General features: G+C 38.3%; 2 protein-coding genes and 4 pseudogenes across 2 annotated transcripts; 1 reads left to right on the forward strand and 5 right to left on the reverse strand.

The window, feature by feature from the left end:
* Positions 1-3,585: 3,585 nt before the first annotated feature.
* Positions 3,586-4,554, reverse strand: LOC113910548 (annotated as a pseudogene).
* A 16,555-nt stretch (positions 4,555-21,109) lies between these two features.
* On the reverse strand, positions 21,110-24,798 carry LOC113909829 (olfactory receptor 11H6-like). Its single transcript, XM_027571400.1, has 2 exons — positions 23,900-24,798; positions 21,110-21,134 (listed from the first exon to the last, which is right to left on the reverse strand). Exons 1-2 carry the CDS (start codon positions 24,634-24,636, stop codon positions 21,110-21,112), a joined length of 762 nt encoding a protein of 253 aa, XP_027427201.1. The 5' UTR covers positions 24,637-24,798.
* Positions 24,799-41,649: 16,851 nt separating this feature from the next.
* Positions 41,650-44,474, reverse strand: LOC113909238 (annotated as a pseudogene).
* A 1,573-nt stretch (positions 44,475-46,047) lies between these two features.
* On the reverse strand, positions 46,048-46,722 carry LOC113909237 (annotated as a pseudogene).
* A 4,536-nt stretch (positions 46,723-51,258) lies between these two features.
* On the reverse strand, positions 51,259-52,484 carry LOC113909236 (olfactory receptor 11H12-like). Its single transcript, XM_027570340.1, has 2 exons — positions 52,194-52,484; positions 51,259-51,981 (listed from the first exon to the last, which is right to left on the reverse strand). The coding sequence occupies exons 1-2, from the start codon at positions 52,455-52,457 to the stop codon at positions 51,259-51,261; spliced, it is 987 nt and encodes a 328-aa protein (XP_027426141.1). The 5' UTR covers positions 52,458-52,484.
* Positions 52,485-65,223: 12,739 nt separating this feature from the next.
* On the forward strand, positions 65,224-66,223 carry LOC113910521 (annotated as a pseudogene).
* The last annotated feature ends 5,866 nt before the right edge of the window (positions 66,224-72,089 follow it).

Below are 72,089 nucleotides of genomic sequence, written 5' to 3' on the forward strand. Positions count from 1 at the left end.
TCCTTTAATGTATTTTTGGATCCTATTAGCTAGGATTTTGTTGAGGATTTTGGAATCCATACTCTTCAGGGATATTGGTCTGAAATTCTCCTTTTTGATGGGGTCTTTGCCTGGTTTGAGGATTAAGGTAATGCTGGCCTCATAGAATGAGTTTGGAAGTTTTCCTTCTGTTTCTATTTTTTGAAACAGCTTCAGTAGAATAGGTATTATTTCTTCTTTGAATGTTTGGTAGAATTCCCCAGGGAATCCATCAGGCCCTGGACTGTTGTTTTTTGATCACTGCTTCAATCTCAGTGGTTATTGGCCTATTCTGGTTGTCAGTTTCTTCCTGTTTCAGTCTTGGCAGCTTATAGGTCTTCAGGAAGGCCCCCATTTCATCCAGATTGCTCAGTTTATTGGCATATAGTTGTTGATAATAATTTCTAATAATTGTTTCTCTTTCCTTGGTGTTAGTTGTGATCTCTCCCCTTTCATTCATAATTTTATTAATTTGGGTCCTTTCTCTTTTCTTTTGAATAAGTCTGGCCAGTGGTTTATCGATCTTATTAATGCTTTCAAAGAACCAACTTCTAGTTTCGTTGATCTGATCTACTGTGTTTCTGGCTTCTAATTCATTGATCTGCTCTAATCTTAATTATTTCTCTTCTCATGTGTGCCTTAGGCATTGTTTGTTGCTTTTTCTCTAGTTCTTTGAGGTGTAGAGTTATTTGGTGAATTCGGGATTATTCTGTTTTTTTTTTTTTTTTTTTTTTTTTTGAGTGAGGCTTGGATGGCTATGTCTTTCCCCCTTAGGACCACCTTTGCAGTATCCTATAGGTTTCTCACTGATGTTTTTTCGTTCTCATTGGTTTCCATGAAATGTTTAAGTTCTTCTTTGATTTCCTGGTTGACCCAAACATTCTTGAGCAGAGTGGTCTTTAGCTTCCAAGTGTTTGAATTTCTGCCAAATTTTTTCTTGTGATTGAGTTCCAGTTTTAAAGCATTGTGGTCTGAGAATATGCAATCTCAGTCATTTGGTATCTGTTGAGACCTGATTTGTGACCCAGTATGTGGTCTATTCTGGAGAAAGTTCCATGTGCACTCGAGAAGAATGAGTATTCTGTTGTTTTAGGGTGGAATGTTCTGTATATATCTATGAGGACCATCTGGTCCAGTGTGTCATTCAAAGCTCTTGTTTCTTTGTTGATTTTCTGCTTAGATGATCTGTCTATTGCTGACAGTGGAGTATTGAGGTCTCCTACAATTAACATATTGTTATCAATATGACTCTTTATATGGTTACCAGTTGGCTTATGTGGATGCCTGATCCCATGTTGGGGGCATAGATATTTACAATTGTTAGATCTTCTTGTTGGATAAACCCTTTAAGAATGATATAGTGTCCTTCTGTGTGTCTAACTACAGTCTTTAGTTTAAAATCTAATCTGTCTGATATAAGAATTGCTACCCCAGGTTTCTTTTGTGGTCCGCTGGCATGGAAGCTGGATCTCCATCCCTTCACTTTCAGTCTGGATGTATCTTTAAGTTCAGAATGAGTTTCTTGTAGACAGCGTATGGATGGGTCCTGTCTTTTTATCCAATCCGCAACCCTGTGCCGTTTTATGGGAGCATTTAGGCCATTCATGTTGAGAGTGATTATTGAAAGATATGAATTAATTTTCATCATGTTGCCTGTGAAGACATTGTTTTTTATAGATTATCCCTGTAAATTTCTGTTATATATCACTATTGGGGTCTTTCTCCTTTTATAGAACCCCTCTTAATATTTCTTGCAGGGCCGGATTAGTGGTCACATATTCTTTCAGTTTCTGCCGGTCTTGGAAGCTCTGCATCTCTCCATCCATTCTAAATGACAGCCTTGTGGGATAAAGTATTTTTGGCTGCATGTTCTTCTCATTTGGTACCCTGAATATGTCTTGCCAGGCCTTTCTGCCTTGCCAGGTCTCTGTGGATAGGTCTGACGTTATTCTGATATTCCTCCCTCTATATGTAAGGAATCTCTTCCCCCAACTGCCCTTAAGATGGTTTCCTTGGTTCTAAGATTTGCGAGTTTTACTATTACATGCCGGGGCATTGGCTTGTTTTCCTTGATCTTGGAAGGGGTCCTCTCTGCCTCTAGGACACGAATGTTTGTTTCATTCCCCAGATTAGGGAAGTTCTCAGCTATGATTTGCTCAAATATATCTTCTAGTCCTCTCTTTCTCTCCACTCCCTCTGGGATTCCGATAATTCTGACATTGGAACACTTCATGGTGTCACTCTTTTCTCCAAATCTATTTTCATGGATTCTGAGTTGTTTTTCCCTGGCCTCTTCTTTTCTCTTTTTATCTATTTAATTGTCTTCCAGGTCACTAATTCATTCTTCTGCCTCAGTTACCCTAGCGGTTAGATTATCTAGATTAGATTGGATCTCATTGATAGCATTTTTACGTTCTGCCAATTCAGCTTTCATTTCTGCCCTTAGAGACTCTATGTTGCCATTAATTGATTTATCCATTCTAGTTATTGTCTTCACAATTGCTAACCTGAATTCCATCTCTGACATCTTGCTTATATCCGCATCCATTTGTAAATCTGCAGCATAAGTCATAACCTCTGAGTCTTTGCTATTTTGGGGGTTCCTCCTCCTAGTCATTCTGTTGATGGGTGCTTGAGGGAATGTATAGAGTCCAAATTATTGACCAGACCCCAAGCAAGATGCACCTGTTTTCTAGGGACCTTAGGGTTGTGGCCTCTTGTTCTCCCAGCCTGTCTTCTGGGGGAGGGGCCTGCCCCGCTGTTACTCAGGGAACCCTGTTTGGGCAGAGTTGCCCTGCCCCCCTGTGGCGGGGGACAGGCTCAGTGGGAACTGGGTTTTTTTTAGGCTTTAGTTCTCTGGCGGCTTTCCCTGGTGGCTTTCCGAGTCTCTTCCAAGAGTCAGAGCAGAAGTGACCATTTCCAACCCTCTGCCTCAGAGCAGAGAGACTGCTGTCTGTTCTTCAGCCATCTCTCCAGGCCACACTATCTCCATCTCTCTCTGTGCTGCTATAAACTGCAGTGTCCTGTGTTGTGCACCCCTCCGCAGTGCCCCAGGTTGGGACATATCCCTGCCCTTTGTGCCTCTAAAACTGCCAGCCGCCCCCAGTTCATATGCACGACCCCGCTGCTCCGGTTTCTGTCTAAAGTTCTTTCCCTGCTGCTACCGGTCTGGGAGTCTGTGCCCAGTCCCCAGCGATGGAAATTATCACTCATGGGCAGTTGAGGATCCCCATGGCCAGGCTCCCTCCTGCTTCCATTTATCCTCTGATATCTGCCCACGGAATCATGACTCCCCACTTCGTACCTTAAAACCAACCACCTGCGATCTTCTGTTTGTAGAGATCCACATCTTCTTACATCTCAGGCTGATTTTGTGGGTGCTCAGAGTGGTCTGGTTGATATCCAGCTCAGTTCTGGGGACCAGTTGTAAGAGGGTCCCCTACTTCTCTGCCATCTTCTCCCCTCTTGATAGTAGTAGCTTCTTAATAAAACTTAAGTTGCAGATAAATGTATCACTCATGTTTTATTAAGGTAAGTTGCACTTGAGAGATGGAATTCAACTCTCATTTACATTTTATGAACACTGTGTTCAGTGCCAAAGATTTTCTTCAGAGCAGTCTTCAGCTCCTTGTTCCTGAGGTTATATATTAGAGGATTGCAGAGCGGTGTTATCACAGAATAAAATAAGGTAATGAATTTTTGAATTTTCACTGGGTGTCCTGATCCAGGACTAATATACATCACCATAATGGAGCCATAAGACAGGATGACAACTGCCAAATGGGAAGCACAAGTGGAGAAAGCCTTGCCTTTGCCAGCCTGTGAGGGCATTCACAGCACAGTCAGAATCACCAGAGCATAGGAGCAAAGAATAAAGAGAAAGATGCCAATCATGAAAATAACATTTAAAGTAGAGTAAATGAGCTGAGTGATGGTGTCTTCAGAACAGGAAAACAATATCATTGGGACAGGATCACACAGAAAATGGTTGATGGTATTTGGGCCACAGTAGGGCAACCGTGAAATGAGAACAACTGGGGTTAGGCAGAGGATGAACCCACATGACCATCTGAAGATGACAAGGCCCATGTATAGCTGCTCAGTCATTATGCACGGGTAATATAGAGGACGACAGATGACAAGGTACCTGTCAAAGGACATGATACAAAGGAAGAAGCCCTCATCATATCCAAATGAGAAGAAGAAGTAGAACTGTGTGAAACAGCTCACAAAGGAAATGGACTTGCTTGTGGACAGGAAACTGGCCAACATATTAGGGATGGTCGTGGTGACATAACATATTTCCAGGAGAGAGAAATTCCCCACAAAGATGTACATGGGGGTGTGAAGACGCCGGTCCCACTGCACAGCACAGACAATGGCTGTATTCCCCATCAGAGTCAGGGAGTAGACTACAGAGAAGAGCCCAAAATAGAGGAGCTGCATTTCTGGGCTTGAGGGAAAGCCCATGAGGATGAAGTGGCTAACAGAGTTGGTGGTTTCTGTGCTGGATACATTCATTGGTTTGGAAGACATGGAGATGACTTGGTTATTGTATTTTAATGGAGTATGCTGGTTCTTCCTGAAAACACCAAATTTCTTTATCTTTTATTTCATAAAGTAGTAAACAGACTTTTATTTAAACAACAAAACTGACTTTCATGACTCAGCCCCTGAACATATATTATTTTAAACAGTCACAATAATAGAAAAGAAGAAAAACATAAATTTGGAGACAATTTTTTCCTTTCTAAGATTGCTAGACTAGATACCAGGAATGCCAACTTTTGTGATTCTGGGTAATTATCTATATTAGACTACACTTTCACCTGTTCACTTATACTATCAATTGTACATTTCTGTGCATGTGAAGTTCTTTCCACAGTCTATGAGTACTTGATTCTTTATGATTGATAACTGATTTAATAATAAAAAAATTAAACTAAGAAACTTGAAGAATCTGTCTAAAGGTAGTGCCGTGACAGGACTTAAACTAATATTCATTTTCACTTTCAGTTCCCCCAGGTTACTCATGGTGTTTTAAAGTGACAATAAAAAATATCTCTGTCATTCCAGGACTTACTTTTTTTATGCTACTTCATGTATTCATACCAATATTTAGTGTAAAAAATGCTTACTTTCATTTTTAGGCAACTGAATGCACTATACACTGTGAGAAAGAGTCCTATACCTTGGCCTCTAAATTGCTCTGGCATTGGACAATTACTATCCCCAGGAAATATTTTAGAACAAGAAGGGTAAGTATCAACAATGATTTGGAACAAATCCTTTGTCAATGAACTTTCTGTAAATAAAATAATTTAAATGATATGGCTCACACTAGGGTCCTGAGTAAATAGGACCTCAGGAATGTCTAAAGGACAGGACAATCCATTGGAATATAGAAAAGCATAACATAGGAGATATAGTCAATAATACTGTAAAAACATGTTTGGTAACAGATGACTACACTTATTGTGGTGAGCATTATAACATGTATACAAAGCTGTCATCATCAAGACAGTATGGTACTGACACAAAAACAGACACATAGATCAATGGAACAGAACAGAGAGCCCAGAAATGGGGACCCTTAACTCTATGGTCAACTAATCTTTGACAAAGCAGGAAAGAATGTCCAATGGAAAAAAGACAGTCTCTCCAACAAACGGTGTTGGGAAAATTGGACAGCCACGTGCAGAAGAATGAAAGTGGACCATTTCCTTACACCACACACAAAAATAGACTCCAAATGGTTGAAAGACCTAAATGTGAGACAGGAGTCCATCAAAATCCTAAAGGAGAACACAGGCAGCAACCTCTTTGACCTCAGCTGCAGCAACTTCTTCCTAGAAACATCACCAAAGGCAAGGGAAACAAGGGCAAAAATGAACTATTGGGACTTCATCAAGAAAAGAAGCTTTTGCACAGCAAAAGAAGCAGTCCACAAAACCAAAAGAAAACCGACAGAATGGGAGAAAATATTTGCAAATGACATATCAGATAAAGGGCTAATATCCAAAATCTGTAAAGAACTTATCAAACTCAACACCCAAAGAACAAATGATCCAATCAAGAAATGGGCAGAAGACATGAAGAGACATTTTTCCAAAGAAGACATCCAAATGGCCAACAGACACATGAAAAAGTGCTCAACGTCGCTCGGCATCAGGGAAATCCAAATCAAAACCTCAATGAGATACCACCTCACACCAGTCAGAATGGCTAAAATTAACAAGTCAGGAAACGACCGATGTTGGCGGGGATGTGGAGAAAGGGGAACCCTCCTACACTGTTGGTGGGAATGCAAGCTGGTGCAGGCACCCTGGAAAACAGTATGGAGGTTCCTCAAAAAGTTGAAAATAGAGCTAACCTATGACCCAGCAATTGCACTACTGGGTATTTACCCCAAAGATACAACTGTAGGGATCCAAAGGGGTACGTGCACCCCAATGTTTATAGCAGCAGTGTCCACAATAGCCAAATTGTGGAAAGAGCCAAGATGTCCATCGACAGATGAATGGATAAAGAAGATATGGTGTGTATATATACATATACACACACACACATATATATATATACACACACACACACACGATGGAATATTATGCAACCATCAAAAGGAATGAAATCTTGCCATTTGCAACGACGTGGATGGAACTGGAGGGTATTATGCTGAGCGAAATAAGTCAATCAGAGAAAGACATGTATCATATGACCTCACTGATATGAGGAATTCATAACCTCAGGAAACAAACTGAGGGTTGCTGGAGTGGTGGGAGTTAGGAGGGATAGGGTGGTTGGGTGATAGACATTGGGGAGGGTATGTGCTATGGTGAGCACTGTGAATTGTATAAGACTGTTGAAACACAGACCTGTACCTCTGAAACAAATAATACATTATATGTTAAAAAAAAAAAAAAAGAAGATAGCGGGAGGGGAAGAATGAAGTGGGGGAATCGGAGGGAGAGACGAACCATGAGAGACTATGGACTCTGTAAAACAAACTGAGGGTTCTAGAGGGGAGGGGGGTGGGGGGATGGGTTAACCTGGTGATGGGTATTAAAGAGGGCACGTTCTGCATGGAGCACTGGGTGTTATCCGCAAACAATGAATCTTGGAACACTACCTCAAAAACTAATGATGTAATGTATGGTGATTAACATAACATAATAATAAAAAGAAAGAAATTGGATGATCCAGTTTGTAATCTCTCATGGATTTCCAAGAGTGAACCTTACAAGATATTTTTTTCTCAAGTTTCAAAGCACATGCTTATGGTCAAAATAAAAGCCCAGATTAAGGTATTGTATATGCCTTTTTCCTTGCAACATGACCTTTCAGGATTTGGGATTTACCCTCTTGATTATTTGATAGTATTTGTTCAAAGAGGAGATAATTTTTGAATTTTCACTTACTTATATTCAAGCACCAAGTCTTAGTATTCCACAAGAAATAAGATATGGAAGTTGATTCTATCTTTTCTTCCTTTCTAGTAGCCATGTATTGTTGAAGATTTTGGGGGACTAATAAGTCATAATAGGGATTGTCATAATAGCTACAATAGGAAGCTCTATCATTGGATTCCTTTTATCTATTTTGAAGAAGAAATCATTCTTTGACCATCAAATATCTGTATTTTGGGGTAGTTTGTTAGAGATATCTGGGGTGCATTTTATGTAGAGCAGAAAGAATTGACAGCTTAAACTTATAGAAACAAAGGGTAGAATGGTGATTGTCAGAGACTGGGGGTGAAGGAAATGGGGAGATGTTGGTCGAAGGGTACAAACTTCCAGATATAAGATGAATAAGTTCTAATGTACAGTATGGTGATTATAGTTAAAAACTATGTATTACATTCTTGGAAGTCACTAAGAAAGTAGATTTTGAATGTTCTCACCACCAAAGAAAAGGTAATTATGTGAGTTGATGGAGGTGTTAACTAACCTTATTATGGTAATCATTTCACAATATACAAATGTATTAAATCATCATGTTATAAGGTTATACACTTTAGATTTACACAATGTTATATGTCAGTTATATCTCAGTAAGGCTGGAAAGAATTGGCAGCTCAAGAAATTTAATTGGCATACTGTTATTTCACAAATATTTATTGAGTACTTACCATGTACCAATCAATATTTAAGATCCCAGGGATATTGTATGAAACAACCCTACAAATCCTGTCTTCACAGTACACATATTCTTTTGGAGGGAGAAGAAAATAAATAACATAAATAAGATAATTATATAGTATTAGAAAATACGGATAAAAATAGAGTAGGGAGTGAGGGGAGAATGTTAGAATGGGAGGATTTCATGACTTTAACTAGGGTGGTAAGGCAATCCTCATAGAGAAGGTAACACTTAAACAATATCTTGAAGTGAGAGAACAAACTGTATGGTTATCTGGGGGTATTGCATTTCAGGCAAAAAGAATAGTCAATCGTAGGAATGAGAGGCAGAAGAAAGAGCAAAGAGGCTAGCATGGCAGTGGGGAAAGTAGTAGGACAAGATGATACAGAGATAACAGGGTGAAGACAGATCCTTTAGCATCTTACAAGGTATTGTAGATGTTGGCTTTCACTGTTTAGAAAGGATCAGTGGGGATATTTAAGCAGAGAATAAAGTGATTTGGCTTGAGGTTTTTTTTTTTTTTTAGTTTTAAAACGTGGTACCTAAATATATGTATATTGTAATTATACAGCTCACTGAATTATTAAAAGAGCATACAACCACTTAACTACCACCTGAGTAAAAGAACATTACCTCACATCTCAGAAGCCTCATTGTCATCTTTCCTGGTAGTACTTCTTTCTCCAGAGTTACCTCTGTCTCTACATTAAATATCATCAATTTGCCTGTTAGGGAGATTTGGGACTTTCTTGATGATTTGACAGTATTTGTTCAAAAGAAGAGACAGTTTTCAAAATTTCACTTATAATCAAATACCAAGTTTTTAATTTGCCTGTTTTTAAAATGTACATAAGTAAATCATACAGCATCTATTTTATGTCTGGAATCTCTTACTCATAATTAAATTTGTGAGATTTATCTGTGATCTTTCATATAATTATAGTACATTTATTTTTATTACTACATACTATTCCTTTGTATGGATATACCACATCTCCACCTTAACTGTTGTTGGGACATTTGGGTTGTTTCTAGTTTGGGGGTACCATGAGTAATGCTACAATGAATAGTATTCTACATATCTCTTGGTGTATGCTTATAAGAATTTATGTTGTGTATATATGAAATTGCTGGATTCCAGGGAATACATATATTCAACTATAACAGATAATGTCAAAGAGTATTCCAAAATGGTTATTCAAATGTATAGTCTCATGAGTAGTATATGATAATCCTTATTATTCTGTTTTTGTTTTTTTTCAGTATTTTCATTTATTTTTTATTATGTTAATCATAATACATTGCATCATTAGTTTTTTTTTTAAATTTTATTATGTTATGTTAGTCACCAACAATACATCATTAGTTTCTTGATGTGGTGTTTTTGTTTTGTTTTGTATTTGTCCTTGGTTATGTCAGTTTTTTGAAAAAAACATTTAGGAAAACACATCCTGTGTTATATTTGGATATATTCTTTTTTAAAATTTTTAAAATTATTATTAACATAATATATTATTTGTTTCAGGGGTACAGGTCTGTGATTCATCAGTCTTACACAATTCACAGTGCTCACCACAGCGTATATATTCTTTTTTTAATAATGACTTTTCAAGAGTCTTGCCCATTTTAAAATTATGGGGTAAAAAAAATATATATTGGCTCAGTCATTTAAGTGTTGGACTTTGATTTTGGCTCAGGTCATGATCTCAGGGTCATGAGATCAAGCCCTGCATTGGGGCTCTGTCTCTAACTCTTCCTTTGCCCTGCCCCACACCCCCCACAGTGTGTGCTCTCTCTCTTAAAATAATCTTTAATATACATATAAATATATATATATTCTGAAAACAAGACTTTAGTCAGATATATGTATTCCAATTATTTTCTTCTATTTAATAGACTTATTTTTTCAGTCTCATAAATGCTTTTTATTTTTATTTTTTTAATTTTTTATTGTTATGTTAATCACCATACATTACATCATTAGTTTTTGATGTAGTGTTCCATGATTCATTGTTTGTGTATAACACCCAGAGCTCCATGCAGAATGTGCCCTCTTTAATACCCATCACCAGGCTAACCCATCCTCCCAACCCCTCCCCTCTAATACCCTCAGTTTGCTTTTCAGAGTACATCGTCTCTCATAGTTCATCCCCCCTCTGATTTCTCCCCCTTCATTCTTCCCCTCCTGCTGTCTTCTTCTTCTTCTTCTTTTTTTTTTTTTAACATGTATTGTATTATTTGTTTCAGAGGTACAGATCTGTGATTCAACAGTCTTGCACAATTCACAGCGCTCACCGTAGCACATACCCTCCCCAATGTCTATCGCCCAGCCACCCCATCCCTCCCACCCCCAACCACTCCAGCAACACTCAGTTTGTTTCCTGAGATTAAGAATTCCTCATATCAGTGAGGTCATATGATACATGTCTTTCTCTGATTAACTTATTTCACTCAACATAACACCCTCCAGTTCCATCCACGTCGTTGCAAATGGCAAGATCTCATTCCTTTTGATGGCTGCAAAATATTCCATTGTATATATATACACCACATCTTCTTTTTTTTTTAAGATTTTTTATTTATTTATTTATTTGAGAGACAGAGAGAATGAGAGAGAAATCACATGAGATGGGGGGAGGGTCAGAGGGAGAAGCAGACTCCCTGCTGAGCAGGGAGCCCGATGCGGGACTCGATCCAGGGACTCCAGGATCATGACCTGAGCCGAAGGCAGTCGCTTAACCAACTGAGCCACCCAGGCGCCCACATCTTCTTTATCCATTCATCTGTCAATGGACATCTTGGCTCTTTCCACAGTTTGGCTATTGTGGACATTGCTGCTATAAACATTGGGGTGCACGTACCCCTTTGGATCCCTACAGTTGTATCTTTGGGGTAAATACCCAGTAGTGCAATTGCTGGGTCAAAGGGTGGCTCTAGTTTCAACTGTTTGAGGAACCTCCATACTGTTTTCCAGGGGGGTTGTACCAGCTTGCATTCCTACCAACAGTGTAGGAGGGTTCCCCTTTCTCCACATCCCCGCCAACATTGGTCGTTTCCTGACTTGTTAATTTTAGCCATTCTGACTGGTGTGAGGTGGTATCTCATTGAGGTTTTGATTTGGATTTCCCTGATGCCGAGCGACGTTGAGCACTTTTTCAATTGTCTGTTGGCCATTTGGATGTCTTCTTTGGAAAAATGTCTCTTCATGTCTTCTGTCCATTTCTTGATTGGATCATTTGTTCTTTGGGTGTTGAGTTTGATAAGTTCTTTATAGATTTTGGATACTAGCCCTTTATCTGATATGTCATTTGCAAATATTTTCTCCCATTCTGTCGGTTTTCTTTTGGTTTTGTGGACTGCTTCTTTTGTTGTGCAAAAGCTTCTTATCTTGATGAAGTCCCAATAGTTCATTTCTGCCCTTGGTTCCCTTGCCTTTGGCGATATTTCTAGGAAGAAGTTGCTGCGGCTGAGGTCGAAGAGGTTGCTGCCTGTGTTCTCCTTATGATTTTGATGGACTCCTGTCTCACATTTAGGTCTTTCAACCATTTGGGGTCTATTTTTGTGTGTGGTGTAAGGAAATGGTCCATTTTCATTCTTCTGCACGTGGCTGTCCAATTTTTCCAACACCGTTTGTTGGAGAGACTGCCTTTTTTCCATTGGACATTCTTTCCTCTTTGTCAAAGATTAGTTGACCGTAGAGTTAAGGGTCCCCATTTCTGGGCTCTCTATTCTGTTCCATTGATCTATGTGTCTGTTTTTATGTCAGTACCATACTGTCTTGATGATGACAGCTTTGTAATAGAGCTTGAAGTCCAGAATTGTGATGCTGCCAGCTTTGCTTTTCTTTTTCAATATTCCTCTGGCTATTTGGGGTCTCTTCTGGTTCCATACAAATTTTAGGATTATTTGTTCCATTTGTATGAAAAAAGTGGATGATATTTTGATGGGGATTGCATTGAATGTGTAGATAGCTCTAGATAGCACTGACATCTTCACAATATTTGTTCTTCCAATCCATGAGCATGGAACATTTTTCCATTTCTTTATGCCTTCCTCAATTTCTTTCATGAGTATTTTATAGTTCTCAGTACAGATCCTTTGCCTCTTTGGTTAGATTTATTCCTAGATATCTTATGGTTTTGGGTACAGTTGTAAATGGGTTCAACTCCTTAATTTCTCTTTCTTCTGTCTTGTTGTTGGTGTGTAGGAATGCCACTGATTTCTGTGCATTGATTTTATATCCTGCGACTTTACTGAATTCCTGTATGAGTTCTAACAGTTTTGGGGTGGAGTCTTTTGGGTTTTCCACATATTATAGCATCTGCAAAGAGTGAGAGTTTGACTTCTTCTTTGCCGATTTGGATGCCTTTTATTTCCTTTTATTGTCTGATTGCTGTGGCTAGGACTTCTAATACTGTGTTGAATAGCAGTGATGATAGTGGACATCCCTGCCGCGTTCCTGACCTTAGGGGGAAAGCGCTCAGTTTTTCCCCATTAAGAATGATATTCACTGTGGGTTTTTCATAGATGGCTTTTATGATATTGAGGTATGTACCCTTTATCACTATACTCTGAAGAGTTTTGATCAAGAAAGGATGCTGTCCTTTGTCAAATGCTTTTTCTGCATCTATTGAACGGATCATATGATTCTTGTTCTTTCTTTTATTAATGTATTGTATCACATTGATTTGCGGATGTTGAACCAACCTTGCAGCCCAGGGAGAAATCCAACTTGTTTGTGGTGAAGCATCCTTTTAATGTACTGTTGGATCCTATTGGCTAGTATTTTAGTGAGAATTTATGCATCCATGTTCATCAAAGATATTGGTCTGTAATTCTCCTTTTTGATCGGGTCTTTGGTTTGGGGATCAAGGTAATGGTGGCCTCATAAAACGAGTTTGGAAATTTTCCTTCCGTTTCTATTTTGGAACAGTTTCAGAAGAATAGGTATTAATTCTTCTTTAAATGTTTGGTAGAATGCCCCTGGGAAGCCATCTGGCCCTGGGCTTTTTGTTGGGAGATTTTTGATGACTGCTTCAATTTCCTTAGTGGTTATAGGTGAGTTCAGGTTTTCTATTTCTTCCTGGTTAACTTTTGGTAGTTGATACATCTCTAGGAATGCACCCATTTCTTCCAGGTTATCTAATTTGCTGGCATAGAGTTGCTCATAATATGTTCTTATAATTGTTTGTATTTCTTTGGTGTTGGTTGTGATCTCTCCTCTTTCATTCATGATTTTGTTGATTTGAGTCATTTCTCTTTTCTTTTCAATACGTCTGGCCAAGGGTTTCTCAATCTTGTTAATTCTTTCAAAGAACCAGCTCCTAGTTTCGTTGATCTGTTCTACTGTTCTTTTGGTTTCTATTTCATTGATTTCTGCTCTGATCTTTATTATTTCTCTTCTCTTCTCCTGCTGGGTTTAGGCTTTATTTGCTGCTCTTTCTCCAGCTCGTTTAGGTGTAGGGTTAGGTTGTGTATTTGAGACCTTTCTTGTTTCTTGAAAAGGCTTGTATTGCTATATACTTTCCTCTCAGGACTGCCATTGCTGCATCCCTAAGATTTTGAATAGTTGTGTTTTCATTTTCATTTGTTTCCATGAATTGTTTTAATTCTTCTTTAATTTCCTGGTTGACCCATTCATTTTTTTAGTAGGATTCTCTTTAGCCTCCATGTATTTTAGTTCTTTGCGACTTTCCTCTTGTGATTGAGTTCTAGTTTCAAAGCATTGTGGTCTGAAAATATGCAGGGAATGATCCCAGTCTTTTGGTACTGGTTGAGACCTGATCACACCTAGGATGTGATCTATTCTGGAGAATGTTCCATGGGCACTAGAGAAGAATGTGTATTCTGTTGCTTTGGGATGGAATGTTCTGAATTCATCTGTGAAGTCCCTTTGGTCCAGTGTGTCATTTAAAGTCTTTATTTTCTTGTTGATCTTTTGCTTAGATGATCTGTCCATTTCAGGGAGGTGGTTGTTTTTTTTAAAATTTTTTATTGTTATGTTAATCACCGTATATTACATCATTTGTTTTGGTGTGGTGTTCCATGATTCATTGTTTGTTCATAACACCCAGTGCTCCATGCAGAATGTGCCCTCTTTAATACCCATCACCAGGCTAACCCATCCCCCTACCCTCCTCCCCTCTAGAACCCTCAGTTTGTTTTTCAGAGTCCATCATCTCTCCTGGTTCGTCTCCCCCTCTGACTTACTCCCCTTCATTCTTCCTCTCCTGCTATCTTCTTCTTTTTCTTTTTTCTTAAAATATGTTGCGTTATTTGTTTCAGAAGTACAGATCTGTGATTCAACAGTCTTGCACAATTCACAGCGCTCACCGTAGCACATACCCTCCCCAATGTCTATCACCCAGGCACCCCATCCCTCCCACCCTCAGGGAGGTGGTTGTTAAAGTCCCCCACTATTATTGTATTGGTATCAATATATTTCTTTGCTTTTGTTATTAATTGCCTTATATAAGTGGCTGCCCACAGATTAGGGGCATAGATATTTACAATTGTTAGATCTTCTTGTTAGATAGACCCTTTATGTATGATATAGTGTCCTTCCTCATCTCTTATTACAGTCTTTGGTTTAAAATCCAATTTTTCTTCTATAAGGATTGCCACCCCAGATTTCTTTTGGTGGCCATTAGCATGGTAAATTGTTTTTCACTCCCTCTCTTTCAATCTGGAGGTGTCTTTGGGTCTAAAATGAGTCTTGCAGACAGCATATCGATGGGTCTTGTTTTTTTTATCCAATCTGATACCCTGTGTCTTTTGATTGGGGCATTTAGCCCATTTACATTCAGGGTAACTATTGAAAGATATGAATTTAGTGCCATTGTATTGCCTGTAAAGTGACTGTTACTGTATATTGTCTGTGTTCCTGTCTGGTCTATGTTGCCTTTAGGCTCTCTCTTTCTTGGAGGACCCCTTTCAATATTTCTTGTAGGGCTAGTTTCATGTTTGCAAGTTCCTTTAGTTTTTATTTATCCTGGAATCTTTTTATCTCTCCTTCTATTTTCAGTGACAGCCTAGCTGGATATAGTTTTCTTGGCTGCTCATTTAGTTTTCTTGTTCTTCTCATTTAGTGCTCTGAAGGTATCATGCCCGTCCTTTCTGGCCTGCCAGGTCTCTGTGGATAGGTCTATTGCCAGTCTAATGTTTCTACCATTGTAGGTTACATATCTCTTCTCCCGAGCTGCTTTCAGGATTTTCTCTTACTCATAAGTTTTACTATTAGATGTTGGGGTGTTGACCTATTTTTATTAATTTTTAGAGGGGTTTCTGTGCCTCCTGGATTTTGATGCCTGTTTCCTTCCCCACATTAGGGAAGTTCTCTGGTATAATTTGCTCCCATATACCTTCTGCCCCTCTCTCTTTCTTCTTCTGGGATCCCAATTATTCTAATGTTGTTTTGTCTTATGGTACTTCTTATCTCTTGAATTCTTCCCTCATGATCTAGTAGTTGTTTCTCTCTCTTTTTCTCAGCTTCTTGATTTTCCATCATTTGGTCTTCTATTTCATTAATTCTCTCTTCTGCCTCATTTATCCTAGCAGTTATAGCCTCCATTTTTTTTTTTTTTGCACCACATTAATAGCCTTTTTGATTTCGACTTGGTTAAAGTTTAGTTCTTTTATTTCTCCAGAAAGGGTTTCTCTAATAACTTCCATGCTTTTTTCTAGTATCTTTAAAATCATCATCCTGAACTCTAGTTCTGACATTGTACTAAAGTCCGTATTAATTAGGTCCCTGGCAGTCAGTACTGCCTCTTGTTCTTTATCTTGAGGTGATTTTTTCTGTCTTGTCATTTTGTCCAGAGGAGAATAGATGAATGAGAGAAGAAAATGCTAATAGTGTAACAACGTCCCCAGAAAATATACTCTAAACAAATCAGAAAAGACCTGAAACTAGGGGAAAAGAAAGGGAAGGAAAGAAAAAAAAGAAAAAGGAAAAGATAAAAACAAACAAAAACAAAACAAAGAAAACCAGAATATGATCAAATATGATCAGGCTGGTGCATAGATTAGTGCCACACACTAGACTTTTGGTGTATTTTTGTCTTTTAGAAGAAACTGTCTCCCAAAATTTTAAGGAAAGAAAAACTTATATATGTACAACAGTAAGGGTTAATACAATGAAGGGATGGAATATGACTGTAAAGATGAAAATTATAAAAGATTTTATAAAAGGAATTGATAAGACGTTGGTGGAAAAAAGAAAGAAAAGGATTTGAAAAAAAAAAGGGAGAGAATGTGATCAGGCAGGAGACTAGAATAAAGCCATACACTAGTGATTTAGGGTATACTTTGATCTGTTAGAAGAAACTGTACCTCAAAATTTTAAAGAGAGAACAACTTATATATATATGCCAATAATAAGGATAACTACTACAAAGTGATAGAATATGACTCTAAAAATTAAAAATAAAAATGTTTTTTAAAAAAGGGATTGATAAGATGTTGGTTGAAAAAGGGAAAAAAAAACAGTTAAAAAAATTAACTTTGAAAGACTGAAGAATCATGGGAAAAAAGCCATGAATTCTATGTGCAGTATTCCCCTGGTGCTGGAGTTCTGCCATTCTCATTGATGGGTAAACTTGGTCTTGGCTGGTTCTTGCTGATCTTCTGGGGGACGGCCTGTTGCCATGGTTCCCAATTGTCTTTGCTGGAGGCGGAATTGCCCCGCCCTTGCCAGTCCGGTCTAAGTGTTCTGCTGGGGTTTGCACTTGGGAGCTTTTGTTGCCTGCAAGCTTTATTTACATACAGCTTCAGAGGACGTGAGTGAAATGGTGACCTCCCAATCTGCACCTTGGAGGAGCCAAGAACTCGGGGCCCCACTGCTCAGTGAGCCCCCTTTGAAAAGCAGTCAATCACTCCTGCCTCCCCAGTCTCTGGCCGCACTCCGTGCTCATCTGGCCAGTGATCAAGCATTTTTGTCTCTGGGACCTGAACCCATGTGGAGTCTCCAAACCCAGCAGATCCCTGTGAGCTCCTGCACGGCTCCTCCGGTGGGGGGGAGGGGGGAGGGAAGGGGAGTCTCCCCAGATCTGCTGCTTGTTGGGTTCCTGCTGGAGGAGCAGTGGCCCGATTGTGCCTCAGATCACAGTTTATGGCAACCCGGAGCTGCGAGCCCACTCCTCGGCTCCGTCTCTGCAGCCAGCTTCCCCACTCCAATACTTGGGAGCTCTGCTGCATTCAGGCACCCCCTATCTTTCTTTGACCCCAAGGGTCCTGAGACCACACTGTCCCAGCAAGGGTTCCAGCCCCCCACTCAGCCACTGGAGCAACATCCTTCAGCGGAGCAGATTTCTTAAAAGTTCCGATTTTGTGCTCGGGGGCTCTATCACTTGCTGGTAGTGGCCAATGGAGGCCCCCTCCCCCGCCGTCTGTCCTCCGGAATATCGCCTCGGATTCACTTCTCCGCATGTCCTACCTTCCAGAAAGTGGTCGCTTTTCTGTTCAGAGAGTTGTTGCCATTCTTTTCTTCGATCTCCTGTTGAGTTTGTAGGTGTTCAGAGTGGTTTGATCCCTATCCAGCTGAATTCCTGAGACCAGACGAAATCCAGGTCTCCTACACCTCCTCCATCTTGTTCCGCCCCCCTCATTATTGCTTTTTAATGAGAAGTTTTTTCTTTTAAAATTTGAATTCCAGTGTAGTTAACATATAGTGTTACATTCATTTCAGGAGTACAATATAGTGATTTAACAATTATATGTATTACTCAGTGCTCATCAAGAGAAGTACACTCCTTAATCTCCATCACCTATTTCACCCATCCCCCATTTACCTCCCCTCTGATAACCATCTGTTTTTCTCTATAGTTAAGAGTTTGTGTTTTGGTTTGTCTCTTTTCTCCCACCTTTGCTTGTTTTGTTTCTTAAATTGCACATATAAGTGAAAGTATATGGTATTTGTCTTCTCTGACTGGCTTATTAATGAACAGAAGTTCTTAATTTTAGTGTGTCCAATTTATCAATCAAGTTTCTTTATGGCTAATTCTTTTTGTTTATTTCAAAGTTATGAAAATATTCTATTTTATTTTTTAGAAGTGTTGATACCTTACTTTGAAATTTATTAATTAACTTATTTAAATTTTATTTTATTATGTTATGTTAATCACCATACAATACATCATTAGTTTTTGATGTGGTGATCCACGATTCATTGTTTTTGTATAACACCCAGTGCTCCATGCAGTACGTGCCCTCTTTAATACCCATCACCAGGCTAACCCATCCCCCCCCCACCCTCCCCTCTAGAACCCTCAGTTTGTTTCTCAGAGTCCATAGTCTCTCATGGTTCATCTCCCCCTCTGATCCCCCCCCCTCATTGTTCCCTTCCTTCTCCTAATGTCCTCCATGCTATTCCTTATGGTCCACAAATAAGTGAAACCATATGATAATTGACTTTCTCTGCTTGACTTATTTCACATAGCATAATCTCCTCCAGTCCCATCCATGTCGATGCAAAAGTTGGGTACTCATCCTTTCTGATGGCTGAGTACTATTCCATTGTATATATGGACCACATCTTTATCCATTCGTCTGTTGAAGGGCATCTCGGCTCTTTCCAGTTTGGCTATTGTGGACATTGCTGCTATGAACATTGGGGTGCATATGGCCCTTCTTTTCACTACATCTATGTCTTTGGGGTAAATACCCAGGAGTGTAATTTCTGAGTCATAGGGTAGCTCTATACTTAATTTTTTGAGAACCTCCACACTGTTTTCTGAAGTGGCTGTACCAACTTGCATTCCCACCAACAGTGTAAGAGGGTTCCGCTTTCTCCACAACCTCTCCAACATTTGTTTCTATCCCTGTCCATTTTTGCCATTCTAACTGGTGTAAGGTGGTATCTCAATGTGGTTTTGATTCGCATTTCCCTGATGGCTAATGCTGATGAATATTTTTTCATGTGTCTGTTAGCTATTTGTATGTCTTCCTTCAGCGAAATGTCTGTTTTGTCTTCTGCCCAGTTTTGATTTGATTATTTGGTTTTTGGGTGTTGAGTTTGAGAAGTTCTTTATAGATCTTGGATACCAGCCCTTTATTATCCTGGTCATAATTTCTGTGTATTGTGTGACATATAGGTCAAATTTCATTTTTCCACATGAAAATCCATTTGACTTAGACATTTTTTTTGTTAAACCTGTATTCTACACCTGCTATGTAGTCGTATTTTTATCATAAACTAAGTGTCCCATATGCATGGGTTGGTTTCTGGATTCCCAGTGAATTTCATCTGTCTCTTTGTACCTATTGCACCAGTAGCACATTCTTTTAATTATTGTAGCTTTATAGTAAGTTTAGATATCAAGTGAGGTAAGTCCTCCCAATTTATTTCTCTTCAAACTCTTTTTGATAGTCTTTGCCCAATGTATTTCCACATAAATTTAGAATCTTCTTGTCAATTTGCATAAAAATTATTGCTGGAATTCTGTTTGGGATTGCTTCAAATGGGGACATTTATTGTCATCTACACAATAATTACTCTTACAATCCATGGATTTAGCATATCTTCCTCTTAGGCCTTCTTGAATTTCTTTCAACCAAGTTTTATAGTTTTCTGTATAGAAGGCTTGACAAATATTTTTTTTCCTTTTTTCCCCACTGAATGCCTCTCCCATTGTTTGCTATTGTTATAATATAGAGAGACGAGTTGGGGAGCAAATTATAACAGGGAAATCTGTAGCCAATTGCAAGGATGTTTGTAAAGTTTGTAGTCTGTTGACCTCATTCCAAATTTGGCAATTTGAAGTCAATTTCTTACCACCTCCCCCTCTTCCATTTGGGGATCCCTTTACCAAATGAAGCAGTAAAATCAGAGCACTTGGTAGGTCCAAGTTGCTTCCAAGGCTGTCTTGATGTCCTAAATCCCCAGAGTTTCTTGATCATTTAGTCCCCTTCTGCTGGTTCCTCTCTACTTGGAGAGGGACCAGCAGCCTGGAGTCCTCTCACTCTGTTTTTCCTCCAGTTTTATTGAGAAATAATTGACATACATCACTGTATAAGTTTAAGGTGTACAGCATGATGGTTTGATATACATCTGTTGTGAAATGATTACCACATTAAGTTTAGTTAACCTCCATCCTCTCACATAGATAAATGAAAAGAAAAGAGAAAATTTTTCCTTGAGATGACAACTTTTAGGATCTATTCTCTTAACGACTTTAAATCTCTAAGGTCTGTGAGTATTTTGCACTTCATTATTTCTCCAAACCTGGGCTCAATATTTAGCACATAGGAGACACTCAGTAAATGTTTGGGAGGTGAATATATTAAAAAATGAATAAATGAGTGAAGGAATGTTTCAAAAGAGGAAAAGAAAGTGGTGGAAAAGCGAAAAATATATCATAGTATGGTATCTGAATAATAGACACTGACACTTAGGTTTTAGCACCTTTCACTGTGTTTAGGATGGGGAAATAGTGTACATTTTGTCAGTAGTAAGTCCATGGCTTCAGGAGTCTATAAGAATAATATGAACAGAATTTGGTTTCCAGGGTGGGATGTTTCAGGATTGATAATACCATTCATTTGGGCCTAAGATTTTAAAGACAAACTAAAGTACATTGTGTTGGGGGACAAAATTCAAGAGGAAATTCAGGAAAAACTCCTGGATATATTGATAGGGAGGCCTGGAAGGATATGGGGAAAACTAAAGACACAACTATTTTTAAATTATTTTATTTTTTATTTTTTAAAGATTTTATTTATTTATTTGAGATAGAGCGAGAGTGAGCAAGAGAGAGCACAAGTCGGGGGGAGGCGTGGAGGGTCAAGGGAGAGGGAGAAGCAGTCTCTCCACTGAGCAGGGAGCCCAATGCAAGGCTCAATCCCAGGACCCTGAGATCATGACCTGAGCATAAGGCAGATGCTTAACTGACTGAACCACCTAAGCACCCCAAAAGGCACAACTACTGAAGAGGTTAAGCTTGTCAAAATACATAGATCAGGTCATTTTCCCACACATGAGGCTGATAATTAGAACCCTGGGAAGGAAATTATTTTAGGGAGACAACTTTGAAGGCCTGAGACTCACCTGCCTAAATCTCTCCTAAAATATCTCTTTTAGTGCACTCTCATCCCAGAAATAACACCTTTAATAGCTTTTGGTCTTGTATACAGATATTTTTTTTTTTAAATTTTAAGTTGCATACCACTGTGGGACACTTGCTCTTTGACTTATTACTGGACATGTACACTGTGCTAGGAAATTATATACAATTAAAATGACTATTTTAGAAAATCTAAGAAAAATTTGCAAATATGAAATAATATAGAAAAAATTATTAATGGCACTACTAGTCCTTTTATGGGTCACATAAAAATAATACTTTGTTTCATTTCCCCATTCCTTATATATTTCTTTTTTTATTATGTTAATCACCATACATTACATCACTAGTTTTTGATGTAGTGTTCCATGATTCATTGTTTGCATATAACACCCAGTGCCCCATTCAGTATGTGCCCTCTTTAATAACCATCACCAGGCTAACGCATCCCCTCATTCCCTTCCCCTCTACTATTCCTAATATATTTCTAATCATATTATAGCAATTTTTTGCATGTCTTCATAAAATTTTTAAAAATTATTTTATTTTATTGAAGTATAGTTGATACACAGTGTTAACGTTAGTTTCAGGTGTACAACATAGTGATTCAACTTCTCTCTACATTATGCTATGCTCACCACAAGTGTAGCTACCATCAGTTACCATACAATGCTATTGCATTACTATTGGCTATATTCCCTATGCTGTAACTTTATCCCTGTGACTTATTCATTCCATAATTAGAAATCTGTATCTCTCACTTGCCTTCACCCATTTTGCATGTCCCCTTACTGCTTTTTCCTTTGGCAAGTGGAATTGCTGGATCTTTGGTATTTCTATTTTTAATTTTTTGAAGAACTTTCATACTGTTTTCCATATTGGCTATACCAATTACATTCCCACCAATGGTGCACAAGCGTTCTTTTTTCCTTTCATCTTTGCCAACACTTGCTATTTCTTGTCTCTTTGATGCTAGCCATTCTGACAGATGTAAGGTGATATATGTCCTTGTAGTTTTGATTTGCATTTCCCTGATGATGAGTGATGTTGAGCATCTTTTCATGTGTCTTTTGGCTATCTGTATGTCTTCTTTGAAAAATATCTATTCAGGTCCTCTGCTCATTTTTAAATCAGATTTGTTGTATGTGTGTTGAGTTCTATAAGTTATTCACATATTTTGGATATTAACCTCTTGTTGGGATATATCATTCACAAATATTTTCTCACATTCACTAGGTGCCTTTTCACTTTGCTGATGATTTCCTTTGCTGTGCATAAGTTTTTTATTTTGGTATAGGCCCAACAGTTTATTTTTGCTTTTGTTTCCCTTGCCTATGGAGACCTATCTGAATGTTGCTAAGGCTGATGTCAAAGAAATTACTACCTATGTTTTCTTCTAGGAGTTTTATGGTTTCAGGTATCACATTTAGGTCTTTAATCCATCTTGAGTTTATTTTTTGTGTATGATGTAAGAAAGTGGTCCAGTTTTGTTCTTTTGCATGTAGCTGTCCAGTTTTCCCAGCACCATTTATTGAAGAGTAGCTATATTATTTTATTACTTTTTTATACTATCTTATTTCTATCCTCAGACTTATACACACTATCCTCTCTGCATGGTTAGTTTTTATTCTACGCAGATAGAAAAACCCTTTAAAAATCATAAATCATTTAAAATATCAATTATTATTTCATTAAGTTTTTTTCAGGTAATCATATTTCCAGGTCTCATCTCTCAGTACATTTACTCTTTTATATTGAGTGGTACTAAGATAAGGAATATAGTAAGTTATAAGAACCTAAACCAACCCAGAAAGCAAGCAGTTAGAAAAAAACTATTCACAAAATCCTATTTAAGAATTAGATTTGCTGAGAAGAAATTGTTTGACAAGCCCAGTTTGAGGAACAATCTAAAATTGCAAAGGACCTACATATAGAAAACAATTATTCTGAATAAGAAAGGGAAAGATGTTCTGGTTGTTCTGGGGGTGATAGGAAGAAGATGAGGAAAGAAGAGAAAGAGGCAGAACAGGTATAATATTAAAGATTGAGTGTTCAGCACAGTGGCCTTTCCTATGACTTTACCTAACCCCAACCTGTAGTCAGGTTAATAAACCCACACAAAACTGGAATTATTTTGTTTTTGGATAAAATGTTGAAGGGGTGAGTCTCATATCCAGATTGATATGATCAAAACAAGACGGGGTAGATTCAGGGGTGGAAGGAAGGGAGCACACATGAACATGTTTACATGGTATGTATGTAGGGAGATAATGGTGGGTACTTTAGACATGTGATCACTGAGAAACTGGGGGTCAGAGACAAATTTACCTATATCTGCAAAAGATAGAAGCTGACCAGGTGACATCTGGGTTATATACGGTTTTTCTGCAAAGAGTCCTGAGAATGTTTTACATTTTCCTGTTTGCATGCAAGACATACAAGAATATTAATACAATAAAGCCTAGTACAAATGATTTATGCAAGTTCTTGTAAGATCTTATTTCCTATTTGCTTCATTGAGATGCATTTCTAAAAATATTCCAGGGAATATGAGAGACATATTTGCCTTTCAAATTTACTTAAGACCATTAACCTCCTATAATTTTATATCACTATGTGTTCTACACATATATGGATTCTAGTTCTTGAGAGACTGTCTTTGACCAAATCTCATAATCCTAAACAGTTTTCTCAGGGCCTTCTTCATCTCCTTATTCCGGAGGCTGTAGATCAAGGGATTGAAAAGTGGAGTCATCACAGAATAAAATAGAGTCACAATTTTCTGGATCCCTGTTGGATTGCCTGCTGTTGGGCTCACATACATCACCATGATAGAGCCATAGAAGAGGGACACCACGGCCAGGTGGGAACCACATGTGGAGAAGGCCTTACGCCGACCTTCTGCTAAGGGGACCCTCAGCACAGCTCTGATCACCAAGGTATAGCAGCTGGTAATGAAGAGGAAGGTGGAGAAAATGAGGACTGAGTTATAGACGGCACAGATGGTCTCAGTGGCAGGAGCTGGCACACAGGACAGCTTCATAAGAGGTCCTGGGTCACACAGGAAGTGATCAATTGTATTGGGACCACAAAAAGGAAGTTGGGAGATGAGGTAAACTGGGAGGAGAAAACAGGAGAAGCCGGACACCCAGCACCCAGCTCCTATTCTGATGCAGCGCTGAACAGTCATGACAGTGGGGTAGTGCAGGGGCCTGCAGACAGCAAGGTACCTGTCAAAGGCCATGGCGGACAAGAAGAAGGTCTCAGTGGTACCCATGGAGAAAAAGAAGTAGAACTGGAGGAAGCAGCCATAGAAGGAGATGGTGCTGGTTTCAGACAGCAAGTTGGCTAGCATATTGGGGACAGTAGAGGTGACATACCAGATCTCCAGGAAGGAAAAATTGGCCAGCAGGATGTACATGGGTGTGTGGAGATGGTTGTCCCACAACACTGCAGAGATAATGCACAGGTTTCCAGTTAGTGTCAGGACATAGATTGCAAAGAAGAATGAGAAGAGGAGGATCTGAATCTCCCAGGAACAAGGGAATCCAAGAAGAATGAATTCACTCACAGGGTCAGAGTGATTATTTTCAACTGGGTTTTTCATTTTTTTGAAATGAATTCAAACTGCAATAATAAGACATCACCATGTTACAAATAACTCTACATCTTAAGATGTTCTCCAATTTTCTTTACAATTCAATTGGAAGCACAGTTTTAGATTACTTAAAGATATTTAGCCCTCTTTTCCCCAGTGATACTGGGAGGAAATAAGGAACTTGGGGGTATGGGTGCTTGTTACAGCTTTACCATCATTATCCCCATTCCCATCATGGGCCGTTAAACCTCTGCCTTTGTTTTGTGTCCTCAGCACTACATTAGATTAAGATAGATGCTTCTTGTCATTCAGAGGCTTTCAACCAAGTTCAGAAATATCAACTTTTAATCAACCATTGCTTACAGCAAGGCCACTTGTGACATTTGTGTGCCCTCTTATTTTTAAAGATTTGAAATCACACAACTTGCAATGTTACTTTCTCTCAGTGTTTAGAGACATAGGCACAATTCTTCAAAGTACTCTTTATTTTTAACTTGGTTCCCTTTGCGGTTAAAAATTTGTTGCTGAAGAGAAGTAAGCTTCTCGTTCTGTCACCTTGAATAAACATTTTAAATGAAATTGGTGTGAATGAATGAGGTTTTATTTTTATTTTTTTAAAGATTTTTTAAATTTATTTTAGAGAGAGTGAAATTGAGAGAGATCACAGAGGGAGAGGGAGAAACAGACTTGCTGCTGAGCGGAGAGCCTGATGCAGGGCTCGGATCATAACCTGAGCCAAAGGTAGATGCTTAATTGACTGAGCCACCAGGTGCCCCTGTATGGATGAGGTTTAGACCAATGACTAATGGTTCTCTTTTAACTGAGAGTTACCCTAACTAGAGTACACAGGCTTCGGTCCTCAGCTGAAATTTATCTATCACATGCAGGGAAAGTACCTCATGATGGTATTCTATATATATTTTGTCATGTAAAGTAAAAATAACTATGTTGTTTTGTCCCTGAAAGCATTCTGAGATTTGAATTATATTAATTGGAGATCTGTGCATAGACTAGTCATCCTCATTTCTCTCTATATATTATCTCAGGATTCTATGTCAGAGTTTCTCCTGGTTCACTTGACCTGTACATGTGTCATGTCCCTCCTACCCCACCCAGGACCTAATCCTTGATATTTTTCCTTCTCCCACAATCCTCTCTCTGTAAGTGACCTAACAGCCCCTTGATATAAAAACCAACCATCTGTGTTAAGATGAAGCGAGATTTTCCCTCCCTAGCTATGAAGTGTCTTCTGCAACCTGGATTTATCTACCCAATTTCTTTCTCAATATCTCCATTTGATATCTAATGGAACATGCCTATGATTAAACTTTTTTGATTCTTCTCCCCTCAAACTGGCCAATCATTCCTTCACTGCCATATCACTAAATGGCACCACCATTCACCCAGCTGCTCAGTCGATACACTTTGGCTACATTCTTACCACTCCTGTCAATACTCTATATCAGCAAGTGCTTTAGGCCTCATGTTCAAAACATTCAGAATCTGAACAATTTTTAGCATTCCTATCAGCTTCACCCTGGTGCATACTACTATGAAATTCTCATTTTCACCACTACAAAAGCCTTTTAAATCGCCTGTTTCCATTTTTATATGCCTAGAGACTGTTACCCACATAGTAGCTGATGACAGTTTTTAGAAAATCTTGACCGTGTCAGCTACTTGATCTCAATCTTTTAAGTATACTTAAAACTCCCCAATTCCTTACCATAGCTAGGAAGGTCAATGAGGCTTTCCTCCATGTCCTCATTTCCTACCACTCTTCCCCCTACTGGCCCCACTCCAGCTGTGCTGATCCTTGACCATGCCAGGGGTGGCCCATATCCAGGCCTGGAACATCCCTCTCTCTGTCCCTCTCTCCACCTGGCCAGTATTCACATGCCTCAATCTGTTAACTTCATTCAGATTTCTGGTAAAAATCAGAAACTCACAGATGCCTTCCCTATTTTAGTCCATCTTTGCTACTCTGTTTCCCAATCCCACTTTAGTTTTCTTTAAAGTGCCTATAGCTACCTGGCATTGTATTATCTACTTAGTGTGTATTTTCTTTCTCAACAGTCTGAATGTAAGAGGAATACATTTTTTTGCTCACCAACATTCCTAGAATCTAGGACACTATCTGGTATATTATAGGTGCTTATTAAATATTTGTTATCTCAATTAATGACATGCCCTAATACTAACCAGTTAAGGAAATAGTTGTGTGTAGCCAGAGGAAAAAGATTTTTAAAAAATGCAAAGATTGGAAACTCCACTTTGCTAAAAACAAAAGCTAGGCAACAAAGATTTTGTTTGTTATGGGGATACACCATCAATCCAAGGAAACAGGAGGATATCCATGACAGGAGCCTGCTCAAGACAACCATGTTTGAATAATTTCATCTTTCTTTATGTCTCTTTCATCCACGCTGCTTTGTGCCGTGAGTTTTCTTATTGTTGCTAAGTTATTATAATCTCCTCTAAGGGGGTGTGTGTGTGTGTGTTGTATGTGTACACTGTATCTTGCTGTCTTCTCTGTTTCTAATTGTCCAAATCTTTATTTTTATTAAATGGCTTTTATAATTGTTCCCTCTCATTTTTAAATAGGTAAGTGGACTGTTTTAGGTTATTCCCTCTTGAAGAAAGTGTGTTTATAGTCCATAACTGACATTTTTTCTCTATGTAGTCAGTCAATGTCCTTTAATAGAAAAATGTCCTTCTCTTACTACCTGATGTTTTCTTCTGCCCCTTATTCAGGGTCAGGAAATCTGGTATATGTGATTTGAGTAAGTAATGTATAGAATGAAGTTGTCATTCCACAATTTATTCTTGGCCCATGTGGTTTTGTGGTTCAGCTAACATCTCAATTTAAGTAAAATACTATTATTTTTATTAAATATATTTATTAAAATATTTATAAATAAAACACATATGACAGTATTTATTTAGAATAGTTCTGATGCTGGAGGTTATGTTATATAGTTGAGAGTGTAACCAATTTCCATTAGGAGGAAGCTATTTTAAATTACATTTTCATACGGAAAAAATATAACAGGGTTAGAGGAAAGTGAAAAGGACATTACCGAAAAAATCTGAGCTGTACCTTACTTAAAGCTGTTATGTGAAGATTCCAGAATCCAATAGAGGGCAGACATCCATGGAGTCTGCCTGGGTCTCCTGTGTTCTCTCAATTCAGCAGTCCAGTGTGAAGCCACGCTAAACACAGTGGTGCTCCAATTCACGTTTCCTTTCAGGCTTCTGAAAGGGGATGAGTGTTGAAAGGTAATATTAGCAAGGAGAGCAATTATTTGAAGCCCACACAATGACTAGACTGACCATTTCAAGCTGGTTACATGAAGTTATAAAGGGCACCGTGGTCTCTCCTGATTTGGGAATGACTGATTACAGCCCTGTCTCTAAAGGAGGGTATGTAGCAAACACATTCTGAATCATGATTATTCTGTTCTTGACAATCCATCTTGGAGGTGTGGTGATCCAGAGCACTCTATGCGTGCATTCAGGCCTTACTGCTGAGCTCCGGTCTCTTGTGCACTTTTTAATAAATGTGCCAAGGTTTGCTTCTGACCCTCTTGGATTATCTGACTTTTCCCAGTGGTCTCATCTAGGAATAACAATGAGAAAGTTTTGGCTAGATCTCAGAAAGTATTTCTTTAACTGAGGCCTAAATTGTTCCAACCTCTAGGGGAAAAAGGAAAGATGGTAAGGCCTGGATCTTAGCTGAAGAATAAGTTGGTCTTAAGCCTTGGATCAGAATGTTAAGTATAAACAGAAGCATCTGCATATATTTTTATAGTAATGCAGCTGTGTTTTCCCGCAAAAGAGATGACACTTGGATTTAGGAATGAAAATATAAGAGTTAAGGGTTCTACAAAACCAAAGGATATAAAGATAGAGTTTAGTTATAGTAAAGAATTTACAAAACCCTTCAACGGATTGTTCCATCTGTTCTTTCCTTTCTATAATTGAATATATATATCAACCCCAAGCATGCTATTGTAATGCTGGGATTTTTAGATCAGTAACTACTGTTCCATTATCACTTGACTATAAAGTTTTGTCCTACTTGTTCTGTGAATTTGTCCTTTTAGTCTCACTTCAGCCTGGGTAAAGTAAATTGAACATTTACATCAACATTATAATTGCTACAACTAATATTGTGACTTTAGAACGTATAATGGAGGTAATGCTCTAATCCTGTTTGACTCTATGGAGATCAGATAAAGAGTCCTTCAGAAATTCTGGGTCTCATAATTTAAGAAGCACATGGGCAAATGGCAGTGATTTTGGAGGAAAGCAATTTAGAGGGGGCCTTGGAAGTATGAAAAATGAGTAACAGTGGAAGGAATTTGCATATTTAAATTGGAAGACAAAAGACTATCAGAAAAAAGGGAAAGTGACCATTTAACAGAACAATTCATTTTGTCCTATTTGTTTCCAAAGTACAGAATTAAAAAAAAAATAGGTAAAAGTTATAGGGAGATACATTATAATTCAATATGGAGAATAGCTTTCTAACAGAGAAACCTGTCCAGTGAGGGAACAAGCTACTTCAGAAGACTACTTTCTATCATGGATTTTGTCAGATGTAGGCCGGGAAAGTGGTAAGAGGGATTTAAGTCAGCATCAGAAGCAATTTTTTTTTTTCAATCCTGAAACTCCCTGATATGCATTTAAGATATGTCAAGGAAAAAAAAATTTACCCAGGTAACCTCAATGACATAAAGAAAAGTGTAGTGGGAAATACTAAGGTTAGTGAGAACTTGAGGTTTTCATTAACACTGATAAATATGAATAGTATCTTCTAAATGTCATAAGTTGACAATAGACAAAGGGGGAAAAAAGGGAATTCTGGAGTGCTATAGTCGGTAAGATCCCAGAGTTATGTCATGGGACTACAAATAGTCCAATTCTATTAACTGAAGAAAATTTTTTTTATTTTTTCCTGAAAAATGTGTGTAGGACTCTTACTCTCTGAACCAAAATTTGAATGGCTCTATAGTTTGGCCAAAGGCAATTCTGCAAGAATTGTGTAGGGGGGTTCTGGGGATTTTGAGGAAAAAGATGTGACCATGAGGTGGCAGTAGCACACACAACTTTTATTTGGGGACACTGCTTTGAACATTTGGTTGCTGGGGAAATCACTCACCTTTCATGAGGCCTTTCAGAGGCTATAGGCTTACAGGCCAGTACTCAGAAGGGGAGGAGGACTAAGGGCTAACTAACCACCAGGAGATAGATGGGGGTCAGAGAGTAAGCTTACCTGACTAGGTGCTGTTAGCCTGGAGAAGGGGAGGACTCTGTCAGAAAGTTCCAAAGGGCAGCAATAACTTGGGGGTCTTTATTTATCTATGGCTGGCAGAATTTATCTTATCCATGGCTAGAAGATATTGGTCACAGTTTCCTGGGATATGCAAAGTAGGCAGGCTCTAGATGGCTAAAAATCTATTTATTTGGGCTATATATAAAATAATTAGGTATGTAAAAATTTTGGCACCTGTCGGCTTTTGAGCTACCAGGATTCAACCTGCCGTGAAGAAGTAAACAATCTAGGGGCCAATATACAGAGCCATCATTGGCTCATTTATATAACAGAAGGGCTTTGAAATAGATTGTGATGGTTTGTACTTTATTTTCTGTGTTTATCCAGACTTCAGCATTCATGCTCTCTCTACATGCTTTCATGTATACATGTACACATATATATGTATACGTATGCACACGCACATACTCACCACGTCTTCTTTCTCCATTCATCTATGGATGGACACTTGGGTTCCTTCCATATCTTGGCTATTATAAATAATGCTGCAATTAACACAGATGTGCATATATCTTTAAATTAGTGTTTTTGTTTTCTTTCGTAGTGGAATTACTAGATCATATGGTAATTCTATCTTTAATTTTTTGAGGGACCTCTACAGTATTTTCCACAAAGGCTATACCTATTTAAATTCCCACCAACAGTGCACAAGTGTTCTTTTTTCCCCCCATCCTCACTAATGCTTATTTCTTATTTTTTGATGCTAGTCACTCTAACAGGTGTAAGGTGACATCTCATTGTGGTTTTGATTTGCATTCTCCTGATGATTAGTGATGTTGAGCATCTTTTCATGTGTCTGTTGGCCATCTATGTGTCTTCTTTGGAAAATTATTCAGGTCTTCTGCCCATTTTAAAATCAGATTGTGTGGTTTTTATTTTGGTGTTGAATTATATAAGCTCTTTATATATTTTGGACATTAACCTCTTATTGGGTACCATTTGCAAATATCTTCTCCCATTCAGTAGTTTGGCTTTTTGATTTGTGGACGATTTTCTGTGCATAAGGTTTTTATTTTGATGTAGACCCAATGGCTTATTTTTGCTTTTATTTCACTTGCCTGAGGAGACCTATCTAGAAAAATGTGGCTAAAGCTGATGTCAAAGAAACTACTGCCTATATTTTCTTCTAGGGGTCTTATGGTTTTAGGTCTCACATTTAGGTTTTTATACATTTTGAGTTTATTTTTATGTATGGTTTAAGAAAGTGTTCCAATTTCATTCTTTTCCATGTACCTGTCCAGTTTTCTCGGCATCATTTATTGAGGAGACTGTCTTTTCCTTATTGTATATTCTTGCCTCATAGATGAATTGACCGTATAAATATGAGTTTATTTCTGGGCTCTCTATTCTGTTCCATTGATCTATGTGCCTATTTCTGTGGCAGTACCATATTATTTTGGTTACTAATACCCTGTAGTATATCTTGAAATCTGGAATTGTGATGCCTCTAGCCTTGTTCTTCTTTTTTAAGATTGCTTTGCCTAGGGAACTTAACATTTAATGCAAGTTTTCTGTGAATCTTTTTTTTCTTTAGAAAAAATTATTGGAAATAGATCACATGTGTGTGTATTTTTAAGATGTTTGGCACACACTTGTCTATTTTAACTTTGTAGCAAGGTAAATTGTCATTGGTTAGAGATAATTGGAAGACAGTACTGGTTTGCAATTCAGAGGAACTTGGGCCAAACTTTATGATATACTAGCTGTGCTGGGGTGGTAAATAACTTAACATTTATGTGCTTAGATTCCCCATGTAATATTGTCAGAGCCTCATGAGTTAAGGACACTCTTTGAGTTTTTGGACCTTTGATGAATTGCAGACATGGTTTCAATCTAGTTTCAGAGAACTGACAAAGATCTCATCGATTCCTGCAACATTCTGCTAGAATAAAGTAGATTTTTTTTTAACCAAACAAGTAAAATCACTTTCAGCAGGCAGGATAAATTCATTATGAAAAATGCAGATGTAATTCTAGAAAACATTTTTGTGTATTCTTTTTTAAAGGATGCCTTGTGGGCGCCTGGGTAGCCCAGTGGGTTAAGCGTCTGCCTTCAGCTCAGGTCATGATCCCAGAGTCCTGGGATTGAGTCTCACATCAGGAGCCCTGCTCAGTGGGGAGTATGCTTCTCTGCCTCTCCCCTGGCTCATGCTTTCTCACTCACTCTCATAAATAAATAAAATCTTTTTAAAAAATAAAGGATGCCTAGTGTTGAGAAGACCAGTAGGTATCAGAATTGTTTTCTGAATGAATACCTTGTTTCCAAGTGCTTTTTTTTTTATTTAAATTCAATAGCCAACATATATTATGTCATTAGTTTTTGATGTAGTGTTCAATGATTCATTAGTTGTGTATAAAACCTAGTGCTCATCACATCACATCCCCTCCTTAATGTCCATCACCCAGTTACCCCATCCCCCCACCCACCTCCCTTTCCACAGCCCTCAGGCTGTTTTATATAGTTTCTCTCCCTCTCTGATTTCTTCCTATTCAGTTTTCCCTCCCTGACTCTATTGTCCTCTGCACTATTTCTTATACATTCCACATGAGTGAAACCATCTGATAATTGCCTTTCTCTGATTGACTTATTTCATTTAGCATAATACCCTCCAGTTCCATCCATGTCAATGTAAATAGTAGGTACTCATCCTTTCTGATGGCTGAGTAATATTCCATTGTATATATGGACCACGTCTTCTTTATCCATTCATCTGCTGAGGGACATCTTGGCTCCTTCCACAATTTGGTTATTTTGGATATTGCTGCTATGAAGATTGGGGGGCAGGTGCCTCTTCTTTTCACTACATCCATATATTTGGTGTAAATAATGAGTAGTGCAATTGCTGGGTCATAGGATAGCTCTATTTTTAACTTTTTGAGGAACTTTCCAGCCAAAGTGGCTGTACCAGCTTGAATTCCCACCAATAGTGTAAGAGGGTTCCCCTTTCTCCACATCCTCACCAACATTTGTTGTTCCCTGCCTTGTTAATTTTAGCTATTCTAACTGGTGTAAGGTGGTATCTCATTGTGGTTTTGGTTTGTATTTCCCCGATGACAAGTGATGTGGAGCATTTTTTCATGTGTCTCTTGGTCATTTGTATGCCTTTTCTTTTTTTAACATCACTTTATTAATTTTTTAAATTTTTATTATGTTATGTTAGTATGACTTCTTTGGAGAAGTGTCTGTTCACGTCTTCTGCCCTTTTCTTGACTGGATTATTTGGTTTTTGGGTATTGAGTCTGAGAAGTTCTTTATAGATCTTGGATACCAGCCCTTTATCTGTTATGTCATTTGCAAATATCTTCTCCCATTCTGTAGGTTGCCTTTTAGTTTTGTTGAATGTTTCTTCTGCCGTGCAGAAGCTTTTTATCTTGATGAAGTCCCAAATGTTCATTTTTGCTTTTTATTCCCTTGCTTTTAGAGATGTGTCTTGCAAGAAGTTCTGTGGCTGAGGTCAAAGATGTTACTGCCTGTATTCTCTTCTCTGGTTTTGATGGATTCCCCTTTCACATTTAGGTCTTTCATCCATTTTGAGTTTATCTTTGTATATGGTGTAAGAGAATTGTCCAGTTTCATCCTTCTGCATGTGGCTGTCCAATTTTCCCATCCCATTTATTGAAGAGACTGTCTTTTTTCCATTGGATATTCTCTCCTGCTTTGTTGAAGATTAGTTGACCATAGAGATGAGGGTCCATTTTTGGGGTCTCTATTCTGTTCCATTGATCTATGTGTCTGTTTGTGGCAATACCATGCTGTCTTGATGATCACAGATTTGTAATATAGCTTGAGGTCAGGCATTATGATGCCCCCAGCTTTGGTTTTCTTTTTCAACTTTCCTCTGGCTATTCGGGGTCTTTTCTTGTTCCATACAAATTTTAGGATTGTTTATTCCAGCTCTGTGAAAAATGTCGATGGTATTTTGATAGGGATTGCTTTGAAAGTGTACATTGCTCTGGGTAGCATAGATATTTTAACAATGTTTATTCTTCTAAAAATACCTAAAGGACGTGTAGAAGGAATAGCAAATAAAGCCTAAACCAAGGAGGAGAAGAGAAATAATGAAGATTAGAGCAAAAATCAATGAAATAGAAACCAGAACAGTAGAACAGATCAATGAAACTAGAAGCTGGTTCTTTGAAAGAATTCATAAGATCAATAAACCTCTGGCCCGACTTATTCAAAAGAAAGAAGAAAGGACCCAAATTAATAAAATTATGAATGATAGGGGGGAGATCATGACTAACACCAAGGAAATACAGAGAATTTTAAGAACATATTATGAGCAACTATATGTCAACAAATTGGGCAATCTGGAAGAAATTGGATGCATTCCTGGAAACTTAGAAACTACCAAAACTGAAATAGGAAGAAATAGGAAATCTGAAGAGATCAATAACCAAGAATGAAATTGAAACAGTAATCAAAAAACTCCCCCCAAAAAAGAGTCCAGGGCCAGATGGCTTCCCCAGGGAACTCTACCAAACAGTTGAAGAAGAAATAATACCTATTCTCCTGAAGCTGTTTCCAAAAATAGAAATGGAAGGAAAACTTCCAAACTCATTCTCTGAGGCCTGCATTACCTTGATCCCAAAACCAGACAAAGACCCCATCAAAAAGGAGAATTACAGATTAATATCCCTGATGAACATGGATGCCAAAATACTCACCAAGATACTAGCCAATAGGATCCAGCAGTACATTAAAAGGATTATTCACCACGACCAAATGGAATTTATTCCTAGGCTGCAAGGGTTGTTCAAATTTCACAAATCAAACAATGTGATTGCTAGATCACATTAATAGAAGAAAAGACAAGAACCATATGATCCTCTCAATAGATGCAGAAAAAGCATTTGACAAAATACAGCATCTTCTTGATTAAAACTCTCCACAGTGTAGGGATAGAGGGAACATACCTCAATATCATAAAAGCTATCTATGAAAAGCCCATAGCAAATATCATTCTCAATGGGGAAAAACTGAGAGCTTTTCCCTTAAGGTCAGGAACATGACAGGGATGCCCACTCTCACTACTTTTGTTCAACATGGTACTAGAAGTCCTAGCCTCAGCAGTCAGACAACAAAAAGAAATAAAAGGTATTCCAATTGGCAAAGAAGAAGCCAAACTCTGTCTCTTCGCAGATGACATGATACTTTATATGGAAAACCCAAAAGACTCCACCCCCAAATTACTAGAACTCATGCAGCAATTCAGCAATGTGGCGGTATACAAAATCATTGCACAGAAATCAGTTGCATTTCTATACACTAACAATATGACTGAAGAAAGAGAAATTAAGGAATTGATCCCATTTACAATTGCACCAAAAATCATAAGATACCTAAGAATAAACCTAACTAAAGAGGTAAAGGATCTGTACTCTAGAAACTACAGAAAACCGATGAAAGAAATGGAGGAAGACCAAAAGAGATGGAAAAACAGTCCATGCTCCTGGATTGGAAGAATAAACATTGTTAAAACACCGAGTGCTTTCTAATATGTCATCCCATTGGGATTTGGTTTCTTCATCTAACATTTTTATTTGTTTTATTTTTTTAAAATTTTATTATGTTATGTTAGTCACCATACAATACATCATTAGTTTTTGATGTAGTGATCCACGATCCATTGTTTTCATATGACACCCAATGCTCCGTGCAATACGTGCCCTCCTTAATACCCATCACCAGCTAACCCATCCCCCCAACACCCTCCCCTCTAAAACCCTGTTTGTTTCTCAGAGTCCATAGTCTCTCATGGTTCATCTCTTCCTCTGATTTCCCTCGCTTCATTTTCCCCTTCCTTCTCCAAATGTCCTCTGTGCTATTCCTTATGTTCCACAAATAAGTGAAACCATATGATAATTGACTTTCTCTGCTTGACTTATTTCACGTAACATAATCTCCTCCAGTCCCATCCATGTTGCTGTAAAAGTTGGGTGTTCATCCTTTCTGATGGCTGAGTAATATTCCATTGTATATGTGGACCACATCTTCTTTATCCATTCCTCTGTTGAAGGGCATCTTGGCTCTTCCCACAGTTTGGCTATTGCAGACATTGCTGCTATGAACATTGGGGTGCATATGGCCCTTCTTTTCACTACATCTGTGTCTTTGGGGTAAATACCCAGGAGTGCAATTGCTGGGTCATAGGGTAGCTCTATTTTTAATTTTTTTGAGGAACCTCCACACTGTTTTCCGAAGTGGCTGTACCAACTTGCATTCCCACCACCAGTGTAAGAGGGTTCCCCTTTCTCCACAACCTCTCCAACATTTGTTGTTTCTATCCCTGTCCATTTTTGCCATTCTAACTGGTGTAAGGTGGTATCTCAATGTGGTTTAGATTTGAATTTCCCTGAAGGCTAATGATGATGAACATTTTTTCATGTGTCTATTAGCCATTTGTATGTCTTCTTCAGAGAAGTGTCTTTTCATATCTTCTGCCCAGTTTTTGACTTGATTACTTGTTTTTTGGGTGTTGAGTTTGAGAAATTCTTTATAGATCTTGGATACCAGCCCTTTATCTGTAGTGTCATTTGCAAATATCTTCTCCTATTCTGTGCGTTGCCTCTTTGTTTTGTTTACTGTCTCCTTTACTGTGCAGAAGCTTTTTATCTTGAAGTCCCAAAAGTTCATTTCTGCTTTTGTTTCACTAGCTTTTGGAGATGTATCTTGAAAGAAGTTGCTGTGGGCAATGTCAAAGAAGCTACTGCCTATGTTCTCCTCTAGGATTTTGATGGATTCCTGTCTCACATTGAGGTCTTTCATCCATTTTGAGTTTATCTTTGTGTATGGTGTTAGAGAATGGCCAAGTTTCATTCTTCTGCATGTGGCTGTCCAATTTTCGCAGCACCATTTATTGAAGAGACTGGCTTTTTTCCATTGAACATTCTTTCCTGCTTTGTTGAAGATTATTTGACCATAGAGTTGAGGGTCCATATCTGGGTTCTCTGTTCTGTTCCATTGGTCTATATGTCTGTTTTTGTGCTAGTACCATGCTGTCTTGGTGATCACAGCTTTGTAATATAGCTTGAAATCGGGCAACATGATGCCCCCAGCTTTGTTTTTCTTTTTCAACATTTCCTTGGCGAATTGGGGTCTTTTCTGATTCCATACAAATTTTAGGATTGTTTGTTCCAGCACTTTGAAAAATGTCATTGGGATTTTGATCAGGATGGCATTGAAGGTATAGATTGCTCTGGGTAGCATAGACATTTTAACAATGTTTATTCTTCCGATCCATGAGCATGGAATATTTTTCCATCTTTTTGTGTCTTCTTCAATTTCTTTCATGAGTGTTCTGTAGTTCCTAGAGTATAGATCCTTTACCTCTTTGGTTAGGTTTATTCCAAGGTATCTTATGGTTTTTGGTGCTATTGTAAATGGAATCGTTTCTCTAATTTCTCTTTCTACAGTTGCATTGTTAGTGTATAAGAAAGCAACTGATTTCTGTGCATTGATTTTGTATCCTGCCACATTACTGAATTGCTGTATGAGTTCTAGTACTTTGGCGGTCGAGTCTTTTGGGTTTTCCACATAAAGTATTGTGTCATCTGCGAAAAGAGAGAGTTTGACTTCTTCTTTGCCAATCTGAATACCTTTTATTTCTTTTTGTTGTCTGATTGCTGTTGCTAGGACTTCTAGTACTATGTTGAACAATAGTGGCATCCTTGACGTGTTCCTGATCTCAAGGGAAGGGCTTTCAGCTTTTCCCCATTGAGGATGATATTTGCTGTGGGTTTTTCATAGATGGATTTTATGAACTTGAGGAATGTTCCCTCTATCCCTATACTCTGAAGAGTTTTAATCAGGAAAGGATGCTGTATTTTGTCACATGCTTTTTCTGCATCAATTGAGAGGACCATATGGTTCTTCTCCCTCCTCTTATTAATGTGTTCTATCACACTGATTGATTTGCGAATGTTGAACCACCCTTGCATCCTGGGGATAAATCCCACTTGGTCGTGGTGGATGATCCTTTTAATGTATTGTTGGATCCTATTAGCTAGGATTTTGTTGAGGATTTTGGAATCCATATTCATCAGGGATATCGGCCTGAAATTCTCCTTTTTGATGGGGTCTTTGCTTGGTTTGGGGATTAAGGTAATGCTGGCCTCAGAGAATGAGTTTGGAAGTTTTCCTTCTGTTTCTATTTTTTGAAACAGCTTCAGTAGAATAGTATTATTTCTTCTTTGAATGTTTGGTAGAATTCCCCAGGGAATCCGTCAGGCTCTGGACTCTTGTTTTTTGGGAGGCTTTTGATCACTCCTTCAATATCTTTAGTGATTATTGGCCTATTCAGGTTGTTGATTTCTTCCTGTTTCAGTCTTGGCAGCTTATAGGTTTCCAGGAAGGCCTCCATTTCATCCAGATTGCTCAGTTTATTGGCATATAGTTGATAATAATTTCTAATAATTGTCTCTATTTCTTTGGTGTTAGTCGTGATCTCTCCCCTTTCATTCATAATTTTATGAATTTGGGTCCTTTCTCTTTTCTTTTGGATAAGTTTGGCCAGTGGTTTATCGATCTTATTAATTCTTTCAAAGAACCAACTTCTAGTTTCGTTGATCTGATCTACTGTGTTTCTGGTTTCTAATTCATTGATCTCTGCTCTAATTTTAATTATTTCTCTTCTAATGCATGGCTTAGACACCTTTTGTTGCCTTTTCTCTAGTTCTTTGAGGTGTAGAGCTAGTTGGTGAATTCAGGATTTTTCTATTTTTTTGAGTGAGGCTTGGATGGCTATGTATTTCCCCCTTAGGACCGCCTTTGCAGTATCCCATAGGTTTGGACTGATGTGTTTTCATTCTCATTGATTTCCATGAATTATTTAAGTTCTTCTTTGGTTTCCTGGTTGACCCAAACATTCTTGAGCAGAGTGGTCTTTAGCTTCAAAGTGTTTGAATTTCTGCCAATTTTTTTCTTGTGATTGAGTTCCAGTTTTAAAGCATTGTGGTCTGAGAATATGCAGGGAATAATCTCAGTCATTTGGTATCAGTTGAGACCTGATTTGTGACCCAATGTGTGGTTTATTCTGGAGAAAGTTCCATGTGCGCTTGAGAAGAATGAGCACTCTGTTGTTTTAGGGTGGAATGTTCTGTATATATCTATGAGATCCATCTGGTCCAGTGTGTCATTCAAAGTTCTTGTTTCTTTGTTGATTTTCTGCTTATATGATCTGTCCATTGCTGAGAGTGGAGTATTGCAGTCTCCTACAATTAACATATTGTTATCAGTATGACTCTCTATTTTGGTTACCAGTTGGCTTATGTAGATGCCTGATCCCATGTTGGGGGCATAGATATTTACAATTGTTAGATCTTCTTGTTGGATAAACCCTTTAAGAATGATATAGTGTCCTTCTGTGTCTCTAATTACAGAGTTTTAGTTTAAAATCTAATTTGTCTGATATAAGAATTGCCACCCCAACTTTCTTTTGAGGTCTGTTGGCATGGAAGATGGATCTCCATCCCCTCACTTTCAGTCTGGATGTATCTTTAAGTTCAAAATGAGTCTCTTGTGGCAGTATATGGATGGGTCGTGTCTTTTTATCCAGTCTTCAAACCTGTGCCGTTTTATGGGAGCATTTAGGCCATTCATGTTGAGAGTGATTATTGAAAGATATGAATTAATTGTCATCATGTTGCCTGTGAAGACGTTGTTTTTATAGATTGTCCCTGTAAATTTCTGTTGTATATCTCTCTTGGGGTCTTTCTCCTTTTATAGAACCCCCTTTAATATTTCTTGCAGGGCCAGTTTAGTGGTCACATATTCTTTCAGTTTCTGCCGGTCATGGAAGCTCTGCATCTCTCCATCCATTCTAAATGACAGCTTTGCCAGATGAAGTATTCTTGGCTGCATGTTCTTCTCATTTGGTACCCTGAATATGTCTTGCCAGGCCTTTCTGGCTTTCCAGGTCTCTGTGGATAGGTCTGACGTTATTCTGATGTTCCTCCCTCTGTACGTAAGGAATCTCTCCCCCTAACTGCCTTTAAGATGGTTTCCTTGGTTCTAAGATTTGCAAATTTTACTATTACATGTCGGGGTGTTGGCCTGTTTTCCTTAATCTTGGAAGGGGTCCTCTCTGCCTCTAGGATGCGAATGTTTGTTTCATTCCCCAGATTAGGGAAGTTCTCAGCTACGATTTGCTCAAATATCTTCTAATCCTCTCTCTCTGTCCACTCCCTCAGGATTCCAATTATTCTGACATTGGAATACTTCATGGTGTCACTTATTTCTCTTATTCTATTTTCATGGGTTCTGAGTTGTTTTTCCCTGGCCTTCTCTTTTCCCTTTTTATCTGTTATATTGTCTTCCAGGTCGCTTATTTGTTCTTCTGCCTCACCCTAGCTGTTAGATTATCTAGATTGGATTGGATCTCATTGATAGCATTTTTAAGTTCTGCCAATTCAGCTTTCATTTTTGCCCTTAGAGACTCTATGTTGCCATTAATTGATTTCTCCATTCTAGCCGTTGTCTTCACAATTGCTAGCCTGAATTCCATCTCTGACATCTTGGTTATATCTGCATCCATTTGTAAATCTGCAGCATAAATCATAATCTCTGAGTCTTTTCTATTTTGGGGGTTCCTTCTCCTAGTCATTCTGCTGATGGGTGTTTGAGGGAATGTATAGAGTCCAAATTATTGACCAGACCCCAAGCAAGATGCACCTGTTTTCTAGGGACCTTAGGGTTGTGGCCTCTTGTTCTCTCAGCCTGTCTTCTGGGGGAGGGGCCTGCCACGCTGTTAGTCAGGCAACCCTGTTTGGACGGAGTTGCCCTGCCCCCTGTGGTGGGGGATGGGCTCAGTGGGAATCAGTTTTGGGGGCTTTTGTTGTCTGGCAGCTTTCCCTGGCGGCTTTCTGCATCTCTTCCATGAGTCAGAGCAGAAAAGACCGTTTCCAACCCTCTGCCTCAGAGTAGAGAGACCACAGTCTGTTCTTCAGTGAGCTCTCCAGGCCACACTGTCTCTGTTTCTGTCCCTGCTGTTATATACTGCAGCGTCCAGGGTTGTGTGCCCTGCTGCAGCCTCCCAGTCCTGCCTCCAGGTTGGGGCACGTCCCTGCCCTTTGTGCTTCTAAAACCACCAGCTACTCCCAGTTTGCATGGGCAACCCCGCTGCTCTGGGTTTCCACCCTGGGGGCTGCCCTAAAGTCCTTTCCCCGCCACTACTGGTCTGCGAGTCTGTGCCCCGTCTCCAGCGAGCGAGGCTGTCTCTCACCAGCAGTGTAGGATCCCCATGGCCAGGCACCCTCCCGCTGCCATTTATCTTCCGATATCTGCCCACAGAATCACAGCTTCCAGCTTCTTACCTCGAAACCAACCGCTGGCAATATTGTTTGTAGAGATCCAGATCTTCTTACATCTCAGGCTGATTTCGTGGGTGCTCAGAGTGGTCTGGTAGATATCCAGCTCAATTCCAGGGACCAGTTGAAATAGGGTCCCCTGCTCCTCTGCCATATTTCCTCTCCCCTCCAAATTTGCCTCATCTATCATTTTTAGTGTGAAAACTGGGCTTGAACTAAGCATTGCCTATAGACTGCCTTTCTGAACCTGGATTCCAGTGATGTGTTGGCATCCAGAACCCTGCTAGGAGTTTTTCTTACATGACTGAATCTCTCTTTCAGAGTTTCTAATACTCTCTCTCTCTCTTGCCCACCTTTCTTTAGCCTTTTCTGGAGTTGCTCACAGAAGACATCCTATTTGATCTCTCTTGGGACAAATTGAAGTAGTCCTCTTTCTGCAGCCACCAGGTAAGGTGGTGGTAGCTCTGCAATTGCAGCTAATAAGAATAAGGTCCAGAAATAGGAGCAGGAAGTAAGTCCCAGGCTTGGCCACCATGTGGTAGGTAGTGAGCCTTAACTTCAGATTGCACCAGGAACTTCTTGGGCCTGGCAGCTGAGCATATAAAGGGTAGCTTTCTGCTCTCCATGCTAGTGACCACACATCCACCTTGTTCTGCTCGACTACAAAGTCCCTCTGTGACTGGCATAGCCTCAAATCCTTGCTGGCTGCCCTTCTCCAGGACAGGAACCAGTTCTTCTAGCACCAGGCTCTGTCCTGCCTACAATGGGATACAAGGACATCATAGTGGAATTGGCTTCTGGGGTGCTACCCACCCAATTTCCACCACCAGCCATAAAAAAGGGATTAAAGGACAGCCAAGCAATGCAAGAAAAGGTCAGCAGAAGCACAGAGTGAAGCTGGTTAGAAGGTCCTGAAACTCAGGGTCATGTGGGCAGTGACCAGAGAGGAAAAAGGGCAGTGGTCTTTTGAAGTAGTCAGAGGCACTGGCCCTATAGATGGATTTCTCTAACCCGTACACAAAAGCACTTGCGGCCTGTGTTGCTCAGGGCCCCACCCAAGAGCTTTCCTACTGGCAAATGAAGGCAATACCTGAGAAACATATAAAGCATTTGGGAGGTTAGTTCCTGAAGGCTGCTGCCCAGCCTCAGGGCCCATTCAGAGTTGAGCAGAAGCAGCCACAGGAGGCCCAAGTCCCTGAAGCTGGAGCCACAGAGGCTCCTGAGATTTAGGTGGTTCAATGCCAGCACCTGTATCTGAGGCAGCTCCTTCAGCAGCATCTCCAACTTACTGAATTTGGCTCATAAGGAAAACCTAAGTCCCCCAGCTCTAGCACTCACTGCTCAGGAATCCCCAGATCTTCTTTACCCTTGTGATCAGACCAGAAGTGTACATGTTCCAGGAGAGGAAGCTGTGGAAAGAATCTCTGGGATTTATGGCTAGATAAAAGGTAGAGCCTGCAGCCTCACAGAGGCAAATGACATAGGGAAGGGAAATAAACTGTGGTATTATTCAGATGCAGCAATATACTGGAAGTTTGTAAGGTAAGACTCTCCAAGAACAAGAAGGGTTCTCCACTGAGGACCTAAACTGGAGGCATATGTCTACCCATACCTCCATGCTGAGCAGTGCTAGAAGCAAGGGAGGATAGATGGCCAGCATCTCAGGAGAACTCAGTTAAAGATGGCTCAGCTTCTGGGGACCTTGGCACTGCCTGCCTGAACTATGCTCTAAATGGGTGTCCAGAGCATTAGTGAGGTAGGGGCAGGAAGAAAGAAGAGCCAGCCTAGTTTTAGCATCTTAATTTGGTTCCAACTCAGATCTCAGGCCTTCAGCTACCTCAGACCCTCTGGGTTCTCACTAGAAAAGTTGGAGATGTAGTTAACACTCAGAACCCCTGGAGTTGAAGAATTGGGGAGAAGGCCCTATATGGCAGAACACAGAGCTCATTGTGGGACAGATGAAGTATTTGCAGATTTGAGCTGACCAGTCTTTCTGGGAGCACCAAGGTTGGGCCAAGCTTATTCATTGACAGATTGAGCCTCTGAAGCTGGGTTAGGGCACTTAGAAACCTGGAGGGAGGTAACTGTGGGCCACTGGCATGAAGACTGAGGAGTTCTAGGGAGTGGCAGCTTGGATAATCCCTTTCCTCTGTGTTTTGGATTTGGTTTCTGCCAAGGTCAAATGCACGAAGCTCAAAGCAGCCTGCCACATTCCCAGGTAGTTTTTCTATATCTGTCCCCACAAGGGAGAGGGAGTCCAAGTAGAACTGTCCTGAGTCTAGTTCTAATGCACTTAGTGGGAGTGCCATCTAGTCTCAGGAAGTGGAGCTGGAGGCCATGCAGAGCTCTGCCATGAACCCAGCTCAACTTCAGGTCAGCACACAGATCCAGCACCTCTGGGGAGGGGTTCCATGGACTGAGGCTGGTGGTAGGAGAGGAACCAGGGATAAGGTTTGGGAAGAGCCCTGGCACTTCCTGCTCCATTAGACAGCTGTGCCTTAGGGTTAGATGACTAAAGCTGATGGGCAAATGGATGTTATGGCTATAATTCAGGTGATAGTCATGGAAGGAAAGGGTATTGAGGAATCTGAGAGGCTCCAGAGCATCTGAAGGGAGGAACGGACTCCAGCAATAGGGAGCATGATGCTCAAAGGAAAGGTGATGCAGCTGGTCCAATCCTTCAAATACCCCAGATGTAATCCTGATGTTTCCCAGCTGCAGCCTCAGCTGTGTTGTGGGGAAGTGTACAAAGGCATCAGTTGGCAGGATAAGAACTGTGCCCTGGAAGCACTGCTGTTAGGGTCTGAGCCTGGTCTTTAACACTGGAACATGATGCAAAAAAGATGCAGTCCTGGGGCCAGAGAACAGAATGGGATATAGTAGGAGATGTTAGGCAACAAGGAGCTGTCTGCTATGCTGCAATCAGGAGTAGTCCATGCCCAGCTCATTCATCAGAGGCTCATCAAGGTCATCAGTAAGAGAGAGAAACGAGTGAAGGGGAATAGAGATCTTTCCATCGTTGATATTGTTTTAGGAAAAGGGGAAAGAAGAGGAGTGTCAAATGTGCCTCCCTAAAGACAAAAGGCCAATGGAAACAGAAACAGACCAGCAAAAAAAACCAACAACTTACAAGAGATTCCAGCAGAGAAATGGGCAACACTTCCCAATCCTCCTGCCAGGGATGATTAGCGCCAATTTCTAAGTTCTCTGGAGGGGAGCCCTCAGCTATGAATGGCTACTTCCAAGATCATGCAGCAAATTTATTTGTCTTATTATAAGGTAGATTGGAGGAGAAAAAATAGTAATGATACAAACATAGTAAGACTTGAACATACACTCTTATTTGATCCTTAGCCATGTGATCTATGTGGGATAATGTATTCTTATTCTTATTTTACTCATGAGGGAATGGAATGTCAAAGAAGTTAGGTGACTTGCTGGATGTCACAAGTAAAAGTGGCAGAGTTGGGACTACAGCCTGGGTTTCCTGCCTCCAAGTATGGTGGTCTTTCCACTACAGAAGTCCTCAGGTAGGACTAAGGAAACATTTCAAGTGAAGTTTTATTGCTGAGTTTATGTCAAGTTTATGAAGAGAGCCTCAAAAGTTAGTTCAGGTAAAATATAAAGGAAGTGGAAAAAGTGAATTGGAGAATGAAACAGAGAAAAAAAGCATTAAAACAAAAAATGAAATCATGATACTTTTCTGTTCAGAATATAGTGATGGAGGTAGGAGGTTCCACTGACATTTTCTCACTGCTTTCTTATTCCACTCCCATGGAAGGCCTCCAGTTTCTCATTATGAGATGACCAGTCACCATAAGTCCCCCCTCTAGGTTCCAGAAAATGTAGAGGCAGGAAGCCAGACTGGCAGAGTGAGATGGCAACTAACAACAGTGAGTGTATTGTCCTCCTGACAGAGGTGAGGCTTATTCAGTAACTCATGCCTTTGGGCAAAGGACTATTTGGTCTTAAAAGATACAGACTTTTCTGTCTTCCATTTGAGTTCCCCAGGAGGATTACATGCCGGGGTGATCACATAAAGCTGGCTTTGGAAGCACTAAAACTCCCTTTCCTTGACCACCAGATTTATGTGTGCTTCAGAGTTCAGTGAAAAGTTCAGAAGAGGCCTGAGGAGAAGGGCCAGGGGATGCACTGTCTAGATGACTTACCCTTGCAAAACTATCAACCTCATTGTGAATGTCACTCAACATGCTTGATGCTGAGTCATTCTATTTCTATGGCTATTCCCTTGCATTTTATGTTTTATTTATTTATTTTTATAAATGAAAGATAACTCTTTATTACCAAAGGAAAAAATGTATACAAGAAAATCTAGATTCTTTTTCTTCATGCACTACCTTTTGTAGTGAAGTTCGAAATATCAACTTTGAGGGTATTTACAAGGGCAAATTTTTCTTAGCACATGACACAGTGTGGTGGACATTTTTTCATAGAAATCATATACAGAAACAGAATATATTCTTACAGTTTATTAGACGCTTAGAACATTGTGTTAACAGAAGACAATATTTTATATGGTATTAACAGAAGACAATATAAAATATCATAAAAGTGATATGATCTTGTGGCTCATAAATGTTTAATTACTTGATTTGAACAGGGGAATGAAAAAAACAGCAAGACAGGCCTGGCTTTAAGATTTTTTTTGTATTTAACTCCTTTTACTTTTACATCATCTCCAATTAGCTGATACACATAAATGACAACTATAGAGGCCTGGTTATCCATTGATACAAATGAAGGAATAATGTTTGTTTCTAAGCATATAATGCTTCAGTGGCAGAACCTGAGTTAATGTAAAATTTTTTTCATGCTCAAATGCTTCAAATTTGTGTACATATCCTGAGTTAAGAATGTCCACATCAAACTGCCCCTGCAACAGGGCTAAGCTGGCCATGTCTCCAGTGCAATAACTTGATGCCTACAGATCAAACCAATTTTGAACTGTCCAGCAGTCTCAACTTTCTGTTCTGGATAATTCAGATTCTCGTCAAAGACTCCTCTCACAATATGAACATCACTGGCCAGAGTCTTGAGATAGTCATACCTCTCTTTGGTGCAAAGATTTCCAGTACAGAGAATGTGCTGAATCTTTCCTGGCACCAGCATTTTTTTTTTTTTTAATTTAGTCAGCAAACTGTTTCACTGGTGTGGGATGTGCAGGTCTCCATACCAGCACCGACTGGAGAGAGAACAATCTTCATCTTTAGAGGGGGATCCCTTCAGATACGGATTGAAGTACATAGCTGATGTGTTGATGTGAGAAGCATCCTGTCACTGGGCTCTGCTCAGTCACCACAACCATGGCTGCCTTCTTCCATGGGCTCCTTGGCAACCCCCTTGCATTTTAGAAAGGCTGTTTCTTGTGCTCACACTGCAGTCTCTGACTGTGTCAAATAGAATGTCCTGTTATTCTTGATATTCCTTTTCTATTTTAGTATCTAGGAGATTTCAAAGCCTGAAAGAGATCTCAGACCAAGGAGACACAGTGTCACTGGGGCAGAGATCCTAGGAATACAGAACAGTTCTGGACTGTGGAGTGAGTATCCTTTGTCCTTAGGAAATTTGTTTTGATGGAATTACCTGAGCCATCACTTAGTCCACAAATGACAGTTCCTCATTTGGCCAGTTAAATTGTGGCGAGCTTATACCCAAATGTTTCCCTTAATCTCTGCCTAGCCCCTGCCTAGCTTGAGGCCTCTGGCTTCCCCTAGAGAGGGCCAGCATCTCTATGTAGGGGAGATTCTCTGTTTTTGCTTTCTTCCTTATCAGTTTCCACTACTTGCTCTGTCTTGTCCACAAAGCTTACCTGGTACTGGGGTAGCACTTAATTTACTTTTCAGTTGAAATTTCTCAGGAAGAGTTCTTTCTCATCTCCTACAACAAGGATATAAAAGCCTTTCTTCTGTGATTCTTTCCTCCACAATGCCCTATGCCCTCTCTCACACATAGGTGGGATTCCCTATTAAATTAAAGTTGGGAAGAGCTAGGGCAAAGAGGAGAGTGCTTTGTTAACTTTGTAACTTCTCCTAAATCTGCATGACTTTTTCTCTTTTTTCCCTCTTATCAATTTTTTCTACTTCACGATTTCCTCTTTTCTAGTCTGGTTTGGAGATTTCAGATCTCACTACTTTTGTATCATATCCTTCTGACGAAAGAATAAGACTCTTCTCCATTTCTCAGGTGAGTTTTCTTTCTTCTTTGCAATAAGAACAACCCACTAGCTCCACCATTTCTATGTCTTTCCTCTCCATCTTCCTGGTAGTCTTAATATTAAGCTGCTTTGTAGCAGGAAGATTGGAAAAGAGCCCATAATCTTACCATAGGGAATTTGACCTTCAAACCAAGGTTGGGGGTATAGAGGAGAAAGAAGAAGAAAGAGAATGGTAGATAATTATCTGAATGGTAAGATCTTTTCCAGAGAATATGAGCCATTAACAAACTTCAAGGAAGGAAATCATGAAATCAGAGCCAGGACTGAGTTTGGGTAATTTAGTACTCAAAAGATAGAAGGTTCCCCACACTCTGATTCATATCATGCCTGACTTGATTGAAACTCTTTTTGAAAAATTTTTGCCTGTTTTTGGAGTAGCAATTACATAAATTTGATTATGAAGATACTAAAATATTTTTTCATCATTCCAATCATTCATCTTTCTTAAGCATAGACAAGTTATCCTTTCTTGCTTACTTTTTAAAACCTTAAACCAGAGCTAATGATAATACCTTCCTCACAGAATGGCTGTGATAATCAGAATAGAATCTTATACATATTTTCAGTTAATATTTTTTACTTGGAAAGCTCTTTATCACTTACAAAACACTTTGACATACTCTCAATTCATCCTCACAAATACTGTGACAGAGTTAGGGTAGACATTCTCATACTCATTTCATAGATGAGACCCAATGAAATCAAGTATGTTGTCCAAGGTCGCATGAGTAAGTGAAGGAACCATTTCTGTTGACTTCAATATTGGCAAGAATCCTGCTGTGCCAATACCTTCTCTCCTGGAAACTATGGCTATGTTCTATGTAACTACCTTCAGAACTGCATGGCAATGCAGGCCAAAAGGCTGGATTTATCTAATAAATGAATACTGTAGAGGTATGCATGTAGGAAATATGCTTATAGGAATTTCTTTTCAATTAAGACAATAAGGGGCGCCTGGGTGGCTCGGGTGATTAAGTGTCTGCCTTTGGCTCAGGTCATGATCCCAGGGTCCTGGGACTGAGCCCCACATTGGGCTCCCTGCTCAGTGGGGAGTCTGCTTCTCCCTCTGCCTTTAGCTCCTCCTGCTTGTGTTCCCGCTCTCTCTCTCTCTGTCAAATAAGTAAATAAAATCTTTTAAAAAATTAAGACAATAACTACATACATGAAGATTTATGTAATAAATATTTGAAACTCAAGATCTATCCAGGAATCCAGAATTGTTGTATATATTAGACTTAGATTCAGCTGTGTATAACAGAAACCCAAGTAACAGCAACCTATACAAGGTAAAGATTTGGGGTTTTTTCCCCTCACATATGCACTTCTAGAGATAGATAGTCCATGGCAGTCCAGAGGTAGGCAGTTCCAAGATAACATCAGGGACTCAAGTTTTCCTGGCTTTTGATGAATCCTTCTTAGTATATATTTTCATCCTCAAAGTCACCTTATTATCTTAAAATAGCAGCTGGAGCTGCAGACAGCAGGAAGGAAGCCAGTCTATATTTCACTTACATTTTTGATTGAACAGAAGTGTGCCACACAATTACCCCTATATAAAGGAGGCTACCTTTGATTTTTCAAACTGAGTACATTGCCACCAGAATAGAATTGAGATTGTATTAAGAAGGAAGATAAGAAAAATGGATAGTATGTATGCAGGTAACACACTCTGCCATTGCATATATTGAGCATAAAATAAGAAAATGAATACAGTGATGGAAATTAAGAACTAGACCCTTTTCTCAGTGATACCACTTTAGGAGGTTGATAAGCAAATATTTATATCCAAATAAACAACAAGAGAGACTGATTTAGTGGCTAGAAAATCCTTGAAAGACAAAAACAAAGAATAAGAACAAAAAAAATGAAGCACTACAACCCTAAGATTTTAGTCAAAACTCATGAATGTGTATGGAAAAATTAAATATAAATTTGTTTCCCAAACTTCAACAAAACACCTCATGTAGCACTTAAGAAAAATGAATGATTGGGATGATGAAAATATATTTTAATATCTTAATAATCAAATTTATGTAATTATTACTTTAAAAACAGGCAAAAAAATTCAAAAAGTTTCAGTCAAGTCAAGCATGATTTGAATCAGAGTGTGTCCATTTCAAAAATCACAAGTGCAAGTAATCCTGCAACTCAGGATTACTGAGTAATCCATTTCTCTCCCAGGAAATTGTTCTAAGATAAAAACCCCAGAGGGAAAATTGATACATGCATATAGGAGTCTTACATCCTGGACTTTCCGGGGGCAGTTTTAGATTAGATAATGAGTCCTAATCTAGTTTGCAAAGCATCATCATGACAAATCTTTATGAAGATTTAATTGAGATATTAATTTTTGCAATGGAAGAATGGAAATTACTGTATAACAAAAGGATTGGTGGTGGGTGGAAGGGGGTCTGAATCCCCGGATAACAATTCTAAGTGATAATTATTTTTGAATCGTGGCATGCATTTTTGTCCTAATCCCCCTTCTGGAAATTCCCTTTCTTATATCCTGCAAAAGTAAATTTTCAAGCTACTTGAAGGACAATCCTCCTTCTAGGAAAATGTTGATCTCACCACATAAAAATTTACAATCCATGCCATATTGATTGAATAGAATATTAAAGTTCCTAAAAAGCAATGGTTATAAAAACTTGGTATACTATAGGAACAAGTTTGATATTATATTAAATAAATATACATATAAATGAAAATGTAAAGTGTATTGTATCACTGTAAAGTGATGGAATTCTCGATGCTTTCCTTCCTTAAAAATTTTCCTTACTGTTATTTTAATAATGTGGCAGCAACAAATAACAACGAACTATCACTTATTTTTTTGAACTTAAGTAATTTATTACAAAGTAGATAATTTCCCTCTCCAGTTTTTAGGAGGAGATATTCTATTATTTAAAACCCAATTAATTGACCAATTAAGCTTTTGGTGAACCTTTGTTTAGGTAAAAATATTGACACTCAGAATACTGTATTTCTGAATATTTTGATTGATGTTGTTAGAATTAGAATCTGCCCCTTAAGGAGATTGGAGAGGGGTAATGTATAAGGAAAACAAACAATATATGTCTGAATGTCATTAGGCTAGCATAACATTATGGTCCCATAGAAATTTTGGATAATTGCTTTAAGGGTTTATTTAGCAGGGGTGACCAGATCAACAAAATAATACAGTCAAATATGAAAAGAACCACAAACAGAAAAAAAATACACTTTTCTTTTATTTACAATCAAACAGCTAAACAAACAAAATTATATAATTTAACTGATCCCAGAACTGTTAATCTAAATTATCAAACAGAACACAGAAATTTTTATCACAGAAGAACCATATGAACTATCCAGAAAACACCCAGATATGTACATTCCCTAGTTTATGTACACTCTAAGTGCCAAAGAAGAACCCAGTACTTCATCTATCTATATAATCTGGCCACTTTATGATTATAAGTGGCCCCATAGATGTTTAATTTCATAAGCTGATATAGTTAATATCACTAGACTTATATTTGAAGATTTGAATAACTATATAATCCTGACTGCTTTTTGTGATACTATACTGACCTGATAATGGAGGGATCATCTAGTATATCTTGGATTATGCTGAGATGCCCCAGAACTTTCCTCAGAGCTGCTTTTGTCTCCTTATTCCAAAGGCTATAGATGAGGGGGTTGAAGAGTTGAGTTACCATAGCATAGAACAAAGTTGCAACTTTCTGTATACCAGCAGAATGCCCAAGTCCTGGGCTCACATACATGACCATCAGAGAGCCATAGAATAGTGATACCACAGCCAAATGAGACCCACAGGTTGAGAAGTCTTTATGTCTCCCAGTGGCTGAAGGCATACACAACACAGCTAATAGGACAAGTATATAGGACCCAAGGATAAAAAGGAGGTTACCAAAGATAACTAATGAGCTTAGAGTATAACAAAGCTGTTGGGTTGTTGGAGCAGAGGCACATGCCAATGCAAACAGCGGCCCTGGGTCACACACAACATGGTCAATAATGTTTGGACCACAGAAGGGCATCTGAGAGATGAATACAATGGGGATCAGGAAACACAGAAATCCACAAACCCAGCAGATAATGACCAGTTTGGTACAGAAATGCCCAGTCATGGTATTAGGGTAGTGCAAGGGATGGCAAAGAGCAAGGTACTGATCAAAGGCCATGATGGCCAAGAGGAAACATTCAGATGTTCCCAAAGAGAAAAAGAAATAAAATTGGAGCAAACATCCAGTAAAGGAGATGGTCTTTTTATCTGAGAGGAATTTATTTATTTATTTATTTATTTATTTATTTATTTATTTATTTATTTATTTATTTATTTATTCATGAGACAGAGAGAGGCAGAGGGAGAAGCAGGCTCCCAAGGAGTGGGGAGCCTGATGCGGGACTCGATCCCAGGACCCCGGGATCATGACCTGAGCTGAAGGCAGACGCTTAACCATCTGAGCCACCCAGGCGCCCTATCTGAGAGGAAATTGACCAACATCTTGGGGACTGTAGAAGAGACATACCAGATCTCTAGAAAGGAGAAATTCTCCAGGAATATGTACATGGGGATGTGGAGTCGCCATTCACACCACAGAGCACAAACAATGGCCCCATTCCCTGTTACAGTCAAAACATACGTTGTAGTGAAGAGTGAGAAAAGGAGGATCCGAATCTTCCACTCACAAGAAAAACCTAGGAGTATAAATTCTCTTACAGAAGCAAAGCTGGAATATGACTCAGAGGCATTCATTGGGTCAGTAAACTGCAAGGTCAAGAGACATATTGTTATCAGTTAGGACTGGTTTTAAATGTGCTCCTTTTTCAGAATGAAGAGAAGACAATGAACATGGGGTCATTTTTCAAAAGAATCATCAGGTAGGAAGAGAATGTAGTCTACTTGTTTTGGTTATGTACTCTGAGTTTTGGGCATAGTAGGTAGCTGGCTGCACAGAAACAAACTTTGCCTGCTTCTGAATCTCTTCCTCATTATGGTACCATGATAGAACTGGTAAAGTTACACTCTTTTTTTTTTTTTTTCTTTTAGAGAGAGAGAGAGGTGTAGGGGAGGAGCAGAGGGAGAGAGAGAATCTTAAGCAGGCTCCATGCCCAGCATGGAGCCCAAGGCAGGGCTAGATCTCACGACCCTGAGATCATGACCTGAGCTGAAATCAAGAGTCAGACACTTAACCAACTGAGCCACCCAGGCACCCCAAGTTAAACTCATTTTGTAAAGCGTATTATTTTGGAGCAGGGATGATGTACGATAGTTTCTGGATAGCATATAACACAAAGTTAACTCTTAATACATGTACTGGTTTCTTATCCTAAACCCATCTTATAGGGCAATAGACTCAGTAAAGGTTTTAATTTTACTATTTACATCTCAGTTAAATATATTGCTTAACATATAATTTAAATATGAAAAATAAATGGACATATTGTATAGCAAGTTGGCAGTAATTTTAAAGCCAATATGCCTCATTTTTATTGCTATTGCTGTTAGCTTAAGCATCATGGAAATATTATACCATAATGTTACTTACCAGCACTGACTTTTAATATTGCAGTGTTGCAGTGTTTTCTGTTGGAAGCAGTGGCTTTAAGTTTTCATTTAATCTTTTACCTGTAACAGTTTGCAAAATAACAGCTATGTATGGGAGTTTATTTTTTGAAGATTTTTTCCCCTCATAAAATTTGGCATTGATTTTTTTTATATGCTTGTTTAAGTTAAAAATTTGCACCAGAAGACAGAAGCCAAATATTTTGTTTTTGTTTTTGTTATAAGTAAATGTACTTTATCCTGCATTCTCATGGAAAAGATGTCAGGGATCTGAGTTCCCTGAAGTGTGTGTGTGTGTGTGTGTGTGTGTGTGTGTGTGTGTGTGTGTGTGTGTGTGTGTGTGTGTGTGGCAATATGCGGGGATGTGAGTTCTGAAAGTTGTGAGGGCTTACATTTGGGGCACAAACAAAATTTTCAAAAGCAATTTTTCTTCCAACCTATTGTCCACACCAATGCTTGGAAAAGGCTTTTAGAATGATTTGTGGAAGCTGTCTTTGTGCTTCTTTTAGTAGTATGTATATATTTTTTAAATGTTTCAAACCAGGAGCATTAATAAATCAACATTCCAATTCTGGAATGAAAGGGATTGACACAGAGGTATTATGAACTTCTGTAGTGCTCAGAAGGTAAAGATATCATTGTTTTGATATCTACCAAATCTCTACAGGACCTGTTTGATGAACCATATACTTTTTTGTCCACATGGATAAAGAGTTTTATTGCTTTACAAAAATTAAGAATGCACTTTCTTCATCACATGTTCTTCTGGGACTTGGCCTCTATAGCATTAGGAAAGTTCTCCTCCTCTAAACCAATGGATCTTTAAAAAGTTAATGATTGCATGTTCTCTGAGGAATTAGTAAAGCATGATAACTTCTCTGAGGCACCATTATTTACAAAGTTTGCTTGTCTGGAGTATGGATCCAAAAAGTTTCCAGAAGACACAATTTGAAGAACAATAAAGCACAATGTGTCACCAAAAATTTTGAAGTTCAGGAACACTTTTTTTTTAATTTTTTAATTTAATTTTTGGGTAGTTAACATATATTGGTTTCCAGAGTAGAATTCAGTGGTTCATCACTTATATACAACACCCAGTGCTCATCATAAGTGTCCTCCTTAATATCCATCACCCATCTGGCCCATTCCCCACCCACCTTCCTCCATCAACTCTGTTTTCTATCATTGAGTCTCCTACAGCTTTTTCCCTTCTCTCCTTTTGTTCTTTTCCCCCTTCCCATATGTTAATCTGTTTTCTTTCTAAAATGCCACATATGAGTGAAATCATATGGTATTTGTCCTTCTATGACTTATTTCATTTAACATAATACACATAATATACATCTAGCCCCAACCATATCATTACAAATGGCAAGATTTCATTCTTTTTGATGGTTGAGTAATATTCCATTGTGTATATATACACCACCTCTTCCTTATCCATTCACCCGTCAATGGACATTTGGACTCTCTCTGTAGTTTGACTATTGTTGATAATGCTGCTATAAACATCAGGGTGTGTGTATCCCTTCAAATCTTTATTTGTGTATCCTTTGGGTAAATACCTAGTATTGGAATTGCTGGATCATTCGGTAGTTCTATTTGCAACATTTTGAGGAACCTCCATACTGTTCTCCAGAATGGCTGCACCAGTTTGCATTCCCACTAACGATGTAAGAGGGTTCCTCTTTTTTGCATCGTCACCAACACTTGTAGTGTCTGTACATATGTTGGAGGATACAGAAGTAAAATACAGCAAGCCTAAATGAGGAAAATGTTGAGGTACAGAGCACTGTAGGATATTGACAATAAAAATTTGTAGAAGTTAGAAGTAGATTTTTGAAGGACAGCAAGACAGAATTCTTTAGATATGAGAGAAAAGAGCAGGAAGTGCCAGTTTTCAAGTTAATTGACTTAAATACTACAGAGGAACATGTGGCTTCCCAGTTAATATGACACAAGTATTTAATTTCATTGATTAGTGTCCCATTTTTACCTTAACTTATGTAGTATGGCTAAACCACCTAAGTGAGAATGAATGCTCATACCACATAGTTTAAAATGATTGAGAACATCAAGAATCTATGCCACAGGATAGATTCACTTTGAAAGACTAAGGGGGAAAATAGTATTTAGACCTTTATTACCTCTTAGTCATATTACTTCAGGACTTAGGAACTCCTAAAACATAGTCTTTATCTTATTACTTGCTCAAAAACCATCAATGGTTTTATTATTCAGAAATTTCCAAGTTCTCCGTAAATTGGTTTCAGATTACTTTTCTTGTTTAACTTTCCTTACTCCCATTTATAGAAAAATTGGACAGCATTTCATTCTCTGGATAGCTTTCAGTTTCCCATATTCATTTCTTTGTGGTCTCTTTGTCTATTTAGAATACTTATTATCTCCGTCTACACCTGCAAAAACCCCATCTATCCTTCAAGGTCTATTTCAAATGACATTTTTTCCATAATGTGTATTCTTATGCTCCTAACCAGAGCAACTTTTCCATTTCTGATTTTTTAAAAAAGATTTTATTTATTTATTTGACAGAGAGAGAGAGAGTGAGAGAGGGAACACAAAGAGGGGGAGTGGGAGAGGGAGAAGCAGGCTCCCTGTGGAGCAGGGAGCCCGCTGCGGGGCTCGATCCCTGGGATCATGACCTGAGCCGAAGGCAGACGCTTAATGACTGAGCCACCCAGGTGCCCTTCATCTCTGAATTTTTATTTAACCATCTTTATATTTTTCTTAAGACCCTTGTCACAAGCTGCTTTATGTTATACTTATTTGCGTACTTACCTGTTCTCTCCTTCCAGATTGTGAAGTCTTTGAAAGCAGAGAACAGATATTAATCAACTTTGAATTAATCAAGCTGATAAAAATACATTGCATTTCTGGTCCTCATTAAATATTTGTTGAATAAATGGCATTTTAAAAATTATATGAGCTTTATTATTTTTAAAAACAACACCTGGTACACCAAAATAAATAAAGACAACTACAAGGTGCATGACTGTATTTTGCTATATTTGCAGACACTAAAGAACTTCAGAAGAAGGGAGAAATTTATAGAGGTTAAAACTCAGTGTGAGAGACATCTTAGCAAGCTCATTGAAGAGAGGGCTTGAGATGTAATGTAGAATAGTGCTACTCAGTGTGTGGTCAGTGCACCAATGCAGTCCTCAAATTGTTGTTATGAGTCCATGGCAATATAGAAATTAAGGGTAAGCATTTAAAACATTTCTAGGAAATGAGTTTTATGTATGTTGAATCTAATAATACAAAATGGGCTATATTTATGTTTTTATATTTCAATTTCTGTTGATTTTTATTTATAAAACTATCAACTGTAAAAAATTGGAAAAAAAGCTGGGCTTCACTTCAGTTAGTTTCAGAAGCACTGACTTAGAGGACAAGTAGAATTTATTTTATTTATTTATTTTATTTTTATTTTTTACATTGCCTGTCTTTTAAAAAATTTATTTATTTTTATTTTGACTATAATTGACACAGTGTTACATTAGTTTCAGGTGTACAACTTAGTGATTTGACCAGTTTATACATTATACTATGCTTACCAAATGTATACTACCATGTACATTACTACTACAATATTATTGACTGTATTCCTTATGCTTTGCTTTTTATTCCCCTGACTTAGTCATTCCATAATTGGAGGCCTGTATCTCTCACTCCCCTTCACCTGTTTTGCCCAATCCCCTACCCCCTTCCCTTCTGGCAACCATTAGTTCTCTTTATTTATAGGTCTGACTTGGCTTTTTGTTTGTTTATCCATTTTTTAAGATTCCATTTATGAGTGGAATCATATAGTGTTTGTCTTTCTCAGTCTGACTTATTTCACTCAGCATTATACCCTCTAGGTCCATCCTTGTTGTCTCACATGGCATGAGCTCATCCTTTTTTGTGGCTGTGTAATATTTCATGGTGTGTGTGTATACACCACATTTTCCTTATCCATTCATGTATTGATGAACACTTAGGTTGCTTTCATATCTTGGTTATTGTAAATAATGCTGCATTTAACATAGGGATGCATATATCTTTTTGAGTTGTGTTTTTGTTTTTCCTGGGTAAGTACCCAATAGAGGAATTATTAGATCATATGGTATCTCTATTTTTAATTTTCTGAGGAACCTCCATACTGTTTTCCACAGTGACTGTACCAATTTATATTACAACTAAGGGTTGCTTTTTCTCCATATCTTTGCCAACACTTGTTTCTTGTTTTTTTTTTATTTTAGCCATCCTAACAAGTATGAAGTGATATCTCATTGTGGTTTTGATTTGCATTTCTCTGATAATTACTGATGTTGAGCATCATTTCATGTGTCTATTGGCTGTCTGTATATCTTCTTTGGAAAAAATGTCTATTCAGGTCCTCTGCTTATTTTTTAATTGGGTTCATTTTTTTTGATGTTGAGTTATATATGGTCTTTGTATATTTCAGATATTAACACCTTATTGGATGTATCATTTGCAAATATCTCCTTCCATCCAGTAGGTTGTCTTTTTCTTTTGCTGATTGTTTTCTTTACTGTGCAAAAGATTTTTATTTTGGTTTAGTCCCAATAGCTTATTTTTGCTTTTATCCCCTTGACTTAGGAGACTTTAGTCTGACCTGGCCAATGTCAGCGAAATTACTGCCTATATTCTCTTCTAGGAGTTTTATAGTTTCAGGTTTCACATTTAAGTCTTTAATCCATTTTGAGTTTATTTTCATGTATGGTGTAAGAAAGTATTCCAGTTTCATTCTTTTGCATGTAGCTGTCCAGTTTTCCCAGAACCATTTATTGAGGAGACTGCCTTTTCCTTTTCCTTATTGTATATTCTTCCCTCTTTTGTCATAGATGAACTGACCATTTAAATGTGAGTTTACTTCTGGGCTCTCTAACCATTCCATTGATCTATGTATCTATTTTTGTGCCAGTATCATGTTGTTTTGATTAGCCACTTTCTAGTATATCTTAAAATCTGGAATTGTGATACCTTTATTTTTTCTCAAGATTGCTTTGGCTATTTGGGGTCTTCTGTGGTTCCATACAAATTTTCATATTACTCTACTTTTGTGAAAAAATGCTTTTGGTATTTTTATAGGGGTTGCATTGAATCTGTAGATTGTTGTGGGTAATATGGCCATTTTGATGATGTTAATTCTTCCAATCCATGAGCATGGAATATCTCTCCATTTGTTTGTGTTGTCTTGAATTTCTTTCATCAGGGTTTTATAGTTTTCAGAGTACAGGTCTTTCACTTCTTTGGTTAAGTTTATTCTGAGGTATTTCATTCTTTTTGGTACAATTATAAATGGTGTGATTTTTAAAAATTTCTCTTTCTGTGACTTCATTGTTAGTGATAGAAATGTTATCAATTTTAAGTATTAATTTTGTATTCTCCTACTTTGCTGAAATTGTTTATTATTTCTAGTAGGTGTTTTGGTGGAGTCTTTAGGATTTTCTATGTGTAGTATCATGTCATCTGCAAATAGTGACAGTTTAACTTCTTTATCAGTATGGATGCCCTCTCTCTCTTTCTTCCCTCCCTTCCTCCCTTTCTTTCTCCCTTCCTTTCCTCCTTTCCTCCCTCCCTCCTTCCCTTCCTTCTTTCCTTCCTTCCCTTCCTTCCTTCTCTCTCTCTCTTTCTTTCATCTGATTGTTGTGGCTAGGCCTTCCAGTACTTTGTTGAGTAAAAAGGGTAAGTGTGGACATCCTTGTCTTTTTCCTGACCTTAGAGGGAAAGCTCTCGGTTTTTCACCATTGAGTATGATGTTAGCTGTGGGTTTTTCATATATGGTCTTTATTATGTTGAGGTATGTTACCTCTGCTCTATTTTGTTGAGAGTTTTTATCATGAATGGATGTTGAATCTTGTCGAATGCTTGGTCTGCATCTATTGAGATTATCATATGACTTTTAAACTTCATTTTGTTAATGTGGTGTATGACGAGTGATTTGTGAATATTGAACCATCTTGCATCCTGGGAATAAATCTCACCTGATTGTGGTGAAGATATTTTTAATCTATTGTTACATGTGGTTTGTTAATATTTTGTTGATGATTTTTGCATCTTTGTTCATCAGAGATCCTGGCCTGTAGTTTTCTGTGTTTTTGTAATGTCTTTGGTTTCAGTATCAGGCTAATGGTGGCCTCGTAGAATGTATTTGAAAAGTTTCCTTCTATTTTTTGGAATAGTTGGAGAAGAATAGGTATCAATTCTTCTTTAAATGTCTGGTAGAATTCACCTGTGACTGCATCTGGTCCTGGACTTTTATTTTTTGGTAGTTTTTTGATTACCAATTCAATTTTGTTACTTGTAATTGGTCTGTTTAGATTTTCTATTTCTTCCTAGTTCAGTTCTGGGAGGTTATGTTTCTAGGAATTTGTCCATTTCTTCTAGGTTGTTCAGTTTGTTGGCATATAATCTTTCATAGAATTCTCTTATAGTCCTTTGTATTTCTCTCTCTTATTTCTGATTTTATTTATTTGGATCCTTTCTCTTTTTCTTAATGAGCCTGGCTAAGGGCTTTTCAGTTTTGTTTATCTTTTCAAAAAACTAACTCTTGGTTTCATTGATTTTTTTCTTTTTCTTTTTTTAAGTCTTTACATCATTTATTTCTGCTCTGCTCTTTATTTCCCTTCTACTCACGTTGGGCTTTGTCCTTTTTTTTTTTTTAAAGATTTTATTTATTTGAGAGAGAGAGAGAGAGACTGAGTGTGAGCACAAGCAGGGGGAGCTGCAGCAGGAGGGAGAAGCAGGCTCCCTGCTGAGCAGGGAGCTGGATGCAGGGCTCAATCCCAGGACCCTGGGATCATGACCTGAGCTGAAGGCAGACGCTTAACCAACTGAGCCACCCAGGTGCCCCTGTTCTTCTTTTTTCCAGTTCCTTTAGGTATAAGGTTAAATTGTTTGAATGTTTTCTTATTTCTCGAGATAGGCCTGTATTGCTATATATTTCCCTTTTAGAACTCCTTTTGCTGTTTCAATGATTTTGGACCATTGTGTTTTTATTTTCAGTTGTCTCCATGTATTTTTTTATTTCTTCTTTTATTACTTCATTGATCCATTGGTTGTTTAGTATCATTTAGTCTCCACATGTTTGTGTTTTCCCCAGCTTTCTTCTCGTGTTTATTTCTAGTTTCAAACTATTGTGTACATAAAAGATGCATGGTATGATTTCAATCTTCTTAAATTTGTTAAGGCTTGTTTTATGTCCTAATGTGATCTATTCTGGAGAATGTTCCATGTGCACTTGAAAAGAATATATATTCTATTCTTTTTGGTTGGAATGTTCTCTATATATCTGTTCTGTCCATCTGGTCCATGTGTCATTTAAAGACATTGTTTCCTTATTTATTTTGTGTCTGGATGATCTCCCATTAATGTAAGTGGAGTGTTAAAGTCTCCTACTACTATTGTATTACCATCAATTTCTCTCTTTATGTCTGTTAATATTTGTTTTATATATTTAGGTGTCCCACTGTTGTGTTCATAAATATTTACAATATCAACAGATGAATGGATAAAGATGTGGTATATATATACAATTGAATATTACTCAACCATGAAAAGGATGAATACTTACCATTTACATTGACATGGATGGAACTGAAGGGTATTATGCTGAGTGAAATAAGTCAATCAGAGGAAGACAATTATCAGATGGTTTCACTCATATGTGGACTATAAGAAATAGCATAGAGATCACAGGGGAAAACTGAATGGTAAGTCATCAGAGAGGGAGACAAACCATGAGAGACCCTTAACAAAAGGATACAAACAGGGTTGCTGGAGGGGAGGGGGTGGGGGATGGGGTAATTGGGTGATGGGCATTAAGGAGGGCACATGATGTGATGAGCACTGGGTGTTATATGCAACTGGTATATTATTGAACACTACATCTGAAACTAATGATGTACTATATGTTGGCTCACTGAATTTAAATAAGGAAAAAATAAGTATATTCTCTTGTTGAGTTGATCCCTTTAGCATTATATAATATCTTTCTTTGTCTCTTATTACAGTCTTTGTTTTAAAGTCTATTTTGTCTCATATAAATATTGCTACCCCAGCTTTTTTTTTTTTTGCCTTCATTTGAATGGCGAATTTTTTTTAAAGATTTTTTTATTATTTATTTGACAGAGAGAGACACAGTGATAGGGGGAACACAGGAAGAGGGAGTGGGAGAGAGAGAAGCAGGCTTCCCACAGAGCAGGGAGCCTGATGCTGGGCTCGGTCCCAGGACCCTGGGATCATGACCTGAGCCGAAAGCAAACGCTTAACGACTGAGCCACCCAGGCACCCTGAATGGTGAATGTTTTATCATCACTTCAATTACAGTCTATTTGCATCTTTAGGTCTGAGGTGAGTCTCTTAGTAGGCAGCAAATAGGAGGGACTTGTTTTTTTCAATCCATTCCACTACTCTATTCCACCAGAGAATGAAAGAGAAAGGCAGGTTAGAGACCCAGCAAATTAACCAAGTAATGTCACTCTAAAAAATGTTTGTTTTCAAGATCCATCCCCCAGTGCTGGCATTTTGCATCTATTCTGAGTTCCTAAAACACTAAATAGCTAGAAGACTAGCTTAAATATTAATAAGTTCTCTACCCACACCTACTGAAATTAGTTCCTTTTCTTCATTCTCTAATATGCTTTGCCTTGACTAAATCTGCCCAAACTCATAGGATCTTCCTCCCATTATTGTTGTCTGGGTATTTATGCTACAGTATTGTTGATGAGAAGACTTAAGATGAAAGCAAGAAAAACAAATAATGGTCATTTAGATTGATTTTAATTGTCCATTGTTAGTAAATGAAGAGATTATGTTCAGATGAGTTTATTTTTTTAAATATTTAAATTCAATTTAATTAACATATACTGTATTAGTAGAATTCAGTAATTCATCAGTTGCATACAACACCCAGTTCTTGTTACTTGAAGTGCCCTCCTAATGCCCATCACCCAGTTACCCCATCCTCCCACCCACTTCCCCTCCAGCAACCCTCAGCTTGTTTCCCATAGCTAAGAGTCTCTTACAGTTTCCATTCCTCTCTATTTTCATCTTATTTTATTTTTCCTTCCCTTCCCCTATGTTCATGTGTTTTGTTTCTTAAATTGCATATATATGAGTGAATTCATATGGTATTTGTCTTTCTCTGATTGACTTATTTCGCTTAGCATAATACCCTCTAGTTCCATCCTCATCATTGCAAATTGCAAGATTTCATTCTTTTTGATGGCTCAGTAATATTCAGATGAGTGTGCAAATATGACTCATCTATAGAGATTGTTACAGAATTGACATGCTTAAGACCCATCATTCATCTTCTGAATTAGAATTGACAAGGTTCAGTTGGCTGAGTAATCAGAAAGGATGAATACGCAACTTTTACATCAACGTGGATGGGACTAGAGGAGGTTATGTTAAGTGAAATAAGTCAAGCAGAGAAAGTCAATTATCATATGGTTTCACTTATTTGTGGAACATAAGGAATAGCATGGAGGACATTAGAAGGAAGGGAAAAATGAAGGGGGGGAATCAGAGGGAGAGATGAACCATGAGAGACTATGGACTCTGAGAAACAAACAGCGTTTTAGAGGGGAGGGGGGAAAGGGGATGGGTTAGCCTGGTGATGGGTATTAAGGAGGGCATGTACTGCATGGAGCACAGGGTGTTATATGAAAACAATGGATCGTGGATTACTACATCAAAAACTAACGATGTATTGTATGGTGACGAACATAACATAATAAAATTTAAAAAAATAAAAAAAGAATTGACAAGGTTCAGGCAAGCATAATTTGTAAAAAGGTCCTATTGATTTTGATATATATTCCTAGTTGAGAATCAATGATGTATAGCAATACTTGAAGTGGAGAGGTTAATTAGGAATTTGAAGAAGACAGAGAACACATTATCTGTGAAAGGCCAACCTCTACATTAGAACAAGAAATGTATATGATCTTAGATATAATATATTAAGTAAACTATGGGTATTATGCAATAAACTATTGAAAGTAGAAATCTGATATCAAGTTCTAGTTCCTTCCCATGAAATAAGTGCCTATGATAATAATGTAATAATCTGTTTTGTTCTGGGATGCCTTTGTTCATAAAATGTTTTTACAGTGTCTTGACTATACTAGCATTCTGTATGTCCTATGTTCTTTACATAAGAGCTTGATCTCATCTAATCAAACATCTTAGATCATTGGAAAGAACACCAAAATGCCATCTCCATATGAAAATTCACAATCCTTTGTATATCCAAAGAAGATTAGAAAATTTCCATTGTATCAGAGCTCAAGTAGGACTCTACATATGACAGCAAATGGTTTCCTGTCTTTTTTACTTTGTTTTTCTTTTCCAAATGATTCTAGAGAGTGAGGTAGTTTCTTCTATTATTTATCAGATTGTAGAATTAGATGTACCTGGGCACCTGACTCTATAGGCAGGTGAAGAGGATGGTCACATGTGTGATGTTACCAAGACACCCAAAAGTTCCTTGGGCCCCAAATCTCTCTCTTGCTTGCTTATCTTGAAATACTGTATAAAGTGAATTTTTTTTGCTCTTGAGAATTTTTCTTTTGGAATGTCTGAATAACAATCACATAACTTTCCCTGACTGATTTGAGAGAGCCAAGTGCAATATGGTATAGGTAACTGGGACTGAGGACAGAAAAATGCAAATTTTGTCTCACTCTATATTTTACCAAGAGCTAGTTCTAGATTGAAAATATACTAATCTAGACAGAGAAACATCTGCTAATTCTTCACTGCTTCAAGGGAAGGAATGTGACAACATTGTTTGATTTTTTATTTGTAATCTGAGATATTCTCACCCAATATTGGGAATGAATGTAAATGTAGAGCAGGAGAAAATGGATGAAACAGTATCTTAGTGTAAACTTTACTTCTTTTAAGTGTACCTATGATTGTTGAAAAGTCCAAAAGCTGCACAATTCTAATTTCCCATATTATCCTCTCCTACAAAATAGGAGAGGATATAACGCATATAACGCCCAGTGCTCATTACATCAAGTGCCCTCCTTAATGACCATCACCCAGTTACCCCATCCGCCATCCCTCCCCTCCAGCAACCCTCAGTTCATTCCCTAGAGTTCAGTGTCTCTTAGGCTTGCCTCACTCTCTATTTTCATCTTATTTTATTTTTCCTTCCCTTTCTCTCTGTTCATCTATTTTGTTTCTTAAATTCCACGTATGAGTGATTTTTTAATGTAAATGTATTTTGTTCATAGATTACATTTGATTCTTGAAACAACCTTGGAAAATATTATTATCTCCATATTAGATTGAATAAACAAAGAATAAAACTCAGGTTTGATAGCTTGCCTGAGGTCAGTGCAGTGGTGTAATGATCTTCATGTTCTCATCACCTCATGCCCAGTTCATTGTCTCCCTCCCTCCCTAGTTTGCTGTAAATGCAACTTAAAAGCATTATAGGAGAAGGCTCCTGGGTGGCTCAGTCATTAAGCATCTGCCTTAGGCTCAGGTCATGATCCCAGAGTCCTGGGATCGAGTCCTGCATCGGGCTCCCTGCTCCGCGGGAAGCCTGTTTCTCCTTCTCCCACTCCACCTGTTTGTGTTCCTGCTCTTGCTATCTCTCTCTGTCAAATAAATACATAAAATCTAAAAAAAATGCATTTTAGGAATGAAGAGTTGGAAGCTATGCAAAATATTCCTCATTCTATTATACAGGAATGTATATTTCCTACCTCACAGAACTTAATTAAGTTTTTCATCCTGGATAATGATTCTATAAACATATTAACTCAAAATCTTTTAACATATGAGTTAAATAAATAAATATTTTATTTTATTTTTTAATTTTATTATTATTTTGCCTTTTGTCTTAGTTGAATCTTTCTTGTTCCAATTTGATTATTTTTTCTCTAGGTCACTTGGTATTCTTGATTTGATGAAAAAAAGAAATGATTCCAAGGTGACAGAATTTGTTCTTCTGGGACTATCATCCTCCTGGTAGCTACAACTGTTTCTCTTCTTAATATATTTGTTATTTTACATGACTGTTGTTCTGGGAAACCTCTTGATAATGGTAACAGTGGGAGCTGATGCCCACCTGATCCAGTCTCCTCTGTACTATTTTTTGGGCCATCTATCCTTCATTAACCTATGCCTGACCTGTATTACCGTGCCTAAGATGTTAGGAGATTTTCTACAACAGGGGAAGATCATCTCTTTTTCAGGATGCTTGGCCCCGATCTACTATTAATTAATTAATTAATTATATTTATTTATTTATATTTATTTTTTATTTTTGGCCCCGATCTACTTCTTGCACTTTCTGAGAGCCAGTGAGATGTTTCTGCTGACAGTCATGGCCTATGATAGATATGTTGCCATATGTCATCCTTTGCACTACCTGTCAGTCATGAACCACCAGCTGCACTTTCAGTTGGTTTTTGCCTGTTGGTGTGGGGGTTTCATCCACTCCATCACACAGGTCACACTGGTGATTCAGCTGCCCTTCTGTGGCCCCAATCAACTGGACAACTTCTGTGATGTCCCACAGGTCATCAAGCTAGCGTGCATGGACACATATGTGGTAGAGGTGCTGATGGTCTCAGTGGTCTGCTATCTCTCGTCTGCTTCTTGGTCTTACTATTCTCTTATGCCATCATCCTGATCACCCTGAGAACTCACTTCCACCAGGGCCAGAGCAAGGCACTCTCTACCTGTGCCTCCCACCTAACAGTGGTCAGCCTGATCTTTGTGCCCTGTGTATTCATCTACCTGAGGTCTTTCTGCAGCTTCTCTGTGGATAAGGTGTTCTCCATCTTTTACACAGTGATCACACCTATGTTGAACCCCTTCATCTACACACTCAGAAATGCTGAAATGAAGACAGCCATGAAGAAGCTGAGAAAAAAGCATGTGGCATCCTTCTGCCATATTAAAGGATGCACAGGAAGAGGTGATTTAGAGAGCATAACTTTCTTGGGACATTCTTAACTCATCCTGTACATGGGTATATGCATGAAACCAATTTGATGACTTTGGCATAAAAGCCCACATCAAAATTATAATGTATTGCTGTTGATTGCTATTGAGGCATAGTGGCTTTGTTGGGTGTTAAATATTAAGCAGGGAAGTCAGGATGTTTATTGGCCCAGGATTGAGTAGTAGGTTCAAGAGGACACCTTGAAAGATCAACTCTTCTATCCTTTGTCTATAACTAGTTTTCATTTACTTATGTCATTCCACTTTTAAATTCTCTTCAAATGAAAGAAGGTATCCCATTGTCTTTTTTGTCCTGCTCTTCTGGGTGTAACAACTCCTAGGTCAGGAGGTTCCTTCTGATGTCCATCAGAGTTCCTTCTGAAGCAGTGTGACTCCATTTTGTCCTGTCTCTAAGAAAGTCTGAAAACAGCACTAACCACCCTACCTATTAATGTTCACCTATGGACTGTGTTATATATTGTGCCAAATTTTAGAAATGCACTTGAATTCAATTCAGGTAAGTGACCAGGGCTCTTAGTGAAGTTTACATGTGAAGGCAAGGAAGCCTGGGAATGCCAGGTGCTGGAAACTCCCAGTGTCCTGCCCTGGAGGCTTCTTTAGAAGAGGCATCGCATTCTCCCTGAGTTTCTTTAAGTGGAGTTACAGCAGGGGCAAGTGTATAAGCTGGCAATAATATTAAGCTCTGAACTGTAAGGGAAAAAAAGAAATGAACCGTGGTTTAAAGTACTCATGGTTATTACCTCCAAGTCTCAAAGGTAGTTTTAGAAGTAGGTAATATTATTTAATTTCACTTTTACAAATGAACTCAGATTTCTTTTTTTTTTTAAAGAATTTATTTATCTTAGAGGGAGAAAGAGTGCAAGGGGGGAGGGGCAGAAGGAGAGAAAGCATCTCAGGCAAACTCCTTGCCTAGCGTGGAGCCTAATGTAGTGTTCAACCCCACAACCCTGAGACCATGACCTCAGCTCAAATCAAGAGTCTGACGGTCAGCCACCTGAGCCACCCAGTTGTCCTGAAGTCAGATTTCTTAAGTGACTTTTACAAGATCACTCAGGAAAAACATGATCACACAAGAAAGCTAGGAATTTTGGATAATTAAGATTAAGCTAATATTTTTCTTTCCAGAAAGTCTTTGCCTCAATTAGATGGACTAATTGCATATTTTCTACTATATCTATAGAGGATCTCCAGAGCTAGGAGATAACTAAAAACATGCACAAAAACATTTATATTTAAGGTTATCTATTTCTGACATTAGGGTCTTTGCAATTTCTTATGTCAGTGGAAAGGTATTAATTCTGTTCATTAATCATATAACTATGGGCTGTTAGCAATATTTTTATATTTGCTCACTTATTTCCTAATCAGTTTCAATGGAGAGGCTTTTTAAATATTCACTGTGGGTTTTTCATAGATGGATTTTATGAACTTGAGGAATGTTCCCTCTATCCCTATACTCTGAAGAGTTTTAATCAGGAGAGGATGTTGTATTTTGTCAAATGCTTTTTCTGCATCAATTGAGAGGACCATATGGTTCTCCTCCCTCCTCTTATTAATGTGTTCTATCACACTGATTGATTTGGTTAGCCTGGTGATGGGTATTAAGAAGGGCACGTACTGCATGGAGCACTGGGTGTTATATGAAAACAATGGATCGTGGATCACCACATCAAAAACTAATGATGTATGGTGACTAACATAATAGAATTTAATAAAAAAAATAAATTACTTAGCTGAAAAACAACTCAGGAAAGAAAATATCTGAAACCATAACTTTCTTGGGACAGCAAATATTAGGATTTACTAGGTAATTGCAATACCTATGGTCATGTAAGAGCTTGGATGATTTCTTACTAAGATGAGTGTGGGGGGAGTAGCATCCCTGGCATGGCACACATTCTCCTTTTTCACTCCACGACATTTCCATAGAGGTCCTTTGCCTGAAGTGAATTTCCAGAAGAGCAGACAGGAGGACACTGTCAGCCAGAGTAGTTGTATGAGTTGACAAGATTTAAGTGGTACTGGGTGGTCAGTGAGACACATTGTAGGGACCTGAATCTCCAAGCTTTATTTATATATTAGTAGGCTGCAACATCCTTTTTTCTAATGTTCCTATTTTATAGCAACATTTAGAATCTTGGGATATCATTTAAATTGTCCTTTTGATATTTGGGATTGGTAGCATTATATTCAGAAAAGCAAGAATTGCATATATTCCCTTTGGCATTTTCAGTATTTACTTAATTATCTATATTAAAATATTCTTTATTAATAAGCTGTTAACATTTCTGTTGGTCGGACTGTACATGATTACTATCATCTCCAGAGTTCCCTTCTCAAATGCCTTTGAGCCCATTCCCAGGGCCTGCCCGAGCCTTTCCTTTGGTTCTATCCTCCTGAGGGCAACCCCTACACTGGTATGAGAACTTTTAGGCTGAGGGCACTGTGTGTAAACTGGGTGGACAGAGCCTGGAAGTCTGGGTGGGAGAGTCCATATTCATACATGAGAGACCACTTGTGTTGGGATTTAGAACCAAGAGAAGAGGTGGGCTGAGGAGTGAGGGCCAAAGCTTGCTCTTTCCATACTGCCATGTCTGTGTAGAAATTCAAGGAGTCTGAGGATTTTATTTTATTTATTAAATTTTAATTTAAATTCTAGTTCATTAACATATATGCAATATTGGTTTCAGGAGTAGAATTCAGAGATTCATCACATACATACAACACCTAGTGAAGGAGCTTAAGGATTTCATTTTTAAAAAAAGATCTTTTTTTTTTATTTTTTAAAGTAATCTCTACCCCCACCTTTGAGGCTCAAACTCACAACCCTGAGATCTAGTGTCACATGCTCTACCAACTGAGCCAGCCAGGGCCCCATGAAGTGAAATTCTTTAAAATAATAATTTTATAGATGGTAAGCATGTAGAGAATAATCTCTTGTAAGACTTTCCAGACCAATCTGTAGATTTGGAAACATTTTTGGAAGTTAAGCATATATATTGTTAAAACTGATCCATTAAAAAGTTGATAAATTAAACTGAAAGAGTATCAAAATTTTTTCCCACCTCAAAAATTTGTCACATACATACTATTTTGTATTTTCTTTTAATCGCACTTTACCCTGCGTCTGATGGACAGTTTCTGAAATAGTCAACTGTAAAAGGGAAAATACAGAATATTCCAACTTTACTTTTCTTTTTCCCCTCAAAAAGACTCAAACAAGGTTAACTTGAAGTCATTCTGGATATTTTTATTTTTAGATTTCCAGCTAGGTTGACTCTAGCTTTCACTTTTTTCCCCCTAAGTTGACTTCTTAACCAGAATCACAACTCAATTTGTTCCTAAAACATTGAGCCAGACACTGAATTATTATAGTGGTACTGGAAAATATAGTTATATATTTTTAAAATGTGGTTGTCAGAAATGGACCATCAGAAGAAAACCAGAAAGAGATATTCTTCACCATTTGCATTGCTTAGATTCTAACCAGATGCAAAACTCTGACACAGCCAGCCAAGGTGGGCAGGGCAATGATATCTTCCACCTTTCTCAGGTTCCAGTGCATTAGTTAGGAAAATCTATACACAAATTATGTACAATATTTTCAGAAACAATCTTACCCTACTTAGGCTTGTAATTTTGACCCATGTATCTAACTTTCTTTTTTTATTCTTGTTTTTTAAATTTAAATTCAATTAATTAACATATATTATTAGTTTCAGAGGTAGACTTCAGTGATTCATCAGTCTTATGTAATACCCAGTGCTCATTTATCATGTGCCCTTCTTTTTTTTTTTTTAAATATTTTATTTATTTATTTGACAGTTAGAGACAGAGTGAGAGAGGGAACACAAGCAGGGGGAGTGGGAGAGGGAGAAGCAGGCCTCCCGCTGAGCAGGGAGCCCGATGCGGGGCTCGATCCCAGGACCCTGGGACCATGATCTGAGCCGAAGGCAGCCGCTTAACGACTGAGCCACCCAGGCGCCCCTATCATGTGCCCTTCTTAATGTCTATCACCCAGTTACCCAATCCTACTACCCGCTCCCCTCCAGCAACCCTCAGTTTGTTTCTATGATCAAGAGTCTTTTATGGTTTGTCTCCCTCTCTGATACCATCTTGTTTTATTTTTCCCTCCCTTCTCTTATGATCCTCTGTTTTGTTTCTTAAATTCCACAAATGAGTGAGATCATGTGATAATTGTCTTTCTCTGATTGACTTATTTTGCTTAGCATAATACTCTCTAGTTCAATTTGTTGCAAATGGCAAGATTTCATTTTTTTTTTGATGGCTGAATAATATTCCATTGTATATATATACTACAATTTCTTTATCCATCTGTCAATGGACACCTGGGTTCTTTCAATATTTTGGCTATTGTGGACATTGCTGCTATAAACATTGGGGTGCAGGTGCCCCTTTGGATCACTACATTTGTATGTTTGGGGTTAATACCTAGTAGTGCAATTGCTGGGTCATAGGATAGCTCCGTTTTCAACTTTTTAAGGAAACTTCATACTGTTTTCCAGAGTCGCTATACCAGGTGGCATTTCCATTGACAGTGTAAGAGAGTTCCTATTTCTCTGCATCCTTGCCAACATCTGTTGTTTCCTGACTTGTTAATTTTAGCTGTTCTGACTGGTGTGAGGTGGTATCTTATTGTGGTTTTGATTTGAATTTCCCTGATGCCAAGTGATGTTGAGCATTTTTTCATGTGTCTGTTGGCCATTTGGATGTCTTCTTTGGAGGAATGTCCTTCATGTCTTTTGCCCATTTCTTGATTGGATTATTTGTTTTTTGGGTGTTGAATTTGATAAGTTCTTTATAGATTTTGGATACTAGCCCTTTATCTGATCTGTCATATGCAAATATCTTCTCCCATTCTGTCTGTTGTCTTTTGGTTTTGTTGACTGTTTTCTTTGCTATGCAGAAGCTTTTTATCTTGATGAAGTCCCAATAGTTCAGTTTTGCTTTTGTGTCCCTTGCCGTTGCAGACATGTCCAGCAAGATGTTGTTGTGGCTGAGGTGAAAGAGGTTGCTCCCTGTGTTCTTCTCTAGGATTTTGATGGATTCCTGTCTCACGTTTATGTCTTTCATCCATTTTGAGTTTATCTTTCTATATGGTATAAGAAAATTGTCCAGTTTCATTCTTCTGAATGTGGCTGTCCAATTCTCCCAACACCACTTGTTGAAGAGACTGTCTTTTTTTCCATTGGATATTCTTTCCTTCTTCATCGATGATTAGTTCCTCTGCCTATTCAGGATCTCTTCTGGTTCCATACAAATTTTAGGATTATTTGTTCAGCTCTGTGAAAAATGTCGATTGGGATTCCATTAAATGTGTAGATTGCTCTGGGTAGCATAAACATTTTAATGATATTTATTCTCCCAATCTATGAACATGGAATGCTTTTCCATTTTTTTGTGTCTTCCTCAAATTCTTTCATAAATGTTCTGTAGTTTTTAGAGTACAGATCCTTTACCTCATTGGTTAGGTTTATTCCTAGGTGTCTTATGGTTTTTGGTGCAATTGTAAATGGCATCAGTTCCTTAATTTCACTTTCTTCTGTCCTTTTGTTAGTGTATAGAAATGCAACTGACTCCTGTGCATTAATTTTATATCCTGCCACATTGCTCAATTCGTGTATGAATTCTGGCAGTTTTGGGGTGGAATCTCTTGGGTTTTCCATATAAAATATCATGTCATCTGGAAAGAGTAAGAGTTTGACTTCTTTGCTAATTTAAATGCCTTTTATTTTTTGTCGTCTGATTGCTGGGGCTAGGACTTCTGGTATATGTTGAACA

The sequence above is a fragment of the Zalophus californianus genome, chromosome 6 (genome assembly GCF_009762305.2).
Source record: "Zalophus californianus isolate mZalCal1 chromosome 6, mZalCal1.pri.v2, whole genome shotgun sequence".
NCBI lineage: Eukaryota > Metazoa > Chordata > Mammalia > Carnivora > Otariidae > Zalophus > Zalophus californianus.

Bases quoted from the DNA above. Each gene is read 5' to 3' on its own strand.
- LOC113909829 (XM_027571400.1), bottom strand. From the start codon at position 24,636: ATGTACATCCTGCTGGCCAATTTTTCCTTCCTGGAGATCTGGTATGTC. The intron at 21,135-23,899 runs GTTTAGGATTAT...TCTAATTATCAG, and splicing joins AAGAAGGCCCTGAGAAAACT to CCTCATGTGTGGGAAAATGA.
- LOC113909236 (XM_027570340.1), bottom strand. From the start codon at position 52,457: ATGAATGCCTCTGAGTCATATTCCAGCTTTGCTTCTGTAAGAGAATTT. The intron at 51,982-52,193 runs TTCCTCTCAGAT...TAAATAAATAAA, and splicing joins TCCCCAAGATGTTGGTCAAT to TTCCTCTCAGATAAAAAGAC.